Raw genomic sequence first — 70,377 nt, forward strand, 5'->3', positions numbered from 1 at the left:
CCACCGCCGGGCTGCTGCCCTGGTCCTCTGGGCAAAGTGGGCACTGGGCTGAGTGGAATGCTGCTTGCTCTTGACTGTCCCAGGTTCCAGGCGCAGCCCTCAGCTGCCAGCCCTGCCTTGGGGTCCTGGGGGCCTTAGCAGCCCCAGGGAGGCCAGACAGGCTCTCCTGGCCAATCCCTCAGATGCCGTCAAAGGACATTTCTGGGAAGGGGACTGGACAGCAGGACAACTGTCCAGATCCCTACTCCAAGCCTGGCTGTGCCTAGAGACCTCAGGGAGGCCCCGAGGGAGCCCCAAGGATAGTCCTCACCCCAGGTCCCCTCGGAGGAAGCGGGCCCCACCGGGGGGAGCCCCAGACACACCTGTCTTCCCAGCCCCCCTGGCCTGCGGCTGGCCAGGCCCGAGCCTGAGAGGGCGGAGGACGGAGACAAGCGAGCCGGCTGTCCAGTTGTCTAACACCTCCTCACAAATCCCCGCCTCTCAGGAATAATTCTTTCTGGTAATTTACTTGCAAAACATTTGGCCATTAACACCCAGCCAAGAGTGGATGGCAGGTCACAGACTATTAAAAATATCCACACCTGGGCCCTTGGCGGCCTTTTAACCACTGCCCGGGGCACGGGGTCCAGCCAGGGGCTGCTTGTGTCTGCCAGGCCTGGAGGAGGGCAGGGTGTGGCCGCCCACACCTCCCGGCCCTCCCACCACCCTCTTCCTCCACCACCAACATGGCCTCATCCTTTGGCTGGGGCTTGGGCAGGGGGATGCCCAACCCCAGGGGTCCCGGGGGCGCCAAGGCAGCTAGGTGGGCACAGGCTTCACTGGCCAGGGGGACTACAGCAGGGGAGCCCCTCCAGGAGGGCTGGGGTGTGCCCTGGCCTGTGCCGGCCAGGCCCCGGGCCTGGGGACACTCTCAACAGGGAGCTGACCCCACCACAGTTGGACAGAGGGCAGGCCCTAGCCACTGCCTGGCTCCCCAGGGCCCTGTGTCCTGACCCACCTACTGCAGCTGACCTGGGTCACCGAGAGCTCCACACGACGCAGCTGCCGCCCGCACCTCCACTCAGCCAGCCCCAGGAGCCCAAGGCCTCCACACCTCCTTCAGGGAAGGACACCGAGGCACCAGGGGCGGTCACACGCCCACCCTCAGGGGAGGGGTGGTTTCAGCTGGCCCTGACCTGCCATTCACAGTGACAGTCGGGCCCCCCAACCTCTTTCCTCAGCAGGAGGACTTCGCTGCTACTCAACCTCCAGGGACCCGAGCCCTGGGGGTTCGTCTGTGGGGCCATTGCTTGGGAGTAGCCCCGGGTCCAATGACACCAGGCCACCGGGCCAGGCGGGGCCCCACAAGTCAGCCAGTGCACCTCCGAGCCTCCTGGTCCCAGGAGGGATCTCTAGGGTGTGGAGACCCTTCCCTCCGTGGCCACCTCTGAACGTGTGTCCCCAACACCAGGCCCTGAGTCTCCGGGGACCCAGCCGGCCGGGCCCTGGGCCTGTGGGTGGCTTTAGTCTCCAGGGGGATGAGAAGGTGACAGGAACGTCAGCGACAGGGGAGGGGGGCTGCAGCACCCTGGGCAATTCCAGTCCTGAGGCCCGGGCTGAGCGGGGCCCACCCACCAGTCCCTGTGGGGGCCGTGCACTTCCTACCCCAGGCCTGGCTGGGACATTCTGGTCCTGAAGGTCAGGATGGTTGGAGGGCCCTGACCCCTGAGCCGGTGGTTCCACCTCCCAAGAAAGCAAAGCAAGGACTTCTGGTGGCCCAGGACCCCCAGCACCCCCAGGAGGGGACCTCCTTCCCAGGCACACAGCCAAGGGGTACCATCCTCCCGGCCAACAGGGGCCTCTGGGTGAGGGCCAGCTGCAGGGTCCAGCTTGGCCAGAGACCAGTCTGTGAGCTATGGCTCTGCTGCGGCCCAGCCAGGCCAGGTCGGACCCCGACAGAGCCACTCGATGCCTGAATCCACCAGAAGCTGGGGTCGTCCCGGGGCTGGGGGATCTGGGCTCCTTCTGGGGGGATTGTTGGCCTGGAGACACGGCCTCGGCCCTGTCCTCAGGAAAGCCTGTCCCTGGGGGCTGTGACGGAGGAGCTTCCCCACAGGTGAGGAGGAAAACCAGCCTCCTTAGGGGTTCCTGGGAGGGCCCGCCGCAACCAGCCTGCTCCAGTGCTCAGCCACCAGGAGCGGGCAGCTCCCACTCCAGACGGAGCTCCAGGGCACAGCTCACTCCGCCCCCCCCACCCGGGCTCCCAGGGCAGCAACCCACCCTGCCTTGGCCCTTGATCTGCCCAGACTTCTGGCCCCCAGGGGACTGCCAGGGGCCTGGCAGGTCTGGCTGGCTGGCCAGGGATGGCCTCTGCCCCAAGAGGAGGGTGGAGGCACAGGAGCCGGGACTGGGCAGGGGTAACTCCGAGGGCCACTGGGTCCTGCTCCAGGGGCAGGAACATGCTGGAGGTGGGGGCTGCTTCCACTCAAGGTCACAGCCCTCGAGCCCCCAGACCTTCCAGCTCTCACAACTAAAGCCTGGCCATGGTCCCTCCTGCCTCCCCTCCAGACTTCCTAGAACTGAACACCCTGAAGACCAGGCCCTGACCGGAGATGATGTGGGCTTCAGAGACTGAGCACCACCCTGACTCACAGGCCTCAAACCCCTGCCCACGCCACAGGCCATGGGCCTCGGTGGGACGCTTGATCACCCCCACCCTGCAGCCCAAGGCCAGCACTGATTCTCACACTCCAGGAGAGCCTTTGACAAATGGGGTGTTCTGGGCAGGTCGGCAGCCAGGCTGAGACCAGCTGCAACCAGCCCTCAAGCCCTGTGTGGGCCCTCTCTGGACCAGCCCCTTGGACACCCGCTGAGTGGCCACAAGGGAAAATCCAGGGCGGCCCCAGGGCCAGACCAGCACCCAACACCCAGCAGGTGCTCAGCGAGCCCCAGGGGGACCAAGCAATGTGGCTCTGTGACCACGGGCTACAGCTCACCCTGTTTGGCTGGGGTCCAACTCCAGCCCAGGAGACCTCTGGGTACCTGCCAGGGCAGTGCCAGGGACGGTAAGGGAGGTCAGACCCCAGGTCTCAGCCTCCAGGAGGGACCTTCCAGCCCCTCACCCTGCGCCCTCTCGTCCCACAGCCCCCACCCGCCACGCCAGAGGGGTTTATAACCAACCGCGCGGCGCACCAGAGAAAGCACCACTATCATTAAGGGATTTAACGACAGCTTTGCCCGATATTGGGGATTTGCTCTGTCTCTCATTACACGTTTTAACAAGCACGTTCTCCGACGCAGCCCTCGTCGGGGGCCGCCCTCCCCTCCGCTGGGCTAGTCTCGTTAGAAGGCGTTTTATGAAGCCTCCCATCACAGATGTGCGTTCAACCCACGACCACACCCGCGGGGCCTGGTGTCCTGTGCGGGTGGCCAGCGGTGTGCTGTGCCCCCAGTGCACAAAGGGGCTGCGGTGAGGCCTGTCCCTGACACCCTGTGGCAGGCAGGCCTGGGACCTGGGCACAGCCTGCGGGAAAGCGGGTACCCAGGGCACCCCGCCTCCTCTGGCCCCGTCCCCGGGGTGGGACAGCTCAGCAGACAAGCACCTCTGGTTATTTTAGCAGGAACTCTGTTATCCCACAAACCACTACGTGTTGTAAAAACAAACCCCAAAAGGCAGAAGCAAACCCTGTAGGTGCCAAACATGCTGCTGTGCACCCCACCCCACCTCTGGGAGGCCCAGGAGCCCCGGAGTCTCTGGGAGTCTTGGAACATGGCTGAGGCCTGGGTGTCCCTTTCACAACCAGGGTGCACCAGCCCTGTCTTGAGAGTCAACCTCAGGCACCTGGGTGCCCAGGCGGACTGGGTGTCCTCTCAGAGCTCGGGCTGAGGGGCCCACAGGAGGAGGAACTCATTCCAGAGACTGGAAGCCCAGCTTCTGAGAGGCACCTGCCACAGGTCCTCTGAGCCACCCCCGGCGTCTGAGCATGTGCCCAGCCACGGTGGACAAGACTGCAGGATGGGGAGCACAAGGTCCTGCAGGGCGGGTAGAGACAGCGCACCTGCAGCCAGGGCTGCCTGCCGAGGAGGGTTCAGACACAGGGCTGCAGTGAGGAGGGGCGGGAAAGGATGGCCAGACAGCTCCGTCCCTCCGCCCCTCGGCACCAATGACAGACCTTCCCAGAACATCCTGACCAGCCTCCCTCCGGGTCCCTGGAGCCCCTCTGTCTACATCGCGTTGGGAGGGATTCCCTGTCCCAAGAGCAGCTGGTGCTGAAGGTGCGTCTGCAGACAGCTGAGCTCTGCCTCGTGCCATGGACAGGACAAGGGTCTGGACTTGTGTGCCAAGGGGAAGACGGGCAGGGGGCAACAAGTGTCATCGCACCTCGGGTCCCCTGCACAGTCTTCCCGGGGCTGTGCGGGACCCCTGTCCCTGCTTGGGGTCACCTGAGTCTTCTCTCTCTTTCCCAGGCAAATGTGCACAGGACAGGAACCTGGCAGAGTCCAGGAGGGAGCCGCAGAAACACAGAGAGGTGTTGGCAGCCACGGCCAGCTCACCCTGCCCCCCAGAAAGGAACGAATGAGTAAGCAAATAATGAGCCCTGCCTGTCCGGCTGCCTCCCATTCGGGCTGGCTGGGCCCTGATTGCGCCCACAATACCTCGCATTCATTACACTCCTTAAAAAACGGCGTTGTGTCTGGAGAACAGGAAGTGGCCCTAAGTCCCCCGTGTAAAAGCCATCTGAAGCCATGGACCAGGTATGTTCTCAATCAGGAAGCAGGCCGTAAATAAACATTCACGTCCCGCGGCCGCGCACCGCCTGCCCCCGGGCTGCAGAGGGGCAGAGAGCGGAAATTTGTTTAGTCCTATAAAAGCACAGGCCGTATATCAATAGATGATTAAAAATGGAAACGTGGCCGGCTAATGGATGGTATTGATTTTAATAAGCGTTAAGTACATGGGGTTCAAAGATAAGAACCGCCTGGCCATCTCTCCACGCTCCGCGAGAGCGGCTCATGCAGAGAAGAAACAGTCTCTTTCCTAACTTTCCCCCGTCCTGCTGGGGCGCTTCCAAGTCAGCGTCCATGTCAGAGTAGCCAGTGGGGCAGGGACAACCTGCCCAGTTATTTTTGCAGTGAGGTCAGCTCCCTGCTCTCAGCGGGCAGCAGCAGCCTCCCTTGGATGCCCACGAGGCCTCTCGCTATCCTGGGCTTGGTTTGGCCCTTCTGGCCTCTGAGTGTGATCGGCGTCCATTAAACACAGGGCTACGTAGATGTCCTCCCTGGGCTGGCCACCCTCTGTCGTCCCATTTCATCAGAGAAGGCCACACTCTCATCCCAGCCCCTGTCCTGAATCCAGAAGTGGCCTGGACCACCGGGAGGCTCCAAGGCTTGAGGCCACTCTGCTGCGTGGCTGAGGTCTGGACTGGTACCAGGGAGCAGAGCTGAGCCCATGCCCTGGGGCATTTCACATAGCTCCCCATAAAATGGCAGCCTCGCCACCCAGAGGTGGTTACTCAGTGCCACTGGCTGGACAGAGCCCTGCCCGCTCCAGATGCCTCAGTCTCGGGACGGTCATCCAATGGCAGTTTGATGAGGGTCGTCCACTGTGCTTGCACGTGTTCACAAGCTGGACACCCTGGGAGTCAGCCCCACTGCCACTTGGAGATGCCTGCATGGCTCACCCAAGCCCACTGGCCCAGGCCCCTGACTCCATGATGAGGGTCTCTGTCAGCAACTCCCTGCCGTGGGACACAGTGCCGGGGCCTGAGAGGTAGGACAAACCCACCCAGCACGTCCTAGAAGTGCAGATGCCCCCAGGCTGCAGAGGAGGTGACCACTCCAGGACAACACACACCGTCCCCTCACCCCTCACCAGGACCAGGCACCACCAGTGGGGAGAAGCCATGCAGACCCAGCCCAAGAGCAAGCCCCCAGCGTCTGTCCCCGGCTGGGAAAGGCCGCGCCACGCCACGTTCTAGCCATGACAGACGGCCACTTGGAATTTTCTGATAAATTATTTTGTCTAGCCGGCATTCCAGGCCGACCTCCTTGGCCCCCAAACCTCTTATAAATCATCTCCCTGGGAGTGGGAAGCGGAATTCTGCCTGAGTCTCAGCCCGGAGCAGCGGGTTCCGCGTGCAGGAACCTGTCGTTCTCATGCATGATGAGGGCTAGTCCTCACCAGCCCCATGGTTGGGGCCCCTGGCCGTGACCTGCAGGGTGGGCATGGGCCTGAGCATGGCTCTCAGGAGATCCCTGAGGGGCAGGTTGGAAAACAGAAATGTGAGCCTGTCCTTGTTTCACAATGAAGTGAAGCGGCCGGTGTGAACCAGGAAGGGCTGATGGAGTGTGCCGGGGGAGCTGGCCCCAGGGGCTGCTGTCAGCCTCCAGGTGAGATGCTGGGGCAGGAGACAAGAATGTCCCTGCCTTGTGGGCCACTGTGTCCTGGCCAGCACCAAGATGCCCAAGGCAGGGAGACCCAAAGCTCAGGACAGGGAGGCTGTCTGGGGCATTCCTAGGGCTGCCCTAGCAAGTCCCCCAAAACTGGGTGCTTGGAACACCAAAACTCACCCTCTCTTAGTCCTGGAGACCAGAAGGGCTGCTTCGAGGCGTCGGCAGAGCTGCACTCGCTCTGCAGGCCACGGAGGCCCTTCCCCTCCCCTAGCTTCATGGGCTTCTGAACGGCTGGGCCTGTGGACATGCCTCCCTCTCTCTGCCTTCATGTCCTCAGATTTCTCTCCACCAGCCCTGGCTCAACGCCCTGCCCTCGGGAAGGCCACCTCCCATTGCAGCCACAAGGACCCATGCCTGTTTTCCCAACGCTTCTCACCAGTTGTAACAGGACATCCACTTGTTTCTCTCCTCACAAGACTGTGCACTCCACAGAGGCAGACCGAGGCGTTGATTCACCACCGTATCTCTGAGCCACCATCATGCTCTGCAAGTGGACCCTTCAGAAATACTCACCAAATAAACATGTAGAAGCATAAGCGGATGGGTAGATGGATGGATGGACAGGGAGATGGATAGGTGGATGAATGGAAAGATGGATGGGTGGATGGACGGATGGATGGATGGGTAGATGGATGAATGGACAGGGAGATGGATGGGTGGGTGGGTGGATGGATGGATGGATAGATGGATGGACAGGGAGATGGATGGGTGGATGGACGGATGGATGGATATGGAGATGGATGGGTGGTTGAATGGATGGATGGATGGATGCGCAGGGAGATGGATGAGTGGATGGACAGATGGATGGCAGGAAGATGGATGGATGGATGGATGGATAGATGGATGGTTGAATGGATGGATGGATGGACAGGGGATGGGTGGGTGGATGGATGGATGGACAGGGAGATGGGTGGGTGGATGGATGGATGGATGGATGATGGATAGAGTTAATGGATGGGTGGAGGATGGGTAGGTGGACAGGTGGATGGATGGGTGAATGGATGGGTGGGTAAATTGATAGTGGGTAGATTGTGGATGAATGATGAGTGGCTGTGTGGGTGAGTGGGGGATGGACAGATGAATGAAGGATGATGAATGAGTGGTGAATAGATTAATGATGAACAGATAGATAGCAAGTGGATGGATGGAAGGATGGATAGACAGACAGTAGATGACTGTCTTACTCAGTTCCATATCTTTATGTTTCCCCTGAAAGGTGCTGAGGGAATGGTGAATGGGGGGCATGCTGGAAGGAGGGTGCACAGTGGGTAAGTTGGCCGAGGCTGGCCCCTGGGTAAAGGCTGAGGGAGAGGCTGCCTCCTTCTGGACAAGAGGTGTAGAGCCTGCTACTCCTTGCGCTGTGGAAGGCATCTGCTCACAGCTGGCACATGGGAGGCCCCAGACATAAGGTGCAACAGGTGCCCTGGAGCCCAGTCTGCTCCTCCTCAGTGTCCGATGCCACTGTGCACCATGCAAGGGGACGTCTTTGTGTTTTGCTCCAGGACTTCTTCAGGAGCAGGAACACCGTTGCAGAAAGTCCCAGGAGGTAGAAAGTACAGGTCCCTGGGCCTGAGCTCACCTCCGCTGCCATGACATGAAGGTGGCCACAGACTGCAGGGCCAGGGGTGTGGCTCTACTCCAAGAGCATGTGTAGACACTGAGACCATCTTCCACGTCAAGCTCACATGCCATGAAATATTCTTTGATTTTCTTGAAACCATAAAAACTGTGCTTAGCCCACAGCCCCTTCAGAATGATGGTGACCAGACCCAGTCTGCAGGTTGTGACTTGCTGCCCCACCTAGAAAGGGTCTGTCCCCTTCCCTGATCTGCCACATGGTGATGTGTTTGTGCTGTTCCCCAAGCAACCTGCAGGGTCTCGTGCTGCCCACATCCCCTCCCACACTCCCCCTTTCCTGGTTGAAATAAAAATTGCTTGTATGGTTCACTCTGCACCGGCCACAGGGCTCCCGTGTGCCTCCCCTCAGTCAGCAGGTGGAGGGCTGCCGACCCTGGTGGATCTACCTGGGCTGTGACTGTACCCATGGCTGCCCAGAGTCAGCTGGGGCTTGGGTGCAGGACTCCAGTTAAGTGGTGTCCCCAGTGGGCAGCAGGATGTTGATCCCCTTGGCCAGAGAAGTCCCAGGGCCACAGCCCGAGGTCTGCAGCAGGGAGGTCACCCAGCCCTCTGGAGGCGGGGTGTGAACATGTGCTGAGCGACAATCCAAACAATCGCATCTGCTCGCCTGGGTTTCTCTAAGTGACTATTAATTCCACTAATAGCCCGTTGGCTCTGCAGGCCAGGGGCCGTGTTTATGTTGCTCACCTTTAGAAAGTCCTGAGCAAATATTTGTTTGACCAGAGAGTGACACCCCGTGTCTGGGACCCCGTTTACTCAACATTATTGCTGCTCTCCCCGAGTGCTCGCGGCAGCTGTGCTAGGAGAGAGCCGGAGGCCCCAACATCAGGACACCCTCTGCCGGGCCCAGCCGGGCTGGTGGCATCCGTCAGCTGGGTACCATGGACTGGGGCCCAAACAGCGGCCATGCAGACTCTGTCCTCTCCCCGTGTCCTCACAGGGCCGTCCCTCTGCGTGTCCAGGTCCTGGTCTCCTCATAAGGACTCCCCTAATGACCGCTTTAATTCAGGTCGCTCCAAGAAGACCCTGACTCCAAACGCAGCTCCCTCCTGAGGTCCTGGGCGGTTGCCGTTGGGACTTCCAGTCCACCCATGATCCAGGGGCGAAGACCCGGCCTCGGCCCTGATGTGGAGGCGGAGTGTCCAAGGTCCTGCTGCCCTTGGTCTTCCATCGAAAAGAGTGGAAAGCCCAGCAGTCCCCAGAGTCCCTCAGCCACCATGTGGGCCGGCAGAGGGAGGACAAGAGTGTTCGGAGGGTGTGGACTCTCTCGCAGGCTGGCTGCCACCTCAGACCCGTTTTTTTCCGTTTCTTGGTTGACAGTTACTGGAGTCATGGACACAACCAGTGCACGCACGCCTGGCCTTCCCCGACCAGAGGGACTTCCCAGAGCACACGGGAGCACCAGCGCTCTGCGCAGGGAGGAGAGCCAGCATCTGCCATCTGCCTGTGCCCCTGTTGACAGGGCCTGGCTCCGGGTGTTTGAAATGGCACACGGCTTGTCTTTGGGGACACGGTGGGAGACGTCAGCTGCCTCCAGGAACCTCACATGACCCAGGAAGGTTCCCGGGGAGGCAGCAGGACAGACAGTCCCCGGGGCCTATCCAGAGGAAGATGGGGAGACCCTGCTGGCTGCACCCCCACCCCCCCGGGCTTCCTCACCTGTCCTAAGTCCCCTTCTTTCTTCCGATTCAGCCACAAACGGCTGAGAACTCAGGTGAGAAAGATAGAGGCCAGCCTCTGGCTCCTGCCCGGGCCTCCATCTCCCCTATCCACCCTCTGTTTGGGGGGTGAGCAGGTTTGGGGTGGACTCTCACCCAAGGCTCCTGGCCTCTGCATAGACCCAAGAGACCACCCAGGAGGCCACAAGAGACCAGCACCAACACCGCACAGCAGGGCTCAGGAGGAACCGGGAGATGCCCCTGGACACAGGCTCTTGCCAGGTTCCCATGGCACCCCCTGCAGACCATGCTGTCCTCTGAGCACACGGTGCACCTTAAACTTCTGGGTGGGGTGGCCTGCGGGAGCCACGGGGAAGCAGCCTTCTTTGGCGCACGGCATGGTCAACGCCTCACCAGTTGCGACAATTCCCTGCCTACAGCCAGACCCCAGGGAGTGACTGCGGTGACATCACCTGTTCTGTGCCCACCCACACGCCCCGCAAGCAGGGCATAGAAGAAGACCGGGCTGCACCTTCCCCAGCTGTGTGCTGGGCGCACAGGCCTCTCCACTCAGAGACGGCTGACCAGGGACTCTGCAACCAGCTGAGGCCCTGAGAACTCCCAGAGTCCAGTTAGCCTTGGCCCTGGGCGGTCAGCCCACAGGCCAGCCTGGAATCCAGTGCTGTGGCCCAGAAGGGCCAGCCCTGGAGAATGAGAGGTGTCTCCGTGAGGCGTGGCCAAAGGCTCGACCCGTCACCTGCTCGCCACTTGTGACAATTCAGTCACCACCCTTGGTGTGTTTAAGTGAATGCGTGGTCAACTGCCCGTTCTGGCTTAGCGGTGTCTGTGCTGTGATCCCAAGGGCCCAAGATGCCCCAGTGGTCAGCAGCCCTGGGGCTGCTCCAGCCAGGGCCCTCCGTGGCTGGCCTCCCCACCTACCAGGGCTGGAAGGGAAGGGGCACTGCAGGCTTGACCCCGCCAGGGCACAACGTGCCCAGTGCTCCTGGCTGGGGCTGCCCCCCACCTGGGACCCTCCTGGCACTCTATCTGACGTGGCGAATGTCCTGGTCACCGGCATTTTCTCTCGTGTTGAAGCAGGAGAGTTCGGTGGCAGCAGCTGCCCGTGGTTCAAGTGGGTTTCGCTCAGCTCTCCTGATTGTCCCTTGGGGCCACTCTCACCAGGGGCACAGGAGCCCCACACACAGTCCCAGGACACCAGCCATTGGGATCAGGGAACAACCCTGCTGCTCACGCTCTCCAGGCTTTAGTCCCAGAACCCAGCACCTTCCTCAAGTCACACTCCCGTGGTGGCCACCCGAGCTTGGCACCCAGGATAGAGCAGAAGGTAGCCCAGGAGGGTGCTTCCCAGGGGCCGGCTCAGCCGTGCTCACAGAACACCTGGCCATGCCTCCCGATTGTCCAGCCCTCCCCCAGGGGGCTAGCCCCTGGCTGAGCTCAGCTTCAGGGGTGCTCTTTACCGAGACGGTCCCTGGAAGATGGCCGGGCAGAGCCAGGGGCCTCGCAGAGGTGCCTCTCACAATTCAGCAGATCCCCTCCCCCAGGGCGGGCGACATGTGGTTTGTGGGCGTCCCCTGGGAAGGACAGCTTCTCTCCAGCAGGTTCAAGCCCTCAGGCTGTCCCAGGATCAATGTGAAGTTCAGGGCTGTGTCCCACCCCGACTCCACCCAGCCACACACCACCAGGCTCTTCCCCTACCACAGCGCAGGCAGACAGGGGCCTCCTTCCCACTGGGTCCCAGGACCCCAGGACTGTGCCACACACAGAGAGTCCTCCTCATGTGACTCTGTTTCTCTACTCTGACATTTGTCTTTTTGTCTGTCTTTATACCAACACCACTTCCTGGGATTTTAATTAGCACTGCATGAACTCTACAGGTCAGTCTTTAAAGGATTGGTATCTTTGCATAATTGGATCTCCCAATCTATGCATATGGGATACCTCTTAATTTATTTATGCTTTCTTTAATTTCTCTGAAGTTTTATAGTTCTCTATGATTAGTTTGTATACCTTTCACTAGATTCATTATTCAGCATTTGGTATTTTGATGCTACAGTAAGTGATAGATTTAATTACTTGTTTCTTGCTGATAAACATCAGTATTTGCTAAACTCACTACTTTTAATAATAGATAATAGATTTGTAGGTTCCTTTTAGTATTTTACTTAAATAGTCTTATTGTCTGTGAATTTTGACAGTAGTATTTATTCTTTTTAGTAGTTATGACTTCTGTTACTTTTTCCTACATCATTGCATTGGCTGCGATCTCTATTAAAGGGATGAATGGAACTTGCAGAGGTAGGCATTCTTATCTTGTTCCCAGTTTCAGAGAACTGTCAATAATTCACTATTGGCCAGGCACAGTGGCACACACCTGTAATCCCAGAGGCTTGGGAGGCTGAGGCAGAAGGATCACAAGTTCAAAGCCAGCCTCAGCAACTTATGAGGCCCTAAGCAACTCAGTGAGTTGTCTCAAAATAAAGTTCCAAAAAGGCTGTGGACATGGTTCATTGGTTAAGTGCCCCTGGGTTCAATCCCCGGTACCAAATAATAATAATAATAATAATAATAATAATAATTCACTATCATGTGTGATACTTGCTGTGTGTTTTTGTATATTTACTTTGTCATATTATGGAGACTGCCTTGTATTCCTACTTTGCTAAATGTTTGTTTGATGTTTTTACCATGAATAAATGTTCTTTTCAAACATATTTGCTGAACCTGTTGATATCATCACATAATTTTATATCCATCTGTGTAGGTGATTAACTACATTGATTAATTTTTAAAATGCTAGCCTAATCTTGCGTTCCTGGAATAAATCAACCTTCTTTGATATTCTTTTTGTGAATTGATGATTTTGAATTTGTCCACATTTTATGTGGAGTGACTGCATCTCTATTTAGAAGTGGTGCACTTACATGGTGTGCATGCAATTTCTGTGAATGTCTACATCATATTTTGATATCAAGGTTATGTTGGGTTCTTAAGCCAAATCAAGGAGAGTGACCTCCTCTTTACAGTCTCTGTAGAGAATTTGTGTACTATTGGTGTGATTTCTTAAATGCTCAATAGGCTTAACCAGAAAAGTTAATCTGGACCCAAAGTTTTCTTTCTGGGAAAGATTTTCATTCAAACTGAATCTTTAAATACTTATAAAATCATTATTTTTAACCTATTTATTCTCTTTATCATTTTCTCCATTTTACTTCCTTTGGTGTTTTAAATGACTTCTTGAGACAACTGTCTATGTCGTTTATCTTTAGTCTTTTTCCTTTTCTTTTTAGTGCATTTAACAGTATAAATTTATTTCACAACAGTTGAGCTTCTTCCCACATATTTTGACATGAAGTGATTTTATTATCTAAATTAAAAATATTTTTATTTCCAAAGTGATTGCTTTCTTTGGCTTTTATATTATTTAAAAATACCTTTCTTAATTCCCAAACATGTGAGATTTCTATTGTGAATGCTATCTGTTTTTATTTCTAACCTACTTTCCCATGATCAGACCACAAACTCTTTAGGATTTCAATATTTTGAGATGTTTGGAACTTGATTAATGGCCCTGCATAAGCTTAATTTTGTGATTGTTTCATTTGTGACTTTCTTCTTTTTTTTTAAGAGAGAGAGAGAGAGAGAGAGAGAGAATTTTTTTAATATTTATTTTTCAGTTTTCGGTGGACACAACATCTTTATGTTATTTTTATGTGGTGCTGAGAATCGAACCCAGCACTCTGCCTACTTGTCCTCTTAGCTACTGAGGAACTGGGCTGAACATCCTTCACTCTCCTTTGCATAAGTCAATTTTCGGAATTCTGTCATTTCTTTACAGTAGTACTTCAAGACTTGAGAAGTGCACGTGCTTCATGGTGAACTGGACATTCCTCAGTGTGAAATGTCCCCTCCGCAGCCTGCTCTTTGCCTGGGCGTCCCCTGACCGGCTCTCTGTAGCTGCCCAAGCTTTCCGCCTCAGCCTTTCCCACCCTTTTATAGCAACCTGCTGTACCTTTATGCTCAGATTGCCAGTTGCATAAGGAATGGGCACTTGGGTTTTGTTTGTCAGCTTTGATAAACAAAATACATTCAGATTCCATTGTTATTGAGCCTGACAATCTTCGTCTTTAATTAAACCATTTGCTCTATTTACACTCACTGTAATCAGTGACTTACTTGGGCTTAAACGTATCTATTTATTTTCTGTTTGGTCTTACAGTCTATGTGTTTTCCTGCCCTCTCCTGTTTCCTTTGGATGGAGCCCATTTTTTATGACTATGCCTCATTATCTATATAAACTCGGGCACACACATATTTCTATTCATTTAGATACTGTGCTGGAGATGACATCATGCACTCCCGCATCAACAAAATGTGATGTTATTTGGTACGTTCAATCTCTTCTGAGAAAATGCAATATTTTAGGGAGTTCCTTGATCCCATTGACTCCCCCAACATCATTGGTATCATATATCTTAACTGCATATAGATTTCAAACCCACTGATAACTGTGTTAAGTAGTTTTCATATAAGTTGAACCACATGTTTACCATGTGTGCTCCTCCCTACTCCCTCCCACATTGTTTTAGTCAGCTTTTTTGCCACTGTGACTAAAAGACCTGACAAGAACAATTTTAGAGGAGGAAAAGTGTATTGGGGGCTCAGGGTTTCAGAGGTCTCAGTCCATCGACAGCTGTCTCCATTCCTCAGGCTCGAGGGACGCTGAACATCATGGTGGAAGAGAGTTGAGAAGGAAATCAGCTCAGGACATCAATCAGGAAGCAGAGAGAGAGCTCTGCTCAACACGGACAGAATACATCCCTCAAGGCATGCCCCAGGGACCCTCCTCCAGCCACCTACCACCCCGTTAACCCCTGTCAGGGGATCTGAGAGCTGATTGGGTTAAGGATCCCACAACCCAATCGTCCCCTCTCAACCCACCTGCAGGGCCCACGTGAGCTTTTGTGGGACACTCGCATCCAGACCCTGATATGATCCTTCCATGAACTTTTCTATTGAAGCTCTCCACGTTCAGTGAGTCTCTGGAAACTTCTAGACTTTATGGCCTACAAACGCCTTTTTCCATCTTCTTTCTTGAAATGTTCTTCTGTGGTCTATAAAATTCTATCTAGTGCTTTATGTAAGACTTTAAAGGAATTACTTCATTGTCTTCTGGCTTCTGTCTGTGGACATGCTTTTAAGTCTAATCGTAGCCTCTTCAAAAGTAAGTGCCCTTGCTTTCTGGTGGCTTAACCTTGTTCTCTGGCTCTTTGGCTGTCATTACTGTGATGGCCCAGGAGAGGTGACATAGGAAGACAGAGTCGTGTGGCGAGTGGGAGAACAGCAGCCCCTGTCTACTTTGTTGTTTGGCATACATTAAATGTATTAAATGCTTAATTTTGATTATCAAATTTTTCGGTTCTTGACTTTCCATTAGGCATTTTTCTCATATATTTTCCAGTTTTCTTTTGAAATTCTAATGCTTTTGTTTTATATCCTTGAACACAGCAATCACAGATATTTTAATATCTGTGTTTGATGAGTCCAATATTTGGGTATATTTTCCGCTGCTTTCTTGGTTTTCACTTACATCATCTTATCTCCTTGTATACCTAGTTTTTCCTTTTTTTATTGACAGCCAGACATCAGCTTTCTCCTTTAAAAATATATAAAAAAACAATCTAAAGCTAAGAATCGTGTTAATGCTCTCCAGAGAAGTGTTACATTTGCTTCTGGTAATCAGAAGGGAAGGCTGGCGATTCAGGACCACCACATCTGATTTAAGTTGTGGAGACGATGCTTCGCTGAGACGACACAGGTGATTATTTCAGAATCAGTGGATGCCCCTTGTACAAAGAGCCACGCTCAGTTCCCTCCTCTTGGCCTTGATCTGTGTCCTGCTCCTTTAAATCTTTACTTCCTTCTTGCATTTTTCTGAAGTTGGTTTTCTCTGTCTTTCCCGGCTGTCCTCAGGAGATGAGTCGGTCTGAATCATCCTCTTTGTCATAAGCACACATTCTCTTGTCTGTTTCTCACTTCCTGTGAAGTCCCTGGAGAGGCCCCTGGAGGATGGAGGAAGATGATCCTGCTAGGTCCAGGCCCCAGGAGCACCACTGGGAAGGGTCAGGGTGGCCAGGGGATGATGAGGCCACCCTGTGGCAGAGTGGAATTCAGCGGTGTGTTTGGGCTTGCAACGGACTCCTGTGGCAAGGAATGGTACGTGGAAGAAAGCCTCGTGTGTCTCCGATGCCCACCCCTGGGCTGCCACTGCTGGAGCGTTGCTGTCCACAGGCCCTTGGCCAACAGTAGATGTCCATTTGAATATCATGGCTGTGGGGAGGGAGGTAGGGGTTGGGGCAAAGGAGGAGAGAGAGAGAGAGGCATTAGAAAGGCGGAGGGAGGAAGCAGTCAGAGGCACAGTGGACGCTGAGGAAATGATAGGATGGTCAGGGGCTGAGTAAGGGGAGACACAGAGGGGAGAGGTGTGGGAGGAGAAAACAAGCCAGGGACAGAGGGGAGGGACCATAGGCCACATACAACCCACGGGCGTGGACAGGCTGACTCCTCACATCCAGCCTCTCTGCTCTTCTCTTTCCCAGGGTATCTAGCCTTGGTTACCAGACCCTGCATCTGGCACCCAGGACGGAGGACTGCTCACCTCGAGTCCTGGTCTCTGCCAAGGCTTGGCCAGGGTCCTGGGCTTCCTTGATGCTCCTGACCACCCTCAGCCATTTCCTGCTCAACCCTCTCCAGGGCCACCCCCACACTCTCGGGAGTATCACCTTGAACTCTCCATCCTCAATCCAGCTTCCCTGGGGCCAGGAATGACCTCCATATGGGTTTGACACGGCTGCCATCTCCACTAAAACTGCCCCCCACACACACACACTTCTCAGCTCCTTGTGACATTCTTGACCACGGAGCACATTCCGGATGCTTGGAAAGGGGTTGGCGGGGGGCCTTTGGTGGGGGCCCCGGGAGCTCTTCCTCCTGGTCCTGTCTGCAGCTCACGGCTGTAAAGAGCCCCCTCAGGCCCTCACTCCCTGCCTTCTAGTCCCCACTCACCACTGATGCAGGCCCAGCTCTTGCCCAGCCCACACCTCCCACCCCGGCAGGCTGAGGAGCCACCAGGGACCAGCCTGGCACACTTTTCCACGCTGCCTTGACTTCTCTAGAAACTTTCCAATCCCAAATGACACCCCTGGGCCTCAGCTTTCCCCCCCCCCCAGTTGGCATTCCAGCCCCCAGTTGCTCTCTCTATCTTCCTCACCTCATGCTATGGGCCTGCGACGGCACCAAGGCCTGAGCCTTCGCCCGCCTGTCCAGGGTGGTGGGTCCTATTTCCATTCCAATTCTGCCTTTGAAGGCAGCATCAAAGTCCTCACCACGGGGCTTTTATCACCCGGAAATATTTTTCAGCTTAGAAGTCACCCGAAACAGGTCTTAGAAGGCTCCATTTACCTGCAAGAGAAGAGATCTAAACCCACCCCAAGCATGGCCCAAACAAAGCACAGCATTTACGGAGATTTGGGGAGAATCCCTGGGGACCAGGGGACATGCTGGGCACTTTGGAGGAGAGGGGAGCCCTCCCAGTGCTAGATCGTGTGGGAGCTGCCTCACAGGGCTGCGGGGACTCCTCTGTCCAGGCGTCCCGGATGCTGTGGGAGCCCGGGAAGGCTCAGGCTGGTCCTCCCCAACCCCGCTGCTCTCCAGACCTGCAGGTGGCACCTCTAGGTCCTCTGCTCCCCTCCCCTCTGCACATCGTTTCCTCCAGGGGACCAGTTCTCAGCCCCCCTCCACCAGCAACCAGTCAGCCAGGTAAAGCTCCTGTCCCCAAACCCTGAGGCCCGAGGACCCAGGGCACAACAGAAACCATGATAACTTGGGGCTCTCCATGCCACCCAATCCCTCACCAGCTTCTTGAGTCCTTCGCCCTTGGGAGGATGGGAAGTGATGAACAGGGCTGCCCATGTGGGCTTGGGGCCAGTGTTTGATGCTCCCGTGGCCTCAGTTTACATTCAGCGGCCCGTCTGGGCACCAGGCCCTGTGCCGATGCCTTCATGCTGAGCTGGTCTCATGCTCCTGGCCACCTGGGAGAGGGGAGAACCTCAGCCACAGGCAGGAAGGGCAGCAGCTCTGCCCACGCTGGAAAGCCACAAGCTCAGACGTGAACCCTGCTGGGCTTGCGGAAGACTGTGCAACCCTGGGACTGAGCTGGCGGGTCAGGGCCCACGGGAACCCCCGAGGGATGTCATGTTGATCACACTGGAAGTTCAAGGGGGGTGGTCCACTCCTCTTCTGCAGTAAAATGCAGGTTCATGTTCAGGTTTGAAAAATTTGAAAAAAATCACAAGAACCCGCGAGGGAAGACGGGAACAGCAGAGGGGTCTGGATTTGAGTCACGCTCTCCAAGACTCAGGAGGACACTTCCTGCTTCTTGTAGCTTCTGGTGGCTGCAGACGGTCCTCAGCTTGTGGCTGCACAGGCCTCTCTGCCACCAGCGTCACGGAGCACTTTCTCTCCTTGTGTGGCTCTGCGTCCTCTCACTAGAAGGACACTTGTCACTGGATTTAGGAACCATCCAAATCTGCTCTGACCCATCTTAACTGGTCCCACCTGCAAATAACCAATTTCTCAATAGGGCCCCATTCTGAGGCTCTAAGTGGGTGAGCATTTGGGGGATGCTGCTCAAGCCACCAGAGGAGCCATCGGCCCTGGTGCTGCTGCCAGCCCCGCCCCTGCCCTGGGAGCAACGCTTGATGACCCTGACTCCTGACCAGAGAGGGGATGCTCTGGCTTGGCTAGCACAGGGCCATCTTCAGGAAGGAAATGGATGGTTGGAAGGAAAGAGAGGGGCTGCCGGGTTGGCAGGCCTTGAGGTCACTGGACAAGGATGCCGGCAGGGAGGGGCACCCAAATGACCCTGCTTCCTCTTGGTTCTTAGCCTGCCTGGGTGGCCAAGCAGAGTGGTCACCTTGGCTCCTGAAGTCCTCAGGCCGATGGAGCTTCTGGACTGGCCCCTCAGCACAGGTGTGGCCCACTCTGTACGCAGTGCCCTCCCCCAGGATGGAGGCAGCCTGACCTTGCAGCCCAGCTCCAATTCAGAGCTGCCGTCACCTGCCCTGCCGCACAAAGACAGCCTTGTTGCTGCCTATTAAACTGCAGCGTGCAGACGGAGCACCGGGCTGACCTGAGCAGGCAGGGGCAGGGAGCCCAATAAAACCTGTGCCTGGATGTGAGGGGCTCTTATAGCTCCAGCCATTGATACCTGCTCCAAGCCCTGAATGCCCACAAATCAGCCGCCTGCACATGGCTCGGTAGGCCCACAGCGGGAGGGCCTCCTGGGAAGCCCTGGTGGCTGCCCCTGGTGACGGGGATTTCCTGCCCTACTGCCCTGGGCTCGGAGGTGTGGGCAGGCCCAGCACTACCCAGCAGGGATGTGATCTCAGAGAGACAGCAGATGCCCTCCAGGATGGCCATCCACAAGGGGCAGGCTGGTGGGAGCCTTTCCTGGGCCCTGGAGCGGGCTGAGCCTGCAGCCCCTGGAAGACCACCCCTGCCTCCCACCCCCATTGAGGCTCTGCTCCTTGGCCCTCCCCTCCAAGCCATCACAGTCTGTGGCTGGGTGTCCCAGCCTGAACCAAGCCTTGGGCCTCTGCAGGGATGCTCTCTGGTCAGAGGTGACCCTGGCCTCAGACCAGGGATGGCGAGGAGACCTGCCTGGTGACCCTGGCCTCAGCAGGGATGGCGAGGTGACCCGCCTGGTGACCCTGCTCCTTTTCTTCACTCTGCCTAGCTGCCAGCTGCAGGCACGGGCTGCTCTTCCGTGTCCACCATCCAAGCCCCGAGGGAAGGTCTGTCCAGTCCCACTCCCTGGCCATCTTCAGCCTGCACCTGGCTGCCGTGGTGGGCAGAGGGCACAGGGGGGAGGTCCCGGGGTGAGGGTGGCAAGCTTGTCCCCCCACATGGGCTGGCAGCTCTGCTCCTCCCTCCCCCAGGTCCCTCCTCCCCTCACTGAGTGTGGGGTTCCACGCCCTCTGCCCTCAGGTCTCAAAAGCCTCTGCCTGTCCCCTGCTGCCTGAGTGGCAGCAGCCTGTGCTCCCCAGTCCCACCTCCCCCTCCCAGGTACTCGGGTTCTCGGCCACCGTCCTGTGGCCCCCGGTCCCTCCAGCCTGGGGCTGCCACCACTGGGCATGAATGTCACCAGCTGTCACCTCCTGTGCCCCAGCACAGTGGGTCCACAGGAAGGGGAAAGGGTCTCAGGGAGGAGAAGAGAGGGAGCTGGGCAGACACAGGCGGTCGCTCCCGGGAGGCCAGCTGACGGGTCAGACCCGGGGTGGGGCCCTGGGCATGGGCCTGTGGGGCCTTCCTCGGAGCCTGCTGGACCCCAGGAGGCACGCAGGGCCCCGGGCCTAGTGCTCAGGCCTCCCGAGTACGGCTCCTTGTTCTGGCTCCATAAAGTCACTCAGGTGGCAACTGGCCTTGGGATTGCTCCCCGCCCGGAGCCGGTGGCAGACATATTGAACTCATGATGCAGCTGGGCTGCTCCGCAGACGCCTTTTACGACACCAGCAGCGGGGAGCGGGCGGGCGGGGGCGGAACTGCAATGAGAAGGTCCGGCCCGCGCTGGGTTTTGCTAATATTTGAATTTTACCTAAGATTACTTTTTCTCCCCTATTTAATATATTGTTTTAAATAAAAAATCCTAATAAATCTTGAGAGAAGTATGTCATAGCAGAGCTTAAAAACCATAGTGCAATATATAACAGTTCATAAAATATTCTATCCAAATAGCCCAAGTTGTAGGGCATTTGGACCAGAAGTAGTTAACTCCAGGCTCGGCATTTTATTAGCTACTAAAATTAAGAAAGGGCAGGGCTGTTTCACAGCCAGGTAATTAAGTACCATTTTCTCTTTTTTAATTCTATAAAATTAAACTTCCTGGTTTAAAGGTCTGGAGGGGCCTTGGGCAAAGGGTCCCTGGATGAGCCCTGAGGGCAGGAGAGAAAGAGCCTCACCCTTATGCTCCGAGGTTTTAAAATGCGGGCCTTGGAAAAAACACGCAGCAGTCAGCAAAAATGTGCGGGTCATAAATCAGATCCATTTTTTCACATCATTTTAACTAATCCATTAAACCGCGGTGCCCAGGGCTCTATCAGAAACAGAAGCTGTGGCCACTGCACCCGCCCCTCCTGGGGTTGTGCAGAGGGCTGGGCGGTGACCCAAGGCATTGGAACCAGGGCCCGAGGGTGGTGTGGGGCCTTGACGGGGCTGTGGGCGGCACCAGGCCACCCGGGTCCTGCCCAGAGTGTCCCCTGGATACCTGAATTCCGGGGGGGGGGGGGGGACACGACCAAGTACTGAGGTTGTGGCCTTACCCAGGAACCCAGCCTTTCCCAACTCCAGTGAGTTTCTTCTGCGTCCTGCCTGAGGACTCAAATCCCTTCCATATGCCCAAGAGCAGCCACCTCCCCGTGGGGTGGGTCCAGGTGCCAGAGGCCTTCAGTGTGCACAAGTTAGGGACCCCCTTCCAGAAAACCTCTGACCCCGGCTCCAGCCATGGGGAGCCGGGCGGGAGACGGGCGCGATCCGCCTCCTCTCCGTAACCCTACTTGACTTGGGCTGTTCCTGGGACGCTTTGCTTGTGTATTCATACAAATGTTTAATGGATGCTGTTCACACTTCTCTAACAATGCACCCAGGTGGGTTCTCGTGGTCAGAGAACAACGTGGGGGTGGCCGAGGGACTTATTCGCTCTACCAGGACCGCAGCTGGAGGGGCACATGGGCCTGTCACCCCAAGGGTGCTGCACAGGCTGGGGTGTGGGGGTTGGGGCAGGGTGTGGCAGGCCCGAGGTGCTTCCTGATGGGCACTGAAGGAGCCCCAGCACTCACGCTGTGTGGACAGGCCTGAGATGGTCCCTGGCAGCTTTTCCTCTGGGGAGGCCTTGACACCTGGTATGGCTGGGGGCCTCCCCTGCACCTGGGAGACTCACCCCATGTGGACCCCGTTGGACAGGGTCTCTGAGGGTGTTGGAAGGCTTCCCCACCCCATGCTGGTCAGGGACCCTGACTCCAGGGCACCTGTCCTAAATGGGCAGGGCCAGCCAGCTGGCTGTGTGGGAGCATGTCACTCCCCACTTGAGGCCTGGGCCTGCAGTTACTCGAGTCCCTGACCACTGCCGCTGCCCACAGGAGCTGAAGGCTGAGCCCTTTCATGTCCCTGCAGTCTGCGTGGCCACGTTTCCCTACAAAGTGCTGCCAACTCCTGGGGGGAAATGCGAATGCCTGTCATGTGGCTGTTAGGGCTTCGCTCCAGCCAGGTTATCGGATTTCGGGCATCTGCTGGCGAGACTCTCGCCCCAAATTTCCCCAACACAGGCCACAGCTCCTCTGTCCCCACAAAACGTAGTCAGAGCCTCAGCCAGCCATAAAGAGTGGACCCGTGGGAAAAGCGTCATGCCAAGCACATGAAGAGTCCTGGCACTGACACACGCATGCACACTAGCGCCTGTGCACACACACACACTCACTGGCATGTGCACACACTGACACACACAAACAGGGACCCAGCACGTGGGCATGTGTGTGCTGACACATCAACACATGCACACGCTGACACGCACGCTAGCACACACAGCTAACGTTTGCACAACACACAGTGTGCTGACACCTCGCCACACACAGAACACAGGCACTGAGCTCTCGCTGCCCCCGAAGACACAGAGAGAAGATGGGCCTGACCAGAGACAGGGGCCAGCTCCAGGCTCGGCCTCCAGCCTCCAGAAGTGGGGGACACAGCGTCTTCTCTGTGAGCCAGAGCACTGAAAGCTGAAGCGCACACACACGTGCGTGCACACACACACACGCACACGGGAGACTCAGGAGCCAGGGCAGGCTGCTCAGGCTGCTCACCTGCTCTCGAAAGCAAAGGCTCCCCCAGGTCTGAACCTCCGTCAGCCCCAGGCTGCTGTGGGGTGGTCCAAGCTCTCCTGAGCTCTGACCCGACCCTGTCCTGGCGGGGCAGAGGGAAGCCATGTGGAGCAGCTGGTGGCTGGGTTCACCCCTGCAGGGCGTTGGGGGAGCCCCCAAGAGACAGAGCAGGATCCCCGTCTCCTGGCCAGCACTACAGTCAGGCCCTGAGGCCTGCCGCAGCCCCCGCACAGGCATCCCGACATCAGTAGGAGGGGACCCTCTCTCCTGAAGGAGAAGGTGCAGATAGGCTCAGAAGTGCCTGGAGGTAGATCTCAGGTAATGCCAGGCTGGGGCCAAGGGCATAGCTCACCTGGTGCAATGTCACCAAAGGGACACAAGCCCGGCAAGGAACCGCTGTCCTATGTGTGATTTGTTAATATGAAAAGCCCGTGGGTTTTAAAAACAAGCACTTGTATGTGCGTCTAAGAGGTGACTTCCGCCCTGCACAGGAAGGCAGTGTGCACGCCGGCCCTCGTGCAGGTCTGGGAGCACTGCCCTGTGGGCTTTCCACCCATGCGGAGCAGGGCTGGGTGAGTGGTGCTGTCATACCCCTGCTGTGTGGCTCACGTTGTCACCACAGCTTCATGGAGATACTGGGGCTTACACACACGTGTTTATTCACAACCCTGCACACAAATGTTGATGGTGTTTTCTCTCTGGGTCATGCTCAGGGATGCCCACCCCTGGGGGCCTAGGGGACCATGGACGTGAAAGTCCAGCCCTGCCAACCTCCTTGGTGGTGGGTGTCCAGCTTCAGGTCAGCGCTCTTCCTTCTTGGGGCTGGGCCATGGCCCCTGGAGGTGACCAGCCCACTGAGGAGCTCTGGGGACAGCATCCTTGAAGCTGCCCCAGGACCAACCTGCCTGTGGCTGATTCAACCCCTGACTCCAAGCCCAAGATCACCCTGGGCCGGGAGGGAGACGGGCCCCGGCTGTGAGAGCTGGTGCCTCCCACTGTTCTATTGGCAGGGCCATGGGACACGTCCACATCCGTGGGCCATTTTGAAGACCGTGAACCTGGGGCGTTGGAGGCGGGTGCCGAGCCGAGGCAGAGCGGGGTCCAGGGTGGCTCAGGAGGTGGCAGGATGGAGAGAATCCTTAGTGAGTCGCGGCGGTCAGCTCAGGCGGAGTCTGGGATGGAGGATGGTCCCAGCAGTGAGGAAGGTCGACATGAGGGGTACTGGCTTTGGAGGGCCCTGGGCTGTGAGCAGGGCCAGGAGCTACCCCGAGGGGCGGAGTGAGAGGGCACGGGATCAACCAGGCCAGGCGTCTCCCGCTGTGAACGGGGACGCTGAGGCCAGCGGGAAAGCGACTTTCCCAAAGTCACCCAAGGACCCTAGGACTGCAGTCAACTCTGACCCCCACCCAGGACGTGTGGGCACCAGCGAGCCCAGCAGAAGCACCCCCAAAATAGCCTCCAACCGTGAGCCCCGGCATGAGAGCAGGATGGGCCGGGAGGCCATGGGAGGCGCAGCGTCCTGGGGCCGGGGCCCTGTGGGAGCGCAGCTGCCAGAAGGGATATGCGAGGACAAAGTTTGGTCCCCTCCAGACCTTCTGTCCCATGTGTTCTTTTTAAGAACCAAATGCCTCTGAGGAGCCTGGCTTTAAAGATTCACTTAAAATCATCTTGATCATTGTCATCGTCACCATCGTCACCACCATCATTATCACCATCGGCATCGTCCTCATCACCATCATTGTGAATAGCTCCACGGAGGCCCCAGAACCCTGCCGGGAAAGCCGATCCACAAAGCCCAAGTCGAGACGAGGAAACGGAGGCCGGGAGAGGTCCAGCCATCTGGTGAAGGTTCTCCTGCTAAATGGCAGAGCTGCCATCAAACCCAGGACCCAGGCCCTCCCCAGGTGGCCCTCCCCAGGTGGCCCTCAGCCTTCTCAGACGGAAGGGGAACGGGGTGACGTTAGAACCACCCAGGAGTCTGGCAGCTGACCAGAAACGGAGAGGAAAGAAAACCGAGAGAGCCAGAGTCCTCAGCCCCGGGAATGAGGAGGCATCAAGACCCAGCACCATGCATGTCATGTGAAGGAAAGGGACGCCTGGGGACCTGCCAGAGAGGGAAGGAAGCAGGCAACACACAGAGGATCAGGAACAAACCTGGCCTTCAAACCCAGAGCAACTAGGGGCTGCGATACAACGGAGCACCTCTTGCAAAATCCTGAGGGAAACAATTTCCAATCTGGAATCCAGTGTTCACACTTAATTAAGAGTGTTGGAAATACAGGCAATTTCAAAGACCAAAGTGCTCCAAGAACGTATATCCCCTGTGAACCTTTTCTCGGAATGTTACTAAAGGATGTGCGCTAGTAGATCAAGGATGAAAACCAAAGGAAACAAAATGGATGGGTGGGAGGCAGAAAATAGGGAATTCAAAGCCCCAGAGAGGCAGGGGAATTCCCAGCGTGGAGGTAAAACAAGTTCCCAGATAAATCCTCACCAAAGGGTTGCAGAGGGGGATACAGCCCTGATCCATGCCTGCTTCCCAGAGGAATTCCTCACAACACCCCTTCTCTCCGCAGTGTTTCCTACCTAGGGTAGAACTGGTGAGCAACAGAGCAGTGTGGGGAGTCCAGATAGGGCTCCAGAGGGACGCAGGATGGCCCTATGATAAATGAATGAAACTCACAGAAACTTGACGCCGTTGCCCGTTGCTGGGACATTTCTTTAGGATGGCTAGTTGAAGGGTCAGTCAGGGCAGCCAGATAGAAACTTGTGTAAATGAAAACATGAAGCACTTGTTGATGCACTTAAAGGAAAGGAGGACAGAAGAAAGGAAAGGCAGCCATCTCCCAGGACGCGGCTGTGAGCACCGTCCCGGCACAAGGACACAAGCCCAGAGCTGGTGCCAGAATCCGTGGGGAGGTAACCAGACTGGCCGTGCACTGTGAGGGCTGCACCTGGACCAGCAGGTCAGTAGAGATGCCTGCCCTGATGTGCTGCGTGTCGCAGAGGAGCAGACACAGCTCTTTTTGCAGTGCTTGGGAGGAACCCAGGGCATTGTGCTAGGCAAGTGCTCTGCCACTGAGCGACACCCCAGCCCAAAACATGCAAGTTCAAAGCGTGCAGGCAGAATCTAATGCATAGCAACCGCACAATGACCGCAGTGGGGCCCTCACACACCTTCCCCAGAAGCCACAGGCTTATGCTGCATCAGGGCAATGGCTTTCCTATGTGCCCCTGCACTTACCCAGGTGTGAGGGCAGCCAGGGCCATGGTACTGTGCATCTGCAAACTGCTCAGTGTGCTGGCCAGTGCATGGGACAGCCTGCGCGGTTCCCCATGGACACTCAGCCCAGGGACAGCCTGAACAGGACGCCATGGACACTTGCCAAGAGACAGCCTGCACAGGATGCCCCATAGATACTCCACCCAGGGACAGCCTGCACAGCACCCCATGGACATTCAGCCCAGGGACAGCCTGCACAGCGCCCCATGGACACTCAGCCCAGGGACAGCCTGCACAGCGCCCCATGGACACTCAGCCCAGGGACAGCCTGCACAAGACACCCCATGGACACTCAGCCCAGGGACAGCCTGCACAGCGCCCCATGGACACTCAGCCCAGGGACAGCCTGCACAGGATGCCCCATGGACACTCAGCCCAGGGACAGCCTGCACAAGACGCCCCATGGACACTCAGCCCAGGGACAGCCTGCACAGCACCCCATGGACACTCAGCCCAGGGACAGCCTGCACAGCACCCCATGGACACTCAGCCCAGGGACAGCCTGCACAGCACCCCATGGACACTCAGCCCAGGGACAGCCTGCACAGGACACCCCATGGACACTCAGCCCAGGGACAGCCTGCACAGGACACCCCATGGACACTCAGCCCAGGGACAGCCTGCACAGGACACCCCATGGACACTCAGCCCAGGGACAGCCTGCACAGGACACCCCATGGACACTCAGCCCAGGGACAGCCTGCACAAGACACCCCATGGACACTCAGCCCAGGGACAGCCTGCACAAGACACCCCATGGACACTCAGCCCAGGGACAGCCTGCACAGCGCCCCATGGACACTCAGCCCAGGGACAGCCTGCACAGCGCCCCATGGACACTCAGCCCAGGGACAGCCTGCACAGGACACCCCATGGACACTCAGCCCAGGGACAGCCTGCACAGCACCCCATGGACACTCAGCCCAGGGACAGCCTGCACAGCGCCCCATGGACACTCAGCCCAGGGACAGCCTGCACAGCGCCCCATGGACACTCAGCCCAGGGACAGCCTGCACAGTGCCCCATGGACACTCAGCCCAGGGACAGCCTGCACAGGACACCCCATGGACACTCAGCCCAGGGACAGCCTGCACAGTGCCCCATGGACACTCAGCCCAGGGACAGCCCGTGCAGGGCCCCTCCCTCCCTGTCTGGCAGGCATGGCCAGGCCTGTAATAGAGCTGGACACATAAGAAAAAACTGAAGCCAAGAAGGACCAGGGGCCCACTGGATGCCAAAGGACGCTGTGGGGAATGGCTGCCATGGGGGGTGCTTCTCACCCTCGGCTCAGCATGGGACCCTTCCCACCCAACCCTGGGACCCCTCTCAGGCCCACCCAGGCCAATGGCTCCTCCACCTCCCAGCTTGGACATGGGTCCCCACTGTGTCCAGCCTGGGCCCCCACCCTGACACCAGGAGACCCTGGGAAGCCCTGGTCATATTCATGGGCTCACAGGGCCCAGCGAGCACAATACCACGAGGGACCTGCACCAAGGGGGAGTCGGGACCTTGTTGGGCACGGTGCAGCCTGCAGCTCTGCCCAACTCTGGCCAGCTCGTGGGAAGGCCCAAGGTCTGCAGCTGGGCTGAGCTTCGGACACTATGGCCCTCCTGGTGGCCCCATGGAGAGCTGACCACAGCCGCCGGCTGTGTCCTGGTGTTTAACACTGACTTCCTTCCCTGGCGGTGACGTTCTCCAGGGTCCCCGTCTGTGCATACATGAGTACACAAGTTCAGGTGTAAACGTGTCGTCACATTTGTGCACGTGTGACGGTGCACCCCAGGTGCTCCCTGAGTGTCAGGAGCAGGAGAGACACAACCGGAGCACAGAGATGGATGGGGCTCTCCTCGCCCTCCTCAGGCGCCATCTGCCATCTGCCGCACACTGGAGTCCCACGGGCTGGGTTGGCAGCCTGGCCCACCCCGGGTCACAGAACGTCCCTCACGGGCTCTCCACACCAACCTCAGCCTCTCTGCAGAGCACGACCCTGCAGCCCTCCGCCCAGGCAGACCCTGACCCGGGGCAAATCGGGGCTGTTGGTCCACTTGCAGTGAGAGATGGGAGAATTCTGTAAAGCTGAACTGCAAACATGGTGGCCAAGCAGGAAGCCAGAGATGGCCTTTCTCACGATGACAGTGGGTGTGACCAGGATAGTGATGTCACTTACCTGGAATCGCACATTTGTGGGTCTTTGCTCTGAGACCTGAGAAGCAGGGCAAGGCTGACGCTGTTCCTCGGAGGGTTCACTGGAAGGGACGGCTCTCGGCCTGGCCTCCCAGGGCCAAGGGGCAGGACTGGGCCTTCTTCCCTCCTGGGGCGCCCTCCGGGCAGACCCGTCCCCGCGTGCTAGCCTGTTCCCGGTGCTGAACGATGGCAAACATGACATACTGGATGCAAAGGTCGTGCCGAGGGCCCCGTCACTGCCTGGGTCGGGGTGCTGGCCATGAGTCCCCAGGCAGGGCCTGCTTCACTCAGAAAGGACCAATTCACACCAACAGGCTGTGGTCGGGCATTACCTCATGGAGGACGGAGCACCGGGGGCCAGGAGGGCGGCAAGGACTTTGCAGGTCATCTTGGTCTGTTGACACGAGGTGGTCTCCCCCCCCCCTTCCTTACCCGAACGGGAAGTGCATAGCCACTCACAAGAGCCCACCTCCCTCCTGGCCACTCGGCCCTCTCTGGAAGGCCCTGGCCCAGGTGCAGGAAGAATGGCAGATTGAAAGAGCGTGGGATTCGGTGGGCCCCTCCCGCGTGGCATATTTCCTGGTAACAAATTCAACCACCAGGGAGATGCCGGCCCAAAGCTCAGGGGCAGAACGGGGCAAAGGCCCGTCTCCCTCCCTGGCACGCCCCTTGCCACTCCACCTCCCACCCGAGGTGAACGCCACCAGATATGGAGACCCTGGCTCCTACCCCTCCCTCCCCCGCAACCCAGGAGAATGTGTGCAGGGTCCCTGGCCGCAAGAATCCTACAGCAACCATCGCTGTCTAAACCTCTGTAAAGAGCTGGTCATTTCAGGGTTGAGGCAGCCCATCACTGCCCCTGACTCTCTTGTGCCTCAAAGAGACATCTATGGGATCCTGGTGGCACCACAGTCGTGGACAAGGTGGTGGGGACAGGGTGGGTCCCCAGTCAGAGACCCTCGGCACTGGTGTGGGGTGAGACGGATGAGCTCCTCCCGAGCTCCCCGGCCGAGCAAGGCTGAGGCTGGCTGCCCGCGCTCACTCCCGCCTCACGGTCTCCCCCTCAGGAGGGCTGGGGCACCCCGGGACAGCTCTGTCTCCACCCCTGTAGTGCCCCAAGGGAGAAGCTGCCACTCGGCCCCTACCCAGAACTTCTACACTGACCTCCCACTGGCCCACCCTGACGTCAGTGTCAGGACATCCCTCGGATGCCGTCCCTACAGTCCACTCAGGGGCCCCTTCATGGCCACCACGGGCCCTGGAGCTCGGAGCCAGTGGCAGAGGGCTCTGGTGGGTCTGGAGGGCACAGACACCTGGTCCATGCATCCACCTTTTTGAAGGTGTGTCTCCTTCCACAAGAGTTGGCAGCCAGAAAGAGGGGACATCTCCTTGTCACCCATGGGGACAGTCTACAGTCAAACCCTGGCGGTTGGCGCCCACTCAACCTCAAGAGCAGGGCTGTGAACCATGAAGCTGGCAAATGCCCAGGGCAGAGACTGTCCATCCCCCAGCTGGGGCATTTCCCCTAAGGTGGGCCCCAAGCACAGCTCGAGTGTCCACCAGAGCGGAGCCACTCTTCCGACGTTGCCCAATATCTCTGAAGAGTGACAGGGCCGTCAGCAACGTGGAGTACAGGGCAAGGTCCCGGGTCACCACAGCCCAGGAGGCCTCGACCGCCAACGTTCACCTGTTCCCGCCTGGAGGCTGAAGCCCCCGACCGAGGCATGGCAGGGCCCCAGGGCTGCGAGGGGGCATCTGCCAGGTCTCTGCTTCTCCGGCTTGCTGCCGTCTCTTGGCCAGCACCCACCTTGGTCCTCACCCAGTTCCCAGGACCCAGGACCCCGGTCACCGTGGATAGGGCACCCTCAAGGCCTCTTCTTGACATCTGCAGGTCACATCCCAGGACAGAGAGTGGGGTCACGGCTCCAACCTGAAAACCTGGGGGCACACATTCAGCCCTCATGGCAGCCGCGGGAGGCCCCCAGGCCACAGAAGTCCCTGTCCACCACACAGGGCAGCCAGCTTGTGGTGTCCACCTCCAAGAAGGAAGCAAACCCAGTTCCCTCCCAAAAGGCCCATTGACAAACCCAGACCCTTAGTCCACCCCAGGGTTCCCCGGGGCTTTTTCAAGGCTGATGGTGGTAACGGATGGAGTGTGGCCCTTGTCCCCAGCACAGTGGTGGCCATGGGACCTGCCACAGCCTCCGCATGCTCCTCCCGGGCCAGCGAGCGAGGCAGCTGCTCAGAGCCCTAACAGCCGAATTCGTCTGGACTTTGAATTATCCCGACATTACTGAAACATGCCGGGAAAGCCGGGCTTGGGTTACAATCGCGGATTCTGACTTCAAGAGCAGCCATAAAACAGAGACCCGAGCATGCTTCTCGCTCTCTTCCCGACATTAGCAGCTCATCTGATACTTCTCTTTGGATCCAGTTTCCTGAAAGCGGATGACAAGCCCCTGCCCAGCCAGCCGGCCCAGGCTGAAAGAGGGTGCGCTCGCACGGCGCAGGCCAGGTCACAGCCACAGATGTGTCACCCTGTGTTTCCTTTCACGGCCACTGTGTTAGGCTTGTCCTTGTTTCTACCTGGACAAACCTCCAAGCAGGACAGATGAAGAGGGTATGCTCCCAGGCTCACCGAGGCGTGACCTCGCCCAGAGGGTCGAATCGAAATAGCCTCCACCTGCCTTCTCCTTGGTCGGAGGCGCCATGCTGCAGGGATTGTGCGTTTTAAGAGCCTCCTGGCAGCCTCTACCTGCGACCCCCCCAGCCTGGCTCCAGGGACCACAGCCTCCTCTCCAGGGCTCCTCTGGGACCAGGGGCCGGAGCTCTGAGAGGCAGCTCCCTCCTTAGCCAACACTCTGGAGGCCTGCTGAGTGCCCAGAGGGCTGGGCGGGGACAGGGGCTGCTGCTGAGCTCCTGACACATCCTGAGCGTCTGCTTCTCACCCATCCATCCTCAGAACCCCGGGAGCTGCCCGTGAACTAGCGGGGTCCAGCCTCGTGGAAGCAGACTGACTGGCCCTCCATCTCCCGGCTGAGGCGTGCACAGAAGGACCCGCGGTGTCTGCCACCCCCAGATCCTCTCCCGGCTCCTCCTGGGCCCCAGAGGCCCCAGAGGACAGGGGCTGCTGGGGAAACCCACGAGTGGGCGGGCTGGGCCCCCAGGGGCTTGGCGCAGAGGGCAAGCTACATGGCGAGCTAGGAGACCCACACTCCCCTCCAGGCCAGAGCTTTGATTCTGAGCTGGGCTCTGCCAGCACCGTGGAGCCCTAGGGCCCGCAGCACCCATCTCCCGTCAGTTAAAACAGCCGGCCAGGTCTGCTGAAGTCTCCAGGCCACAGCACGGCCCACACCTGCAGTGTGCAGCCAAGTGGGGACAGAGATGGGCCCAGAGGAAGAGGTCTGCCCGGCCTGGGGCACGGCCTGCAGGAGGGACAGCCTACCTCACCACCCCCTGGGGACTGCCCTTGCCTGGGGGCACCACCTGCTCCTTTGGGAGACCCCACACACTGCCCCTGGCCACCACACCACCCTCAAAGCCACCCTTCCACCGCCCTGTCCCCAGAGCACAAGTGTTCCTGCTGTGCCCACCCTCTCCTGGAGCATTCTCCCCAGGCACTGGGGGCACGACCGCTGGGGGCTTCCCTCCAAGGTCACAGGTCACCTCCTCAGTGTGACTGCCCAGCGTCCATGCTGGCACCTGCCACATTCTCCACCCTCCTCCTCCTCCTGGGGCGTGGCACCCACCTCCTGACCCTCTTATCTCCCTCAATTTGTCTCCTCCACTCACCAGAGGCTGCAGACCTCCACCCCAGGCCCGCCGCCCCCACCCACCCCACGCACGCCCACGCACATGCTGTGCCCCTCCTGCCCACACGCACACCGGCATGGCGAGGGCACGCCCACGTAGACCCTGCTCGCCCACCCGCTTCCCGGCTGTCCCCACCCACCCCTGCAGCCTGGCCTCGTCCCTCCAGAGCTCCCTCCAGGGCTGCACTCTTGCTTTCCTTCCCGGTCACCATCCTGAGCCCAGGTGGCCAGGAGGGCAGCCCAGTGTTGGGGGCCACGCAGGGGGATGGAGGACCTCAGTCAGCAGTCAGAGCAGGCCTCCATGCCCCACCCAGGGGACAAGATGGCAAGTTCCCCACGGGGAAGCGGCCATAGGCTCATGGACACTGCTGGTACACTGAGTGTGGCGTCCTGTGTCCCTGTCCCTGTCCTGTGTCCCTGGTCTCTCTCCCTGTCCTGGGTCAGTTTACCATCATGGGGACGTGAGGTCTGCTGGGCCTGCTGGGGACAGGGAGGACCCCCTGAGCAGGAACCTGGGGCCATGTGGCGGTGGCGCTCCCTCTCCTCACATGCATAGGATTCAAAGATGGTCCCTCCCCAAGGTCCACACGGAGGCCCAGAGCCACACGAGGCCCCTGCCTTGCACCCACACAGAAGCCCAAGCCACCGGGCCACCAACGTCCCTCCCACGCTGCACGGCAGCCAAGCTAGGTATGGGTGTTTCCTCGGGGCCCGCGCCGGGGCTGCCCCCGGACCTCAGGGCTCCCGCAGGAGCCGCGCTGCACCGGGCTGTGCAGCCCCCAGATGTTCTGTGGAAACCCATCTGTGAGCCGCATGTGTCCAGATGACAAGCAGAAGCACAGGGAAGACATGCAGCAGGCAGGGAGGCCGCGCGCACGGAGAATCCTCCCTGGGCGCCATAAAAACATCACGCCTGCTTACGAGGGATTTATAACGCAATAAAACATAAACAAACAGCTCCTCAGACCCAAGTGGCATAAAGAGCAGGCGCGGCTTCTGGAGGGCAGTGCGTGAGCCGGGCAGTTCAGCTGGAGCCTTCCTGGCCCTGACGTTCCACCCACGGGCAGGACAGAGCCCGGCCAAGCCTGACCGCAGTGCCCCTCCCCAGTGGGCACCATGCCCCAGGCCCACACCAGGGCTCCCATGGTCTGAGCCCCGCTCCCCATGGGCACAGCCTGCATCTGGGGGTAGGCAGCCTCAGTGGAGGGGCCGAGGCTGCCTGGACACAGGCCTTGCCCCAAGGGTGGACGATTCAGCAAAGAAAAATGCTGAGTGTCCAGCTGGTTCTATGGGTAGATAAGCACAACTAATGTTTCAGAATAATTATGCCCCAGGTGTTGCAGGGGACCTACTGTTGTGGGCAGACTGTCCCCCCAATAAAACATACACGGGTCCCCAGCCCCCAACACCTAGGAAGGTGGCCATGTGGGGCGAAAAGGTCTCCAAGAGAGAAGTGAAATGAGGTCACACAGGTGGCTTGAAAAGGGCATTGAGGGCGGCCCTATGGGGACAGAGACGATGTCCACGAGCCAAGGAGAGGCCTCAGGGAACTGGCTGGCCACAGTTGGGTCTCAGATTCGGCCTCCAGGACAGTGAGGGTGCTCTCCAGCATGGCGGCCCACAAAGGGAGCACACACACTGCCCCTCAAACTATCCTGCGTCCAGTCCACATCAGGCCAGCGGTCCTGGTCCAGGCCACCGCCACACCCCCTTCAAGGAAGTGGACAGTCATCCCTTTGGCACTCATTGCAGATGTCCCCAAGGGCAGCACAGCCCTGGACACAGGCCATTCCTTCCCACGACTGACAACCGCTTGGTTTGAATGGGGGCTCTGGGCAGGGCTACAGGCTGGGACTTCTCCCAGAGAGTGACAGCACAGTGCCCACAGAGGCCCCTGCCCTGGCCCTTCATGTGGTCCCTCCTCTGGCCAACTGTGGGGCTGCCCAGGCCACGGTAATGGGTGTCCAGTGTAGCCCACCAGGTCTGCAGCTGCAAGGCCTCAGGACCTCAGTGATGTTTTGGGCGTCTTCTGAGGCAGGACTCACGCCGGCCAGCAAAGTGGGAAGTAACCCAGGAGCCAGAGCAGCAGGCCTGGGAGGAGGGACCGGGGTGTCCATGGTCCTGAATATCTAACTGGGAGGACGGACACCTGCCCTGGCCACAGTGCAGCCCACAGCAGCGACATTGGCAGGAATTCTCCCTTGAACAGGGCCAGGAACAGAACAAACCGTGTCAGAGAAGGGACAGAGGGGGCTCAGGTGCCCAGCATCAAGTTCCTGACCCCAGTGGACACAGCAGTGCTCACTTGGGTCCTGCAAGGGGGCTTTGGCACCCACCTTCCATCTCTGCAACGGGGCTTAAGGTAATTACAACAGTAATTAAAACGGCAGTGGTTCTGAGAAGATGGCTCGGGTCTGTATTTAGGCTCACGATGGTTTTCATGCTGTGCTGGTTCTGTGTATGAGTGGAACGTGGCCTTCCCCAGCAGCCCTGCACAGCCAGCGTGTTAGCAGGAATGCCCAGCTGGCGCCCTGCACCCCGGCCTGGCCCTGGCCCCGCCTGGGGAGGCCCCACCACATGCACCAGGGGGTCCTGTCAATCCACATACCTGTGCCCACCTGTGCCGAGTCAGAGGGCAGGCAGTGGCAGCACAGGCCAGCAGGGAGGCCAAGCTCTGGGTGCCACAGGACAAGGGGCAGCCCAGAGTCCAGCACGCGTCCTACCAACCCTCCTGCCGTGCAGGGAGCGGTGCAGTATTCAGACCACCTTGCTGCCTCGTCCACAGATCTGGGGCCCTGGGTGGGCGATGACACCCTGCAGAGCCACATCGCTCTACGGCCAGCGAGGAGGGGGACCCGCTGTAGGACCGGGCAGCTGTGCCATGTCCTCCCTCACACGCTGCCAGGTGCCAGAAGGTGGAGGACCAGAGCCGCACGGTCTCCCGGGGGCTCACACGTCCCCAGCGCCCTCCGCGAGCACTGGAGAGGGTGGTTTTATTCCACATGCGCGCGTCTAAAAATATCCCCTTTCTGTGTGTTTTGACTCCACGCCCGAGAACATGGGCATGTTTCCGTAGAGCAGGAGACGTGAAGCCCGGAACATCTTGGAGTGATTTGGACGCCTTCCTCTCAGGACATTCTCCGCTGCTGTAACACGATGGGGTTTTCTAGAATCTAAAACACCAATTTGGCCAGCAATGTGAGCAGAGAGTTCAGTCTTCCAAACCATAAAGATCTGAGACTATAAACTGTTGTTTCTTAAATGTTTCAAAGCATAACATTGACACCGAGCCGCACTGTAAAACAATCTGGGAAACCTAACAGCCCTGAGTTTCACGAAGTGTGGCGAATCAGGGCCGACCCCGGAGTGTGCAGAGGTCATTCAGCGCCATCCGGCTCTGGGCAGGCTGGCCCCCTTGCCAGGAAGGTGACCAGGGCCATGGGGGTGAGCCACCCAGCAGCTGAGGACGGGCCACCTGCATCCTGGGTTGGCTCAGCACAAAAGCACTGTGGCCACCCCTGTCCGGCCCCTGAGCCCGACGCCCTGTGCCTGTGAGATCCCACCTTTGGACAAACAGGATAAAGCTAGAACCTCTGTGCTCTCATTGCCATCTAGAAGGAATGCTACCCCTTACCCACCCAGAATGTGAGCAGGCTGTGCCCGTCCTGCGGGGTGAGCTCGGACACCAGAGCCGGGCTCGCTCACCTGTACCATGGGCTCTTGGATTTTCATTTGGTGGATTTCACGTGCTGGGTGCATTCTCAACACAGCCTTTTCCTGGGAGGACCAGCATCGTGACCTCCCAATCCCCAAAACAGGACCAGGTCTCCTACCCACAGAGCTGCGGAGAAGGGGTGCTGCTGCGGGATGGGAAGCCACCCCTACCCGCCCAATCGCCCACCTCTGCTCGGCCACCACCCTCTGCCCCAGCCCCCGGCCCCAGCGCCTGGGATCCCGCCGAGCACTGTCAAAGCCGGGATGCCCCACTGATGTGGAAAGGAGGGCTGCCCAAGGCTGCCTCTGGCTGGAGATCAGCCAGCCCCTTCCCCTAACTCCCCAGAAGAGAAAACACCCCAAACAGAAGCCCCATCCACTTTCTGAGGACCTGACTCTCCTCACCAGGGACCCTGAGATTTGCTCCCCTGACCCCAGCAAGAGTTGAGGGAAACAGCCTCGGAGATCCTCAGAATAAATGCTCTGAAACCCCAACCTCCTGAGGTGGGAGGAGGCAGGGGCCGGCCCCTCCTCCCACTCCCAGTGAGGGCTGAGGAAGCGGTGTCAGGGACACCTTGCCCGCGACAGCTCACGCGGCTGGGGCTTCCTCGGACGTGAGGTAAACCAAGTCAGAGGCAGGGTCTGGGCGGACGCATCTCCAGGGCAGGAAGGACTCGGCAGGGAACACGCACACACAGCGGCATGAGCGCAGGGGCCACCTGGAAGTCACCCGCGTGCCCATGAGGACGAGGAGACACCAGGGAGCCGTGCCGGGCCTGTCATGAGGGGTGAACGTGGTGCCCCTACAGTGTGGACCAACCTCGAAGACCTCGAACTCAGAGGGAGGCCCGACAAGAAGGCCCACAGCACCTGGAGTCCAGGACAGGTGGATCATGGGGAGACTGGTGGTCAGGAGCTGGCGAGGAGGAAGGGCAGGGTAGGGCAGGGTAGGGGGTAAGGGGTAAGGCCGAAGAGCCCCTCCTGAGCTCCTGCTGGGTGACGCTCCGTCTGTGACTGAGGACGGCTCGGGAGCATCCACGCAGAGCAGAATCTGGGCTCCTGGGCGCAGGGCCCTTCCAGACTTGTGAGCAGAGGGATCAGCCCTGGGCCCTCACATTCCTTGGGACATGGGGCTGGGTGACCTCAGCGGAGGAGCTTGCCTGGCACCATAGGTCCTCGTGACAGAGCCGGAGGAGTGCTGCACACACCTGTGACTCTCTGGAATACGTGGAATCGCACATCTGCCTGGGGTGGGTTGGGTGGCATGGGACCACAGCCAGTAAAGCTGGTTTTGGAAAATGGAAGTGGCTACACACTTGGGTCCGCGCTGGGCCCAGGCCGCCCAGGCCTTCCACTGCCCCAGCTCCCGGATCAGGCTCCAGGACTTTCCTCTGTCCTCTCCACACACATTCACTGCTAGGGCTGCCAGGTAAAATGCACCGTACAGGGCTGTCTCTGAAGCTCACTGCACAGTGATCAAGCTGTTGGTGCAGGTGTTCTGAATACTACACGCACACGCAACTAACATCGCTCTCGTTGCCTGTTGCCCTAAACTCAAACTGAGCTGGGCATCCTGGTGCCAAACCTGGCCACCCATCAGGACGTCTGCTGTGAGCTGCACTCTCAGGCCGGGGTGGGGGGGGGGGGCTTGCCTGACACCAGGGAAGGCAGGTCCCCTGGTGGGCGGGGACTGCAGGGCAGGGCTGCACCCAGGACTGCCAGTGGCTTCAGTGGCAGGCTCTCACCACCAGGGGGCTCTAGGCACTGAGGCTTCCTGGGCACCCAGCTTAACCCCCCCAGCCAGGAACCAGGGGCAGGATGGTGGATGCCTCTCTCTGCTGACCTGCCCTGGCTCTCAGCCAGGAGCTCAGCACCAGCCCAAAATGCACAGGGTGGGGGGACCCGAAAGTCTGGATGGTCTTGGTCACTCGGCTGAGGGTCCAGTGACAGTGTGCAGGACAGAGAAGCTGGTGGGCCCTGGGACACTCCTGCTCACTGCTCTTCTAGTGTCACAGTAAGCTTTGACGTACTTAAAAATAATATTTAATTCCCCCAAAGCGGTGGTGGCATCCAGCACACCCTGCAGGCATCGGTGCTCTGCATCTACCGCCGTGGGTCCCCGTCCTTCTCCAGACACGGCACTGGGCTGGTCACACCTGACACTGGACTCCACCTGCTCCCACCAGGGACTCCATCATGAGGGCCCATCTCAGCTCTCCAAGGCCAAGCACAGCCCAGGGTGGGGTGGAGGGCCAGGGCCCCTCTGGTGTCGACGGAGTGCTGCTCTCCAAGTGTGGCCTCCAGAATCCCTGCAGGGAAGGGTCCTGGAGGAGAGGGCAGGAGGAGGTGAGGGGACAGGCCAGTGTGGTGTGCTGAGACCAGCCAGCAGCTGCCAGGCCCGGGAGGAGGAGGAGCTTCACCATCAGGAACGGCAAGGGCTGGGGAGAGGGTGGGCCCGGGCGGGGATCGGGAGGCCACGGGCCTGCTGAGGGCTATGAGTAAGGGACACAGCCTTGGGTGGCCATGGGATGGCCACCCCTTCATCAGGCCGAACAAGGCCACAGAGGAAGCAGGTTTGGGTACAGTGATGGGCTCTCTGGACAGGTGCGCTCCAGTGGCTGGGAGCCTTCGGAGCAGCCAGAAGCAGCAGCCAAAGTCCCCAAGACCTCGGGAGACGGCCTGAGAGGCAGCAGTAGTCAAGGAGGAGGCCCCTGGGCTAACCCTGGAGCCCTGCTCAGAGGTGGTCAGAGAGCTGCTCAACGAGGGGGGAGAGTGGCCAGCAGCCTGGTGCAGAGACCTGGCAGTGAGCGTGGAGAGGCAGGGCCTCCTAGTGGGACCTTGGTGCTCTGGAGCCCGGCAGTGCAGCCTCGCCCCAGGCTGGTGGCCTTGGGCGAGTTCACTCTGTCCTACCTCAGGATGGGGCTACTGTAGCAGGACCCACAGGGAAGGTAGATTGAAGGTGTCCTTACCCGGGAACGCTCCTCTGACCTGAGGTCAGGAGGCAGTGAGGTGGGCAGCCACAGGTGAGAAGCGTGACTGGAGACCCCTGCATCCTGCCAGGCAGGTCGACCATGATGGCAGGCTTGGCTGGGCACAGCTGGACTGCAGCCGGTGGCCAGGGCTGAGGGGGACAGGTGTGAGCAGAGGCCAGGCAGAGTCCCCAGGGCAGGGGCCCGGAGCCAGAGGCCATGTCCCTGGACACAATGGAGCACCCCAAGAGGGGTGGACATGGGCATCACCTCTCGGGAGAGCCAATACCAGGGGCAGGTCCTGAGCCCCCAGGCCCCCTTGGCAGCGCAAGGCCACAAGAGTGTGGCCTCCAGCTCCCGCCCACAGGAAGCCCCCGCAGCTGCTCCTGCTGAGCCAGCCATAACACGGGCTTTGCTGTGGGTTTTCTCCCTCCCAACTTTTGATATTTTGGGGCCCACTTTTATATTTTAATGCATGTTTTTATGGAAATATTTATAGCGCACATGTAGCACATAAAACACCGTTGTAAAGCCGTTTTGCCCCGATGCTGCTGAAATAAATGATGTTGTTAGTTTATGATTTCATAGGTCCTATCCTGCCGTAATGAGAAGGGCCTGGGCCGCTGCGCACCAGGAGCTCTTGCGTCTGTCTACGGGGCCCTCACAGCCCTTCCGAAAGGCTCCCACCCTGGCCTCCCCGCCTGCAGGAGGGGCCTGTCCACGGCCAGGGAGCCACAGGATGGGCCTCGGGGCAGGGTGGCCTCTCCTGGGCCTCCCAGAGACTGCCACAGAAATCCCCAGGGAGAAAGCGTGGGCCCGTTTGCCCACCTGTGTGCTGGCCGCTCCTTACTCCGAGGCTATTCTCCCCGGCCTGGCCTCCGGGAAACCAGAGAATGTGAGGGCCCAGGGCTGATCCCTCTGCTCACAAGTCTGGAAGGGCCCCGCGCCCAGAAGCCCACATTCTGCTCCGCGTGGATGCTCCCGAGCCGTCCTCAGTCACAAACAAAGACTCAGAACAATCACTTCGGCCTCACCTGTCAGATGGCTTAAAAGGGGCAGAGCTCGGGCCGGTCACCAAAGTGGCCAAGTTTAAAAATTCATACAGCGACATTGGAAAGCCCCCCTCTGGCCGGCGCCCTCCTGCTGCGTCTCCTCCCGGGCAGGCAAGGCCATAAATAATTGAGCGGCCACTCCGTGACACGGCCGAGGTGGGTGAGCACAGGGGCTTGTCACTAAAAGCCACAATGGGTCTGCAAAACGGCAGGGTAATGAAGCAGAGGCGACGGCACAGGTGAATGGCCCCGGGTGACACTGGGGACGGTGGAGATCGTCCTGCAGCCAGGGCCTGACCAGCCTCAGGGGACACCCCTCCCAGCTCTGCCCTCCTGGGAGGCCCTGGCCACCCCTCTGCAGGCTGGACACAGAGGACTGAATCACACAGGGCCACACACTGCTCCAGGGGACCTCGTTATCCTCACAGCATGAAGGGCCAGCCCAGCGCCCCAGAGATACCACTGCCTTCTCACACCTTTCTAGAAAGTTCCCTGCAGAAGGTCTGACTAAACCTACGTCAGTTCCTGAAATGGCCTCTCGCTGGTGTGCCGCTCATTTCCACAACCCACAGAGCCGGCAAGGGCTGTACCCTCGGGTGCCGTTCCCCGATGAGCAGAGGGGAAGGGGGCCTGGGACTCCGAGACCCCACGGGGAGCCAGGCCCTCGGGGCTCACCTCCAGCTGCTCTCCTTCCCCTCTTCCTACCTTCCTGCCCTGGGGTCTCACAAACAAGGTCTTGAAAGACAAACATACTTACTTCGTTTGCATCAAACGTCTTTTTATGTAAATGAGATCACAGAATGCTGGGAACAGGGGCACCCAATAAGGGACACAGCACTTCAAAAAAGAACAAAACTTGCTGAAATGCATGACCACGTTTTGAAAATTGTCTCCCTAAATCTCATAAAACTTCACAATTTTCCCTCCTGGATTCGGAGGTCCAAGATCCCAGCCATTAAAAGTGGTAGAACTGCGAGTTAATCTAGGAGTCTGGGGCCCAAGCAGCAGGTGCTCTCCCACCCAACGGGTCAGTGCCGGGGGCAGCTCCCGTCAGCACCCAGTCAGGGCTCAGGGACAGGAGCACAGTCCCTCTCACCCCCACCCCCGCCTCCCTGCCCTTAAAGAGGGCTCAGGAGCATTCGCGGTATCCTGCTGACCTGTACCCCAAAACATGTGCTGATGTCCTCAGTCCCAGTACCAGCAAAGGGAACCTCATTTGGAAATGGGGTCTTTGCAGATGTGACCCAATTAACATGGCCTTGATACCATGACTGGCATCCTTATAAAAGCAGAGATGGACACACAAGGAGGCCACCCCGGGAGAGGCAGGACCCTCCCCGGGAAGGCTTCGTGGGGACTGTGCCCTTATAACACCTTGACTTCGGACTTCCAGCCCCCCATTGTGAGCCACCCAGTGTGTGACATCTGGTTCCGGCAGCACCAGCAGGCACACACCCCAGTACCCAGTAGGTACTAAATAAATGGGGAGTGTCCAGGTATTCATGAAATGAGGGACCGTAGAACAGGAAGAGGCATGATGGAAGTTCAGGCTTTTAAAAATCTGCAAACAGAAGCCTGGCTCTGGGCACACGCCTGTAATCCCAGGGGCTTGGGAGGCTGAGACAGGAGGATGGCAAGTTCAAAGCCAGCCTCAGCAATGGAGAGGCGCTAAGCAACTCAGTAAGGCCCTGTCTCTAAATAAAGTACAAAATAGGGCTGGGGATGTGGCTCGGTGGCCGAGTGCCCCCTGAGTTCAATCCCCGGTACCCCACCACCACCACCAAAAAAAAAAAAAAAAAAAAACTAAAAATGGGAAAGGGCTGGAGGCGTAGGTCAGTGGTAGGGAGTCTCTGAGTTCATTCGCAGCACAAAACCAATCAATCAATCAATTCTTCCTATAGGGGCTGAGGATAAACCATGGGCTTCATCCAGTGTTCCTAAAGATGGGGAGAGATGAAAGAGAAAGAACACACAACCAATAAGTAAGCACAAGCCAGAGCCAGAGACTGCCCCTGCCGTGGCCAGCCCCGCGCCCCGTCCCTCTCGCCCGCCACAGATCCGCTCGGGTGCCCGCTGGCCCCTCGGAGCCCATGTTAAACAGCCTTCGCCTGCTCCCCCGCCCCAGCCACACACCGTCATTTATTTATTATTTGGGGGTAAATAAGTGTTTCCTTTTGTTCCCAACAAATGCATCTCCCACATTTTTGCATGTTTTAAATATTCACGCATGTAAAGGAACTGAAACACGCGACCTTGATTTATTATTTAGGCCACTTTTTCCCTGGTAAAACAGAACCCCCATCTGAAGGGGAACTTTACATTTTATTTCCATTAAAGCCTCTCGTTAAAGTTTAAAACCTGCTTTGTCCCTGCACTTGAGGACTGATATTTCCGTCTGTCAGGGAACACGATGGTGCTTGTCGACATGACGAGGGAAAAGACCAAACAGGAAGGGAAATGGCAGCCTGTCAGTTGCTGTGACGGCCGCGAGGCTGAGGGCAGCCAGTGGGGACCCCGTCCAGGGTGGCTCCGCCTGGGGCTGGGGCCTCAGAGCCTGGCTTCCGGGGCAGCTGGAGCAGAGCCCCGGGGTTTTGAGAGCAGTGGGGGAGCGGTCAGGGCAGCCAGCCCTGCCCACCGCCCGCAGGCCTGAGCGGCCCCATAGCAACCCAAGGCCAGACGCCCGAGCACAAGTACAGACAGATGAGCACACGCATAGAGCCCGGGACGTGCAGATGACAGCAGGCCCAGGGGCACTCGGGTGACTGTCCTTCAGGGCACCACATGTGTGTGCAGAGCTGAGTCCTCACGCCCATACACACATGGAGGCTGGCGCAGCTGGACCTGCCCTCCCTGAGCCGGGCCCCGAAGCTGCCCAGGCAGGTATCTCTCAAGGCTGGAGAGCCTGGGACCCTGGTCCTGGAGTGTGTGTGTGCACATCTGTGCCTCGCTCATGGTGTCTGCATGGGTGTGTGTGCACTGCGTAGCATGGAATGCATAGGGTGTGCATGTGCATCTGTGTGCAGCAGTTCATGCAAACGTGTGCATGTATAAGTGTGGGGGGTGCGCATGTGATTCTGTGTGCACTGGTGTGCTGCACAGGCATAGGTGTGTGCATGTGTGTGCACGTGTGAGGGTGTATGTGTGTTCATGTGGACACAGGTACAGACTGACCCCAGGTTGGCAGAGTGGACAGAAAGGTCTCTGAGCTGCAGAGAGGTTCCTACAGCTTCAGCCCAACCCAGGCTGGCCCCTGGGTTCCCGCTCAGGACGCAGTTGGGGCCCCTTGGTGTGTGCATGGAGGTGAGGAGGTGACCACCTCCCAGCAGGACAACAAGTTCGTGCACTGGGCATCCAGGAAGGCCCCTCCCCTGAACCCCCCTTAGTCCCTATCTGATTTGAAGATCCCAGGCAGACCCAGGAGGAACACGTGCACAGGGAAGGAAGGTTGGTGCAGGAGCTCAGCTCAGTCAGAAGCAGGGGTGAGTTTACGGCCTGCACTTTGGGATCTGCACAGACAGGCTCCCTGTGCCCACCCAGCAGGGCTTGGGGGTGGCCATTCCCTCCTGGGGCTGGACGAGGCCAGGACCAGGGCCTGGGCCTGCGTCTCCGAACTTCTCGGGAGGCCTTTCTGGAGAACAGCTTTCTGCCTCCCTCTAGAGCTCTCTGGAGGCTCCTGCAAGCCAGGCTGCTGTGGGCAGGTGCAGGGCCGGTGGGCACCTCTCCAGGTGATGCTGAGAACCAGCGGCCAGTCTATGTCCCTTGGAGCCAAGCCTGCCGACCCTCACCACCCCTGCTAGCTGCATCCTCCTCCTCCAGAGAGGACGTCTGCATGTGAAGGAGCAGAGTCCCCGCTGTGTAGCCACCAAGAGGCCTCAGGGAAATACCTGGGGGACGCTGTCAGGCAGGTCTCACAGGAGCACCAGGACAGGAGGCTCAGCTGGCCCAGATGCCCGCAGAGCAGACCATGAGTGATGGGACCCCATGGGGGGCACTGCATGGGGGGACAAAAATGCATGGTGGGGATCCCTGCAACCCTGTGCCTCCTCCTGGTGGGTTTGGCAGGGAGACCCTGCTCAGCCCGTGGAGAGGGCTGTGGGCAGAAGTGGGTTGAGGCCTCAGGGGACCACCAGAGCCAGATGGGCCTAGCTCACCATGGCCATCTTCTTCTGCCCCCGGCCTGGTATGAGCAGCAGCAAGTGGCACCTGTGCCCTCTGGTCTCCAGGATGCTCCATCCAGCAGGAGTCCCAGCAGGTGGCCGGCAGGCGGGCAGCATGCTTTCCCACTGCCCCTCTGGAGTGTTCCACCCAGCTGCTGGCAGCTTCTTGACACCCGGCCCTCCGGCCCCCATGCTCACCCTCCAGGCCAGGTGACTGAGACTCAGGAACACAGGATCCTTTGCTGGCCCCTTTGCAATAGTCCTGCATTAAATCACCCCTGGGCCTCCACTGTCCACCTGGGACTCTAAGTGCCCTGAGGGTGAAGTCTGACTTGGGGTTTTCTGAGTGAGATGGGGCCCCAGGAGTCTGCAAAGCTGTTTCCTGAGAACTGATTCTGGAGCCAGGAGCTGACACCAGGGCCCAGGGGTCAGCGCCAGCCCAACTGTTGTCCAGTCACACAGCCTTAGGCAAATCCCAGCCTCTCTATGCCCTCATCCCAGGAAATCAGGGTGACACTCCTTGGAGCTAGCCCTGCCTTTCTGTCACACTCTCCACTGGGCACCTGGCAGAGAGTGGCTAAGACTAAGACCCCCCACTGTCCTGGGCCTCAAACTTGAGGCAGGGCTTAGGACACCTCACAGGAACTGCGGAGATGCCTGGTGCCAAGTTCCTCCTGTCCTTGGTTCCATCTCCTAAGGAGCCCTGGCCACCTTCCCTCCCTGGCCCAAGGGCAGAGCTGGCTACTCACATTAGTGGACAAGGGCAGGGCAGACCAGGCTGAAAAGAAGGCTAAGAGCTGCCAACCTGTGACTCTATGTCCATGAGCAGGAAGCTGCACCTCAGCCAGGTGGAGTGACCAAGGATGCATTTGGGCTTCGTTTGACTAGTAATGTCTGCCTGGGACAGGGGAGGCAGGGGTGCTGGCATGAGACCCCCACACACTGTCTTTCCTGCTCTGTGACCATGTTACACAGCCCTGGGCAGGACAAAACTATGGGGGAAGCCACTTTGCTCTATTGTGCCCCCAGGTTGTGGGCACACTCGGGTGCTGACCCAGGGGGACAGTGCCTGGGACTGCTCAGGAAATGGGCCAGGGGCAAATCAGTGGTACCCTCCCTCCCAGCTGGGCTCAGCCAAGCAGATCCAACAGGAGAAGTAGAGTGTGGCAGGGAGTGAGGGCCGTGACACCCCAGGTCTGCCTGAGGGGACAGGACGAGGCTGCACAGGCAGCCGCAGCCCTGCAGACCCCTCCCCATGCAGGAGGCTGAGCATCAGCAGAGCAGGTCCACATGCAAGGTCGGGGTCCCAGGATACTGTTGTGCAGGCACTGTCTCCCCATCCCCTGCAGCCAGATGGTCACCCCAGCACCCCTGATTCAGCTCCCTGAGAGCATGAAGCATGACCTCAAACCCGTTTCTCTAGAATGATCTTTTAAAACAGAGTCTTAGATGCTGACAAGGGTCCAGGAGGGGAGACTCGGAGGCATCAGGCCCTTCATAAGCCTGTCGGTGACACAGGCCTTAACCAGCCCCAAGGGCCCGCCCTCCCTGCTGAGGAGCTCAGGAAGGGGGACCTAATCAAGACTCAAACACTGGAGAAGAGTGACATGCAAGACTCCAGAGCTGGCGGGCCACAGCTGCAGTGCCAGGGCCCGGCCCTGAGGCCTCCCAGCCTCTGAGTGGGACTGTAGGAAGCACCCAAAGCAGGCTGCGGCCCCACCCCCATCCTGAAGCCAGTGCAGGTGGGGACGGTGGCCACACCAAGACATCAAAGAAGAGCTCCCGACACCTGGTGTCAGCCCCCACTGGGAAGAGCGGCCCGGGTGCTGCCTCCTCGGCTGGAGACCTGCTCCCCCCGGTGCACACACCCACAGGCTTACACACTTACACGTGTCCACACGCACCCCCCACATACACCCTCATGCCCTGAAACATATCTTGCATGCTCAGCTACATGTTCTCACACGAGCTCCCACATTCCTGGTCCCTGCCCCACCACCCCAGGGCTCTAAGACCCTCAGCAGCCCCCACGCTCAGAACGGGCACCACCGGCCCAGCATCGATCGCAAGGATGCCTGTAAATGCCAGCAGCCTGACCAGGCCTGCGTGGTCCCTGGGCAGCCACGCCTGATAGTGGTGAGAATCGCCTCTGGGGTGAGATTTATTGAACAGTGCGCTGGCGGATGGGATGACGGTGGCTGGTCCTCCCACGCTGAATTATCTCTGGCAGAAATAAAAAATCAGCTGAGCGCCAGGTTTAGATAGGCCACAATCTGTTAGCAGAAAATTGGACTGTCACCAGCGTGCCATGTTCATTTTGGCTGATTAAGGAGATATTAATCTACTGTCACTGGTACAGCTCTGTCAGCAGGGCTAACAGGCGGCAGGCCCAGGCTGCTGCCTAGGGACGGTGGCGCAGGGGTGGCTGTGTGGCACAGGGACTCAGCAGATCTGCGCTGAGGCCACCAGCACAACTATAATGGGCTGTGTCCACTCTGGCCCTGCCGGGTCCCGCTCGGGCAGTGCTGGCTCACCTTCCCTGGCCTTAAGGACATGGAATACATTCTGTGGACGCTGAGCTCTGGCGTCCTGATTCCTCCTGTGCATCTGAGGGGCGGTGCCGCTCCACCCCCATGTGGGGCGTCCGCCCAGCACCTGCTCCCACCTGCACAGCGAGAGGCTCAGAGACTCTGAGCCTGCTCCAGGCTCAGGTCTACGCTGGCCACAGGGAGTAAGACCAGGCAATCCCGGGGCTCAGATCTGTGTGAGGACCCTGACCCACAGCATCGCCACCGTCAGGCCTCTGGACCCAAGTCACTGGCCCCACATGGGTATGGGCCTGGGTGCCCAGGAAATGCTGCTGCTGCCTAGAGCCCTGGTCACCAGGTGGGCACTGGAGTCCCCAGGTCTAGAATGCTCTGAAGGACATGGCAATAGGGCACCTATTCAATACTTTACCAATCCAACTGGCCGGGTCCTCTCAGGCCAGGGTCTCCCAGGGCCCAGGAAGGTCACTGCTATCAAGTCATTTTCTGAGGGTTCTGCCAGGGCTATGAAGGGCGACCGGGTGTGGAGGCCAGACACCCGCAGCAATGGCCTGAGAGCTGTGGCCCACAAGGCCCTACCCAGCACCGGGCTCCCTCCTCTGCTCCCAGAAAGCCACACAGGGCCAGGTCCACTCTGTTCTCCTAGAACACTCGAGCCTCCCTCCTGCCTCCAAGCAGCCAGAGCCCAGCTTGGGTCAGGCAGTGGAGACCACTCAGGGGGCCTGGTGTCCAGCCCCAGTGGTGGGGCAGCTTCTGAAACACCCAGGACAGCAGGACTCAGGGTGAAGGCTTTCCCTGCATGATCAGCCCCTGGAGCCCAGAGGCATTATGGACATCGTGACTGCCATCTTGTGCCACCAGCTCAGGTCCCCATACAATACTATGTGACAGATGTCACTAAGCCACAGCATTCCTGGTCCTTCTCCAGGCCTGAGCGAGTCCCTGGGGGTCACAGGCCCCAGAGCCAGCCCACATGTCCCCAGAGGTGGACAGTTCCCTCAACCCTGTCCCTGAGTGGTCAGCATGGGGCTCTTTGGTGGCCATTGCCCATCGCGGCTCACACAGAATTCCCTGGTTGAACAAATGGGATGCCCCAGATACAACCAGCTTCAGGATCCACAGGATCCAGGGGGCCCTCTTCCAGAATGGGCCTGGGGTCTCCATCAGGTCATTTCCCAGCTCCGCTGGCCCCGCAGTCATGAGCAGGCCACCCATGGTGAGGAGGCTCCAGCAGCCCACTACACATTCCCCACATCTCAGGTCCATGACTGCAGCTGAAGCCACCAAGATCATGGCCACCTGGACCAACAGCAGCCACCTGGCACCTCTCGGAGGAAAGTCAGTGGGGAGGGAAAGCCTATGTGGCCACTCTGCCACCTCTGCCATCTGGGGACAAGGACATGGGCCACCTGCTGACCCTGGGGTGGGTACAGCCTGAGGACAGGGCAGAGTAGAGAGGCCACAGCTGCCTCCCTCCACATCCTGGAGCTGCCTGCCATACAAGGGGACTCCCCTCCCACCACTGTGCACCCCAGTCTCCTGGAGGCCGGAAGCCTGAGGCCGAGATGCAGACAGAGCTGGCTCCTCCTGAAGCCGCCCTCCTCTTCCCACTGTGCCCCCCACAGTGGGTCCTCTGTGCATCTGTGTCCATCTCCTCATAAGAACACCATCAGACTGGACGGGGGCCCAGTGACCTCGTTTAACTTACTACCTCTCTAAAGTTCCTGACTCCAAATACACTCGCATTCTGAGCAGAGTCCTGGGCAGGGACGCAACAAATGCCCAGCTCAGCCCCATCCCCTCCTCTTCCTCAAACCCCGCCCTCCAGAGAGGAGGCCATGGCTGGGTGGGAGTGTGCCCGAGCAACCCTTCCCCCACCCCACCTGGAGCCCCCTCCCCAGGGGTGGGACGGCCTGTCTGCCACCAGGCCCCTGCCAGCTGCCTGCAGACCCACTGACAGGAGTTGGGGATAGTTTGAGTCTAAGTCCTTGGTCACCTGGCCATCAACATCCAGACGGAGCACCACAGCTTGCGGGCAGCATGAAATATTCAAGAGCATTCTATTATTGAATTAACTATTTATTGATTTATAATTTAAAAGATGCATGCCCAGCTGTTAACAAAGATTCCAAACTGACTCTCACAGCCCCAGGGGACTTCTTTCTGCAGCCTTCCTGGGTACACCGTAGGGAGGCCCTTGGGGGGACGGGGGCATGGCACACCTGCCCCTCCTGCCCACCCTTGCCCTGGCCAGCCACATGCCACCAATGCTACCTGCAGGACTGGCCAGAGCTGCTAGTCCTGCCCCACGGGTGCTGCACCCCATTCGCCTGCCCCCTGGCTCCCACTGGCCCTGAGGACATCTCTATGGCTTTCCTGCAGCTCGGGCAGGTGAGGGGCTGAGGTCTGAGCCACTCTGGCCAAAGCAGCTGATGCTCTTGAATGCCGGCTTCACCACAGGCCAGGCCCACAGGTGCGCCCATCTCCCATTCAGGGCTCACCTACCCCTGAGCAAGCAGGTTTTAAAGAAAAAAAAAATTATTAGTTAGAGCAATTTTGGGGGTTCGCAGCAAAACTTAGCAGGAGTCCAAAGAGTTCTCATATCTCTCCTGAGGGAGATGCGCAGCCTCCCTCACCATGGTATCTCCACCAGAGTAGAGCCCTGGGACATTGCTACAGTTGCAGTGTGGCATTCTGATAGCTGTGGTCACACTGTTGCAGTGAGTTATGTGAGCTAGCTACATTGTAGCATTGTCACAGCTGACGGACTTGTACTGAGGCATCTCTCCGTCCACAGGACTCAGTTGGTGTGGGGTGTTCTGTGTGTTTGAACAAATTCATGATGACCTGTGTCCACCATGATGGAACTGCAGGAAGTGTCACAGACCTAAAATCCTCCGTGCTCCACCTGCTCCTCCCCACCCCGGTCCTGGCAACCACTTGGACTTGCCTTTCCAGCGTGGCCTAGGCCTGGATCCGGCCTTTTTTCCAGGAAGGTATTTTTATTGTGCCCATTTTATGGACTTGCTCAGAAAAAGTAGTTCAGCTTCCTCCCCTGCGGCCCCATGGAAATGGGATGAACGTCCACTCCTGACCACTCTGCTGTCCAATGGCCTTGGAGGACTTCTGGCTGGACCAGCACATCAACAGGCCCCAGGGCCCAGGGACTAGGATTGGCTGGACGTGGCTCTTTCCTGGGCCTCGGGCACAGGGATGCAGCTCTGAGATGAGGTCTGACCCCTGGTAACCTAGGCCACACACCAAAGCCCGTGTGGCAATCACAGATCCGCTGCAGAGGAGCTGGCCAAGATTCCCCAGGCCCCAGGCGGGCCCTGAACCAGCGAAACACAGTCAGGACTGCTCGACAGGGAACGGGGCACGCTATAAATAATCACTATTTTAAGACACGCATGTTGAGTCTCTAATGGCATTACTAGGGCACGGGATTAAGCCCGGGAAGATAATTACCAGAATATCAGGCTCCGAAGTGTAATCACATCCACTAAATGACACGCTAGGAAAATCCCCAGGATTATGTGTAAGGCTGTCCCCAGGAGCGCTCCTCTGCTCTGCAGAGATAAACACCCTTGTGCCTGGGCTGCCCCTCCCCGCAGCCAGGTGAGAGCGGCAGAGGAGAGTTTGCAGACAGAGCACCTCCCAAGGAGCTCATGTCCCCGCCAAGATTCGGGGGCCACGTTTGTGGAGGCAGAAATGTCCTCGCACTAGAGCAGGCGGGGGTCCTCTGGGAAGGCACCCAGCCCCAGGCAGGTGGCACTGCCCAGCCCAGGCCCATCCAGGTGACCTCCTTGAGGGTCTGTGAGGGTCAGCGGCCCAGGGCAGTCTGCACACAGGTCCTGACAAGTCCAAGTGGAAGCCCGTCGGGAGGTGGCAGGAAGGTGTGGAGGGAGGTTGAACAGAGGTGTGGGCAGGGAGGTTGAACAGAGGTGTGGGCTGGAGGAGGGCTGATTAGCAGATGCGAGAGCCCCCAGACGCTGCAGGGGAGGGACACCTGGGGAGCGGGGCCTCCCAACGGGAGGACAGAGAGCTCTGCAGCATGGAGGCCCTGGGGGTCAGCCTCCTGGGGACAGCGGCTGGGTGGAGAGGGGAATGAAGTTCAGTGTCCTGCCACCATCTTTCCATGGCCCTGCACCTGCCCGCCATGTTGTGGGTAGCAGTGGTGGTGACCAGCTGCGTAGGCTGCAGCCCTGGCTCGCTCTGAGCTTCAGGTGGGCACTCTTGACAGGGAGCAGGGCTGCCATGGAACCAGCCATTGCAGCTCTCACGCACACTGAGTCCCCACAGTCCCAACCCTGCCCAGCCCAGGGCAGAGGCTGGCTTTGGCTCAGACTCGTCCTGGGAGAACTCCCCTGGCCCTGCCTGCTGTGGTGCTCACACGAAGCCTGCTCAGGACCCTCCTCTTTGGTCTCCAAGGTTCTGTCAGGGTCGAAGGCTTGGAAGCAAGCTGGCCCAGCAGGGAGAAGCAGCTGCCCTCTGGGCCCTCAGCCAGCAGCTAGGAGCTGCAGTGTCCTGTTAGGCCGAGAAGCACAGCTCACTGCCAGGAAGCCAGTGGATGCTCAAGGGTCTCCTGCCTGATGGCGGAGCTGCCCTCCTGGATCAGGTCACCACCAGCCAGGGTTACACAGGGGTCCCACGGCTTTGCACTGGGGCCTCCGCTTGAAAGCTCGTCCAGACTCCTCACCACACCAGGACCCCCGAGGGCACCACCCACTCTGGAGCTCAGATGCAGGGGTAGTTGCTCCACAGGAGAGCCCATTATCCTGCGTGTGTCCCTTCTGCTCCTGACCAGGAGCTGATGGACGCTGTGAGCCCCTGGGCCAGCCCCCTGGGTGTGGGGCAGAAGAGGCTATCTCCCTGCCGGCGGAGCACTTGGTGCCCCCTGGCAGACCCCATAGGCATGCACCCCCCCACATGCTCCTTCCTCCACGGATGAACATCCCAGGCACCTGCAGGGCACCAGCCCTCACCGTGCAGAGCTGTCTCTTTCTGGGTAGAGATCCTGAGTTAGGAGATTTAAAAGGAACAGGAGGTGGTGAGCTGGGACAGCCTAACCTGCACTGGACCCAGCACAGAGGGGCCTAGAGGAATCCTAGCAGAAAGAAGGACCCAGCCACGCCATCTCAGAGCAGAGTAGCCACCGCAGCGAGGAGCTGGTCTGCAGAGACCTCCGGAGCCCAGCAGACTCAGCCGTGCCCTGTGCCCTCGGGGTTGGCGGGAGTCAGGGTCCAGATGGAAGGCAAATTCAGGTGGAAGGGGCTCCCGGAAGGAGAAGAGCTGGCCCTGTGGGACCCCATGCACCAGCCCACTCAGCCTGCACCTCAGCCCCAGTCTCGGGCAGAGACCAGGGGCCTGCCCTGTCAGCTGCTCCTGCCAGGTCCAGACGGTTGGCAGCTCTGAAGCCATGGGGCTGGGGACTCCCGCCTCCAGTTTACCTGTGCTCCCTCAGCTCCAGGAACAGGGCCTGGACCATCAGCAGCCCTGGCTTCTGGCGTCCAGCTCTGTCCAGCCCTCCAGGGAGCAGCCCGTGGTGCCCTCTCAGAGGGCTCAGCACCAGTCAGACAGTGTGGCCTGTGAGTCCCTGGGCTGCCCACATTGTCCCTGGGCTGCCCCCACCCCTCCAGCTGAGGCCCCGCTCTGTAGGAACCCTAGTGAGCTTCCAAACTGGCACCTCCACCCTGCCCCCTGCCCCCTGCTTCCTGCGTCCCCAACCTGCATGGTCTTCCCACTCCCTCCTGAAATGCAGCATGGCTCTCGCTTCCCCAAGGGGACATGGGCTCCTACTAGCCCCAGGAGGGATCCAGGAGCGACCTTCAAAGCTGGTGTTCTGGGGAGGCTCAGGGAACTGTGCTCCTTGCCAAAAAAAAAAAAAAGCAGACCCCCAGAAGCCTTTGCCGTTCAGTGACATCGCAGTTAACAGAATTGTCACTTGAGCTGGGTTGTGATTAAGTTCCTTTTGAAATAAGCGCCTTGGGGACCTAGTGGTGGCCGCACTTGGCTGTATTTGCGGTGGAGGCTGCGGAGTGGGGTGGGCTGACTTGTGTTGCCCCGAGAACTTACAGGGAGGCGTGACAAGCTCCAGTCACAGTCAGAGAACCCGAGACCTGCGGTGGTGGCCCTGAAATAATCTCATTTCTTTTAGCCCCAGGGATAGAAACGCTGAAAACAAAACCTGAATTTGATTGTGTGGACTGTGGAAACACAGGAAATTGAACTTCTGGGTTTGTCTGTGAGCGTCCAGGCACCACCAGGAGGAGCAGGGCCCTGGACCGCGAAGCTGGACGCGTGAAGGGCCTCGGGGGCCAGTGGAAGTCCTGACCGCACGCGTCCCTCTGAGGCTGCCCTGCAGAGGGAGGCTCCAGCCCCTGGGAAGAACCTGCCTCCTCTGGGCGGCCACTGTCCCGGTTCCTGTCCTCCTCTTAGTCCCACTGCCTCTCCTCTTGCCTCTGGACCCACAACCGGTCAGCGTGCTCGGGGACAGGAGTCTGACCAGGAGCTGGCTCAAGCACTGGCACCAGCCAGAACTCTGCTACAAAGACCCTGGGGAAGTCTGGGAGGAGTCCCTGCTGGGGCTCACGCAGCCAGAAGGAGCGTGGCCAGTTTGGTGGGTTGGTCAACAGGCCTGGACTTGGGTGGCTGGCAGCCAACACTCTGGACCCCAGAACTTCCCTGATCCATGGGGAGGCGCTGAGCAGAGCCCTGGGGAGGCTCTTGGCTAGTGCACATTCCTGGCCGCAGACCGGGTCAGCCATTTACAGCTGCTCTAACAAACCACCAGGAGCAGAGTGGCCTCGAGCCCCAGGCCTGCACACGGTTCTGGGGCAGCAGTCTGAAGACAGTGTCCCTGGGCCTATAACTGGGTGCTGGAGGGCTCTGCTCCCTCTGGGGGCCCAGGGCAGAATCCACCCCTGGATTCATCCAGTTCTGAGGGCTGCCTGTCTTGGCTTCAAGGCCATCGCCTTCAGATCCCAGCCCCATCTCCACAGGGCTGTCTCCTCTGGTAGGTCCAGCCGAATACTCCAGGTGGCATCCGCTTGCCCACAACGATTTGCCACATGAGGTGACACTTCTGGCTTCTGGGGTTGGGACCCAGTTGTCTCAGAGGACAGGCAGGAAGGTGAGAGCGGGTATCTGCTGTCACCACTGTCCCCCGTGTAGGTCCCTGACTCCAGTGGGAACAAGATTCTGAAGTAGCAGCAGCCAGGCAGGGCTTCACTGCGAATGACCTGTGAGAACAGGGACCCTGGGCCATGGGACAGAGTTCTAATCAGAAGCCTGAGCTGTAGTGACCTCAGTCCTGGCCGAGGATCCGAGTCTGCAGGAACATAGTGGACCCCAGGTGAACCTGGGCAGACCAGCAGAGCAGGACACTGCCCCAGCTGGTGCCAGAAGCTTTGGCCCAGCTTCCCCTGAAGCCACTCAGCTCAGAGCCTCGCAGCGGGCTGGGGGTGGGGACCAGGCTCCAGCACTCAGGGCCTCCTGTGCACCCACCAGGCCCTGAGCGGGTCTTGCCTGAGGACCAGGAGACCAGAGTCGGCGGCAGCAGCCCACCAGGAGGGGGAAGGCGGGTGGAGTCAGGAGACGCACTGGCTGAGTGCGTGCCAGGGGCCATGTGGGCTGAGTGTCGCTTCCAGTCCTGGCAAGCCTGCCTGGACAGACACAGCGGGGACCAGGGGGACATCCTTGTTGGTCCCTGGGTCTCAGTCCCCAAGTCTCAGTCCTCTCTACTGTCCACACAATTTGCTGTGCTTCCATGAGCTCTGACCTGCTGTCCCTTGTGACAGGGGACCACGGCCACCACGGCTATCCTTCCTGAGAGCACCTAGGGGATGAAGAGCAACCCCCTTCCTTGGTCAGGCGCTGGGCCGAGCCTTGTTTCTCAAGAAGGAGTGAGGGTCCCCGGGGAGGTGGCTCTGCACCCACCCTAGGTCTCCACTCTGCAGTCATATCGAGGTTTCTTCCAGTTCCAAGTGCACCTTCCTGACCACCTAACAAACCACCATTGCCCAGCAGGGTTTGCTCTGGCCCGAGAGCTGCCCACATTGTGGCAGGTCCAGCCCCATGTGCCTTCTCAGAGTCATCAGCAGCTGCTGGGCAGCAGCCCTGCTCAGAAGGGTGCCCCCAGGTGTCTGGCATCTGAGGGGTGCTGTCCCTGAACTCTCTACCCCAGGCTCTCCAGGTCCCCTGAGTGCCAACACTCCCGAGGCCAGCGCCTGCACTAAAGCACAGCTCCTGAAGTCCCTGGTGTGCCTTGTGCCCCCAGCTGGCCCTGACGAGCAGCCCAGGCCAGCTGTGTGGCAGGCTCACCCACCAAGAGTGTCCCACAGCCTCTACTGCGTCCAGCATCATGCCTGGGGGGCTGGTGCCCTGGCAAGATGGCGGGGGGGACAGCCCCCAGAGGACAGGGAAGGCAGGTGCCTCTGCCCATCCCCACTTGCCACAGTGAGGGTCCAGGTGAGTTAGGGATGGAGGTTCTGTTGGAGGTCAGGCCAACACTGTTGTCCACAACTCAGCCATTCAGCCAGTGTCCAGGGAGCCCTGTGTGGGGAGGTCCACACCCAGACTCAGCCCCTCCCACCGGGGGAGGGGAGGTATCAGGCCTGGGGCTGGCTCAGCCCACCACCTCCCCCAGAGGCCCACTGACCACCAGAGCCTGCGCATCCAGGCTGTGCAGGGTGAGCCCCAGGCAGGGACACTGGGCGGCGGGGGGTGGTGAGGGGAGCTGTGCCGCTGTGCTGGGCCACAACTTCCTGGGAGGCCATGGTCAAGGCTCGGCCCTCCCTCGCTGCCTCAGTTTCCCTACTCCACTCTGAAGAGTGGTCAGGACCATCCCAGCCCTTCCAGAACAAAGGCCCATGTCCCAAGTGTGTCCTCGTGCCCTTGGATAAGGGCCAGAAGTCAAGACAGCCGGGAAGTAGGTCCCCAGAGATGGATGCTCTGAAGGAGGGGCCTTTGCAGGCCTCTCGTGGCAGACCCAGCTGCAGACTCAGTGCCACCTCACAAGCCCCCATTCCCAGAGTTCTGTGCTCCCCTGCGCCCCGGCCATGTCCCTTCCCCGTCCCCTCCCCCAGCAGTGCCTCTCCCCACTTTCTTGGTCTCTAGCTCTCGGCCTAATTATCTCTAACCTTCTGTTCGAGGCCTGCTGTCCTTGCCTGATAAAAACCAGTAACTTTGAAAGCAAACTGGGTCTTAATTTTCCTTGACAGCCCGCTTGAAGCATGCGGGCCGAGCTGGGGTTTAATTAAATGCACATTCGTATTCCAAACAAATTAAGTACAATTAAGGACTCTGAGTTATGGGTATCTATCACTCCGTGATGTTTTTGTAAAAATTACCCCATCGAGATCAAAGTCGGAGGATCCTTGCCTTAATTGCTTCATTAGGGCGCCGTGCACCAGGCTTCACCAGCACCGGCCCTGGTGTCTCTTTGGGAGTTACTCAAACGGCGGCTCTTGGAGTAATTGCTTCCATATTTCTCTCCTGGAGACGCCCCGGGCTCCACGGATCAAATGCAATGGCTTCAGGGACCAAGCTCTTGTCCGTGGCCGAGGCGATTTCATGGCGCCTGCACTGAGGCCCTGTTGGGCTGCTGGTGGGTGGCCTGCCCTCGCCCTGCCCACGCCTGGCCTCTCAGCAGGGGCCGCTGGTGGCCCAGGGAGGGAGGACCAGGCCAGCACACAAGTCCACCAGACAGGTGACACCTTCTCCTCCCCTCTCCATGGGTTGGCAGCCCCTGGGACCATCGGCACAGCCCTGCCCAGCCTCCCTGCCCCCTGCCCTAAGCAGGGGAATGGGGTAGGACCCGGTGAATCCCCAGGCCTGTGGGAGCCAAGCCACTTGCCCCAGGCAGGAGTTGGGAACAGAGCAGCCGCGGCCTGCTGACTCTGGTCCTGGACCCTCGTGTGGTTGGCAGCTCCCCACCCGACCAGCCTCTGTGGAGGACCTAAGCCCATATCCTCCCTCCCCAGCAGTTGTCCCCACCGCCCAGCCCTGGAGCAGTGAGGACATGCAGGTCCTGCCTCCTGGGACAGAGCTTCCAGGTGCCCCCAGAAGCTGCCACCTGGAGAGGCTCATGCTGGGCCCCGCTCTCCTGAGCCCTGAGTGGACTCTAGGAGGCTGGACCATGGTGCTGGACCGAGCCAGAGCTGCCAGAGCAGGCCGGACGCTGGCAGCTCATGAGATGCGGGTCATCCAGCCCGTCCCGAGCAGAGCTGGGCACCCCTGCGCCAAGAGTGCATGGCTCCTGCTCTGAAATTCAAGTGTGGCTGGGCGTCTGGCCACACAGGGGAGCCCCGGCTGCCGGAGGAAGTCACGGAGGAGGGACTCGGCCTCCCAGGTGCCCCCAGCCCCGTGTGGGACAAGGGCCCTCCCGCCTCACAACTAACCACGCGGAGCAGAGCCTGGAGCACCAGGCCCCTGAACCCCACCCTCCAAGCCAGTCAGGCCCTGCATCTGTCCACCTCAGGGCCACCCCCACCAAGCCTGCACCCCAGTGGTCCCCACTTTGCTCCCTCATTCCAGCAGGTGCCCTTCATGAGGAAGTGGGGTGAAAGGGAGCTGAGCTGGGTCTCCTCAGAACCGAGGCCCACCCAGCAGCAGGCCGGCTGGGAGCAAGTCCTCTGGCTGCCGGAGCATGTGCACCAGGGCAGGAGCAGGAGCCTCCTCCTAGGGGTGTGGCCCATAGGGCTGGACAGCGAGGCTCAGGATGGGCAGCCTGGGACCCGCAGGCTCACTACCGCCAGCCAGAGGCTGCCGGCACAACTGCCTCCCGCTGACAAGCTCATTGAGCATGCATAGCTCTATTAGCATAGCGCAGAGGGTTCATTGAATATGCATAGCTCTATTAGTATAGTGCAGGCCGCCCCCGAGGGGTGATCCACTCCATAAACCTTTAAGTAGAAATCAAAACAGGCACCGAGGGAGGGAAGGTGAGAAGAAGCCAGGGCCAGGCAGGCGGGCACAGGCTCCAGGATAACCCGGGAGCTCCTGTGGGCCCCTCTCAGGCAGCTGCCCTCAGCACCATGATGTCCCTGAGGGTGTGGAGGCCCAAGGAGGGGTTCTGGAGGAGACCCTCCGTCTCCCAGGGCCAAGACCTCAAGACCCTGACACCTCATTACCAGGAAGGTCAGCAGGGCCTCTGACCGCTGACCACTTCTCTGTACTCTCCTTGGCCACACCATGGTGACAGCTGACACAGGTCACAGTTCCTTACAGCAGGGGCTGCTAGGTCCCCACCCCAATTCCCTGCAGGCCCACAGCCCCCTTCTGGTCCCTCCGTTGGTTCTCACCCCTGACCTGTATATGTGGGCTACCTGGAGCCCAGGCCAGGCCCTTTCTGTCCCCACTTGGAGCCTCACTCAGTGCCCCTCATTTGACCGTCCCACACACTGGGTCTCCTGTGACTCCTGGGCAGCAGGAGCCCTCTCCACGGGGTCCCATAGAGTAGTGGGGGTGGGGGGAGGGGAGGAGGCTTCCCCCATGTGTCCACTGGAACAGTTGGGGGGCTTCTCACTGAGCCCCTCACTGGAAGGGTCAGTGGGCGCTTCTCAGATAGGACCTCTTAGAGCATCTATGGCCCCCAAAGAGGGCCAGAGAGTCACTCCCTCTCCATCGGCCACCCCTCAAAGTAGGTCTCTGATGTTTCCACCTGTCCCCCACACCTGGGGCTGGGGGCCACCCAACTCTCCCGGTGGCCAAGCAGGTACCTGGTGCCTGCATGGAGTATGGGCTGGAGGGTGGCAGAGTACAGGGTGGCAGCTATGTGCCTGGGGCTCTGGACAGGAATGGGTCTCGTCCAGCATGGAGGGAGACAAGTCCCCTGCATTCCTAAGCAGGAGAGTCCCTGCTGGGCTGCAGAGGAGGGGCCTCTGGCTGGCCTGAGCTGTCAGGCCTGCGAGGTTATTGATTGACAAGCACCGCGAGTCTCACACGGGAATGGGTCTTTGGGGAAGATGCTGCTGGGGTGGGGTGGCACTGAGCCTTCAGCTGCGGTGGCAGGTCCTGGGGCTCCAGGAAGAATCGTTCTCATTGTGGACAGGACGATGGAGAGAGGACAGGCCAGGTCAGCGGGTGGCTGCACAGAAAATGAGTCCCTGGGGCGGCAATAATCGTGTCAGGGAAAAGTCAAGGTCTCAGGAAGCCCTCGTCTGCCATGGCTTCTGACCACAGCAAGTATATTTATGAAAACAACGGTCTTCCCAGCACGCTGGGCTGGGTGCAGGGGAGCTTAACCCCCGAGCAGCCAGAGGCTTGGACAGCCCGACGGCAGAGGGGCTCTGGGCCCCTTCACAGGGCACAGACAAACATGGCCTTTCAAAAGACCCCTTGCCCCTCCCAGGAAAGCCCACCCTAACCTCAAAGCAGGGCCCTCCCGGCTCATGGGCACAGCAGTCCCCCAGCCCTACCTCACCTCCCAGCAAGGGCAGGAGCTGTGGGCTGACTCTGGCAGCAGGGAACAGGGGGGGCAGTGAAAAGCAGCCCCTCCCCACGCCCTGGAAGACACCCCGCTCCACCAGCCACATTCGCCTCGTCATCGAGACGCACAGAGCTCTGTGAGGTTCACAAACTTCACGCACCTGCTCTGCTGAGCAGGCCCCCATCATCCAGGGCCGAATCCACAGGCCAGGAGTGGGGGTGGCGAGTCGTTACCATGGTTATTTATCAGTTTGTCCGCTTACCTCCCGCTCTGTTCCACTGAGATTTAAAAGCGTGATCACCGAACATGCATGAGATCAATAGTAGATTTGCAGAGCTCGGCCGGCCTGGTCATGGCCCTGACCCTGAGCCTCCTTCCAGGCCAGATACAGAGCTGCCACCCTCAGTGGGGCCCGCAGAGCTCTGTCCAGGAGGAGCCCTTCCCATGTGTCTCAGGCCCTGGTGGAGTCCTCCTGGGCAGGGCTTAGTCCACCCAGTACTTCTTGGCCAGGACAGAGAAGGTTTGACCGTTCCTCACCTGTCATGAGATGGAGTTTATTTTTAGGCTTCCCATTGAAAACCCGGGTCCCCCCCCCCCGATGTGGTGGATTGGATGGAGACCCCAAATGCACATCACCCCTGACCTCAGAACATGGCATTACTGGGGAGCAGGCCTTGTGGGTGTGACTACTGACAGGCCTCCTTCCTCCTCTTCTCATTTCTTTTGCTTTGCCCCCCAGCCCACCGGGTGGGTCCTGCTGTTGCCCAGGCTGGTGTCCTCCCAGGCTCAAGCAGTCCCTGGCGCCGGCCTCCAGAACAGCTGGGCGCAGGCACCCACAGTAGCACTCGGCTTTTAGCTAAGGCTCTCGGTATGAAATTGGACTGGGTTTCGGGAGGGCCTAATCTAATGGCTGGTGTCCTGGTGGGAGAGAAGATACAGACACAGGTGAGACAGCCACGTGACAGGGAACGCAGCCACAGGCCAAGGGATGCCTGGAGGAGGCCGGAGGGCTCCCGCCCCAGTGGGCTTGAGGTCTGGGTTCCAGAACCCCGTTCTCTCTGAATGACCACATGGTGGGATTTGGCCCTGTCCCACCCCGTGGACTCCACTGGCAACGGGTCTTCCTGAAGCCCTCCAACGGCCAGCCACACAGAAATCAGCAGACATGGACACTGACCGTGTCCAAGAGTGGCCAGCACAAAACAATCCAGGTCCACCTTCCTCCTGCTCCCGGCCAGGACCTGGCTCTCAGCACACAGGTGCAGCTGCCCACTGGACACAGCTCCCTGTCACCCCCCAGGAGGACCCTGCATGAAGACCGCCAATCAGTCATTCAAATGGTGTCAGGTGACGGTGATGGGGGCATGTGGCCCGCTGACTTCTGCCCAGGAGACACAGGAATGGACAACAGGGAACAGATGGCACTGGCTCCCCCCTGGGTGGGGCAAATGAGGGCGGAGCTGACCTCGGCTCTTCCAGGCCCCATGTGGGTTCAGCTGGTCCAGTGTGCAGGCAAGACAGATGAGGCAGGAGTGACCAGAGGGGTCAGGGCGGCAGAAAGAGGGGCCCAACGGCCAAGGTCCCCACTGCCCAGGGAGTGGACCTCAGACTCCTGTTTTCCCTTCTGCCAAAGATAATATTGAAGCCATGGCCAAGCCCTGCCCCCTAAGCAGGTAACGCCTTCCCTGTGTCCTATCCTTCCCCCAGGGACATTGATTGCTAAGCCAGGAGTCCAAGCTTGACCGCCATTTGTTTTCCGTAATGGTACCTTCTCAACCTTGAAACTAGTTTCTGTTTTGAAAATTATCTGACATCTGAAAATAAGCTGATTCCGGACGAATGCTGGCCGGCGTGCCCACAACCAAGGGGCTGCCAGCCAGGAAATGAATCTGGGTCTGGTCTGCTGACACAGCTGGTGGAGACATGTCAACATGGGACTGACGCTCCTACTGGGCCACCATCACCACCACCCCGCCTGCCCTGCTCACACCAAAGGCCAGGGAGCCCAATCTGGGTCTGCTGACCTCTGGAGGGCCTGGGCACAGCCTGGAAACCAAGCTGCTGGGCTTCCTGGAGGTGAACACGAATTCCCTTGGGTCCGTGATTCACCGTGGGCACCCGTGGGCATTGAGCACACAGGCACACACACAAGGGGGCACACCCAGGTTCACCCATGTGCATTTGTACCTTATGGTCACACAAAAGCAGGGTACAGGTCTGTGCAGAAGATCTGTGTGCACCCCCACGCACACATGAAGGATCAGAACTACCCTCTAAAGAGGGCCCAGTGTGCACCGTCTCCACCCTCGGCCAGAAGGTACATGGAAGCACCCGCAGAGAGATCAGCTTGGGCCTTGCCCAGACCAGCCCAGTGCTGACCCCTTAGGGATCCAGGCATGGAAGGCACAGCCTGAGCTCCAGGGAGGCTCCACATCAGCAGCCCCAGCAGTCCCAAATTTGGTCCCTGCCTCTGCCCCAGGCTCTGCATCTACCTCTGGCTAAGAAGACCAGAGGGCTCTGTCTGACCCTGACAAAGAGGGGCTCTCGGGGGTTCTGCAGAAGGTCAAGTGCCCAAGGTCCTGGCAACAACTAGAAAGCAGGTACCCCACCCAGACTCCAGTGCCAACCTAGGGGCCCTTTGTCATTCCCTGGCAGGACCCCAGCCCCGTGCACAGCACACAGGCTCCACAGGACTTGGAGAGCTTAGAAAGGCACTAGGTTCAGTCATTCCCCGAGGCTGCCCCCGGGTGTGGGCAGCCAGGCCAGGGCCATGGAAACATGGGGAACAGGCTTGGGGTTCAACTGGGTGCAGCCCAAGCGCCCAGGGCAGGGCAGGCGGCCCACATCTCACCGTGTCCGCCTGGACAAGCACAGGCCCACTTGCTATTTTGAGGCGATGGGCACCAGGCTGAGCCACTCAATGTCACCAGGAGCTAGGCAGGGGGAGGAGGGCAGAACCTTCAGAACTAATGTCAATTTTCTGCATCAAATATTTTGATAATTAAACAAAGCTGATCAAGAGAGGCGAGCAGCACGGCTCCGGAGCTCAGGAAGCAGAGCCCATTAAATAGAGGGGCCAGAAAGTGCCCGAGGCGGCAGCCCCAGATTAATGACTCGGCGGTAATAGATTTTCCCAAGCTCAGCCGCACGGGGCAGCGCGGGGGCAGGGAGGGGCTCCGAGCCTCACCGGGGAGGCTGTCCAAGAAGCCGGGAGAGTAAATCAAGGTGCCCACAGCGAGTGCGGGGCCGGCCGCGGGCTGCGACCCACCCACCCATGTCTGACCCCTGGTGTCCCCTCCTCCATGGTGACAGGCGTTGAGATCCAGGGCCCTGCCACCCTGAAGACCAGCAGACGGTGCACTGTCAGTACAAGTGGCCTCCAAGGACAAGCCACAGCTCCGCTCTATGCTTCAGTAGGTACACAGGGAGTGGGGTGCCCAGGACCCCTGCCCCTGCCAGCTGCCTCTGAGCTGGCCAGAAGAGGGCCTGGCTGGACGGCACTGGGAGGGAGTCACAACCCAGACCCCGCCCACCTGATGCCCTCCCGCCACACAGCTGTGAAGTCTGCAAGCCAGATGAAGGAGACACAGGGCAGCCTGTAGCGGCCTGAGAGGGTCCCCGGCAGCCCAGGGCGAAAGCGCCAATGTTTCCAGGGCTGGGGGCCCGTTGGGGGTAATGAAACCCAGGACTCCCTGCTGGCCCTGCTCCCACCCAGCAGCTGAGCCAGGAAGAGCGGGAGCTCCCATGTGGCCTGGCGCTGTGGGGCGGAGCCCGTGGCCCTGCAAGGAGGCCTTCAGTGAGAAGGGAGTAAGGGAGCAGCCCCCCAGGGGCACTCCAAGGGGCAGCTCAGCCATCCTCAAGAGCTGGCCATCACAGACACTCAGGTTCCCTCTGCCCTCAAGGTCCTGAACAGCAAGGACTGAAGACACATCGTCTCTTGAGCTTTCTTAGAGCAATGCTTGTTGGGGACTGTTGGACCGGGCCAGGCCAGGATGACAGCACCAGGCTTCCTGGGTAGCTTGTGCTCCTGGAGGGGCACAGGGTGACCCCTGTCTGCACCACAGTTCTGAGCCTCCTAAGGGAAGACAAGGGAAGCCAGGCACCACTCTGAGGGGACAACTAATTCCCAGCCCAGGGACCATGGCGCAGGTGCTGTCCACAGGCCTATGTGGCCCTGGCAGTGAGAAGAGGTGTGGTCCCCAGGCCTGGTGTCCAGTGCCACACCATGTGGTTCCCGGAAGGAAGAACTCGCTGTAGGGGGGGGGGGAGTGTAGCTCGGTTGGTAGAGTGCTTGCCTTGCACACACAGGCCCTGGGTTCCATCCCCAGCACCCCCGGGTGGAGCCTCCTGGCCTCCTGCTTGTTGGGCCTGGCTGAGGTCCCTGCTGGAGTAGTGCAGGCCTCCTGGGGCCTTCCCAGCCAGGGATGGCCAGGGAGTCCTTTCCCCTGCCGGGTTACGGTCTGGGATTCCCTCTCCAGGGCTCCCTGCTGGCCTCCTCTCTCCCTGTGGCTTCTCAGAGTGGCCTGCTATGAAGCCAGTCCATGGGGACAGCGGGAGCTCTCAGTGGCTCTACATCTGTTTGCCCACCTCACTTTCTAGATGGGAAAGGGAGGTCAATCTAGTATCCACTGGCAGGGGCCATGCAGGCTCAGCCCTGGGTCTTCCTGGCCCCAGATCCCTGATCCTGGCCCGGCCTGGGAGCCCCTGCAGGCAGTGGGTCCAACCCTGCACCTAACCCCCTCCCACAGGGACTCCGGACAAGCAGCTATGAGGTCCCCTGGGTGTGATCCCCCTGGCCCTGTGGCCGCGCCCAGGGTTCTCACAGCTGAAATCTCTCCATCTCTCACGTCCTCCAGGAGCGGAACCCTCCCTAACCGCAGGCCGCCCTCTGGATGCCATTCCTCCTCGTCCTGAGGTTCCTTATTCTAATTAAAATCATCTTTCCTGAATAGGATCCAGCTTGTGAGCTGGGCACGTCGGCTGAGCATGTTGGCCGGAGCCAGGGCAGGTAGAGGGTGGTGGGGAGGCCTGCAGACGCCTGTGGGCAAGGCGTCTGGCCTCCCAGCCAGCGTCTGCTGCGTCTGTGGAGGGGCGCCTGTTTGCAGCAGACACACAGCGTGACAGCGTGTGTGTGCCGGGACATGTGTGCACCCATCTGTGGGGCCTAAGTGTGATGCCTACACAAGTGTGTGCTCACAGGCCCATTGCACCTGCCTAGAGGACTGGCCACAGGAGCCCAGGCAGGTGGAGAGGCCCCTGGGCCCAACACAACGGTCACATCCCACATCACTGTGCATCCAACAAGTGCTAATCCACCCAGGCTATGTTCCCAGGCCCCAGGCCCCGGGCCCCACCCTCCTTGGGTTCTCGTTTGAGCATCTCATCAGCAGGGAGCAGAGCAGGTGACCCCCACAGGGCCCAGCGACCTGCCCCTAATGGGTCCCTGCCTCAGCCATGAGCCCCCACAGGGCCAAAGCCACACTCAGCCTATATCTCTGTAGAGACAGTGCCCTCTGCCCGGGCACCCTCCCAGCTGAGCTCACCAGCCATCCCAGGCCTGCCCTGGAGGCCACGGCTGTGCTGTGGCACCTAAGTCCCCAGGCCATGCCCACGCACAATTGCTGCTGTCTGGGGGCTGCACTGTGGCACCCTCGTCCTGTGCCTCTGCCTCGCGGCCCCTGGGAGTGCTCTCCTCTCCCCAGGAGTCGCAGCAGGGCCTCTGGGAGGGACTGCCTGGGGCCTCCACCCTGAGGTCCCAGTAGGGCCCCTGACCACTTGTCCCACTTGCCTGCTGCCTGCGAACCACCCATTGCTCCACCTCCTCTGGCCCCACCCTGTGGTCACTCAGCCCTGCACATACCTGGCCAACCTTCAGCCCCAGCAGGCCTTCCAGCTGGGTCTGGGCCTGAGACCCCAGCACCTGCCGCGACCCACCAACCTTCCATCACCCTCTGAGCCAACATTTCCCATGCAAGGAGCCTAGAAAAATGACAGGGTGAGGGCCATGGCGAGAAAGCAGGGGCTGCCAGTGCCCAGGGAAGAGCTCAGTCATCTCAGCCTGAGTCACCAGGGGGTGCAGGGGGCAGAGAAGCAGAGAGGGGTCCCAGGGTGACCACCCTCAGGCCTGACTGAGCACCCAGGAGTCTGCAAGGGCCCAAAGATCCTGGGCTCATCCCCAGAGTGGGCAGTTCCGTCAGCGCTTCGCTCCAAGGAAGTAAACGTGCAGCCCCACTTCAGTGTTTCTGGATTGTATGCATCAAAGAGCCCAGAAACTTCCATGACAGGGCCGTGAGCTACGGACCAGTGATGGCAGTCACACGACACTGCCAGTAGAGCATGCGTACCTGGCCAATGTCAAGGGAACAGCACAGCTGTCTGTCCATGGTGGACCTCGGGTGGACTTGGACTCTGCCTGCCTTGGCCTGCTCTGGCTCTGGCTTGAGGCCAAGGGACCCTTGCTTGTCCACTCCTCAGTTAAAGGTGATAGTAACAGGACATCAGGGACCAGTACTCATGGTCACCAAGGACCTGGAAAGCCCTGGAGCTCCTAGCTGTAGTTGGGGACCCTCTCTGCCAACTCCCAGGGAGCCCACAGAGCAGGCAGGCAGCCAGGATTCCAATGGCAAGAATAACGGGACCAGAGGACCGAGGGAGGGAGGGTGACTCAGGCCTCAGCCGCCAGGAACCCCCGGACCCAGCTGTCCCCTGAGCCACACCCCCTTCATCCCCATCCCAATCCGGGAGATGGCGCACCCCAGTTGCCCCAGGCCTGAACGCCCTGGCCCAGCCAGGCCCCCCCTCACCGACCTCCTGAGACCCTGCATTGGCCACTCTGGGCCCCAGGAGGGCTGAGGCACAGCCACAGCCTGGGGACACTCCCCCACCCACCTGTGAGGGTCCCTGCTTAGACCACAGCCCCAGTTCAAGGTCAGGAGCGGCTATGCAAGTCCTGCCCCTGAGACAGCCATGCAGCGCCCACGTGGTGTCAGGTCCCACGTGCTAGGCCCAGCAGGGCCCATAAATCCCTCGGGCACCCAGCCCCAGCTCGGTCACTGTAACTACATGGTGCCTGGGGCAGTGTCATATTTCTATTGGCTGTGACAGCGGAGATAAATCTACCTTGACCAATCCACTATGGGCAGCAGGGCATAGCGAGGAAGGCAGTGGCCAATCAAGGTGGACGCTACCAAACCCCTCGTGGCCAGGAGGCAGTGGGGAGGCTGTCACCTTGTGATTATCCTCAACAATAGGCTCCGGGGCTGCCAGGGCAGGGGAGTGAGGCCACTTGCTCCTGTTCCCTGGGGGCCCAGGGTCCTAGCACAGAAATCTCTGCCCTCCCCCAGCTCAGCAGGCTGCTCCTGGGGTGGCGAGGGCTGCCCTGTCCCCACGCCTAGTCTCCAGCTCAGCTCTCTCACTGTGGCTTTGGCCCTGGGCCAGTCCCGGAGGCACCTGGGCCACCGTTTCCTTTTTCCACAGCTGCAGAGAGCTGCAGGCCTCACGGGCGACGCAGTCCTAAGAGCATCCTCACCCTCAGGGCAAGAAAGCCCTCTGCAGAGCACTGATCCAGCGGATGTCCCCCACCCCGGCCCTCCCCACTCTCATGACAACCCCTGCTACCAGAGCCCCCCGCACCCCTGACCCACCCCGCCCAAGGCCCAGCCAGCCCCTCCCGCACCCCCTCCTGAGAGCCTGCATTGGCTGCTCTGGGCCTTCCAACCCAGCATCCTGGGTGCCCCTGCCCAGCCCAGAAGGTGGGTGACAGCCAGGCTAGGGCATGAGGAACTGTCCCCTGTCCCCTCTGCAGGGATGTCAGATGACCAGCCATTGAACCTTCTGCATCCCTGAGGCCCCGGTTCAGGGCTCTGCACCCCACAAGGACAGGGTGACAGTAGTGCCCACTGGGAATGGGTGCAGCTGGAGGCATGCACTCCCCTGACCCCAGCCCTGGACGGTCCTCCCAGGGAGCCCTCCAGCTGGGGACCCCTCCAGGGGTGCACAGGCCACTAGCAGAGGCTCCTGGAAGGATGGATGAGGGGCCACTAAGTGGCAAGGCACTGGCTCAGCTAGGTGCATCGAGGTCCCCCACATGGAGGAGGACCTCTGGTCAGCTTGCAAGGTCACTTCCGAGAGATGGGAATCCTTTCCCAGAAACGCTGCAAGAATCGGGCTGTGACATCAGAGCCCTGCATCGAAGAGCCCACGGTAGCAACCCAAATGACTAAGGACAGCACAGACGGGGCCCAGCCGGGGGCCTCCCATCTTCTCCCTCCAAGCACGGAGAGAGCCAGCCGGCTGACTCGGGCCAGCAGGGAGAGGGCCAGTGCCCAGGAGTCCCCTGCCATGAGGTGCCTGGAGCCCCAGGAAGGGCCCCAGACGCTGGACTGAGTTCTGACCGACATGTGCCCCTCAGCACAAGCCGGAGACACGCCATCTCCAGAGACAAGGGCCTGCCTCAGCCAGGCCCCTGGGGACAGCCCCCCAACCAGAGCACCCCACAGGGTATCATGGTGCTCAAGAGCTGAGGATAAGGGACAGCCAGGTCCCTCTGCCCATGGCTTGGGGTCCCCCTGGAGACCAGCACCCAAACCTGGCCGGTCGCTGTAGCCTCTCTCCACGTCCTTCCTCCTAAAAGGACATGGCAAATTCACACCCACAGTGGCTGGCCAAGGAGTGAACCAGGTCCCCTGCCTAGTGCCCTGAAAGTGACGCCCTGGGCCCCTCCCAGACCCCCACTGGGAGAAGGAGCCAAGTCCCTTTCCATCTGTGTCCGGTCTGGGGCCACTCTCGACTCCCCCGTCCGTGATAGATAATGGTTTAATAAGCGATCTGTTTTTTATTTAAAGGGTCGGCAGTAAAACCCAGATCACATTTCTCACTTGGTGGGTTAAAACACCGCTTACGCTCATTTCTGCAATGTAAAGCGACACTCTATCAAATCAAACATTTCCAGATGGACCCAGCTTGGCAGAGGCGCGGCAGGGAGCACGCAGCCTCGGGAAAATAGGTCAGGAACACCACCTACTGGCCGGAGGCCGGGAGGTACCCACCATCTAGGCCTTGGGCCCAAGCTCCCTCTGCTCCCTGCCTTCCGTCGCTGCCACCAAAGCAGATTCCTGCAGCTCTGGGGGCTTTGGGACCCCCCCCCATCAGCATTGGCTGGAGCTGGCAGGGGCACAGGTGTTCTGGCAAAGCCCTCTCCAGCCAGCTGTGCCTCCCACTGGCCAGCATGCCCATGGGAGCTGGAGAGGGCCAGGAAAGCAGGCCTCCAGCGAGAGGGGCCAGTGGCACCGGGGTGTGGGCCAGAACCCAGCCTGGTGCAGGGTGCACCCTGTGGAGAGCCGGCGGGAGGGAGGGGTGACGGCTCCGGCACAGCTCTGGGCCTTGTTCTGAGTCCCTTCCTTACCCTGATCCTCCCGGCCCAGGACCCCCACCCTACACCCAGGAAGCAGGCACCATGGGCAGAGCCATCTGGACCACAAGCTACCCTGACCCCACTGGGCCTGGAGGACAGACCATCCCTAGTCCCCAAGAATACTGGGGAAGCCATGGGTGGCTCTGCTCAGACGGAAAGAGGAGGCCGACAGTGAGGGGCCAGTGGACACCCCAGCCACCAGAATCCAGCCCAACCCTGGCCCAGCTGTCCAGGTGAGAGTGGGGAGAGCCACTGCACACCCGAGGACCCCCTTCGGGGACCTGGGACCCTTGCCTCTCCAGGGCAGGGAGCCTGGAACGCTGGCTGGCAGAGGCCCTCACGCACATTCCCTGGATTCCCCCACGGTATGCAGTTTTCACTCTGAATTAAAACTGAAGCCAACTCTAAATTTAATAATGGAGTTATAAACTCTTGAAAGTGTATGGATGGCTGACTGACCCCAGAGAGGAGCAAGGGTCTATAAATAGAGGTCCTTGTGAGCAAATTTCGGGATTTGGTCCAAAGCTTGTTGAATTACCTTTTGTGGGAACTGCCATGTGCCTGTGTCAGTCACAGTGACTGGGGTGACGTGGGATGCCAGCATGACCCCCGGAGCCCCCGCCCTGCTGTTCCTCCCAGAGGAGGTCCCCACCCCAGAACACACAGATGCCCAAGGAGGCCCAGCACCCACGCCAATTTCCGCACCGTGATGACAGGCAGAGGGTGGGGGCAGGGGAAACCAAGGACAGATGAGAGCCATCTGGTCAGGGACCCGCTGTTCTGCCTCCAGGGCTCAAGAAGGACCACCCCCATTGGTCCCAGGACCAACCCCAGGTAAGGTCAGTGGGGATGATGGGCCAGAGTATCTGCACTGGCCACCCCTGGAACTCCCAAGAGCAGCTGTTCCCAGCTGTCTGCAAGTGTGTCTGACAGGAGTCCTCCTGGAAGCAGGTAGTCCCCCACCCCTGGATCCCCTCCCCATCCAGCTCCTGTGGTGTCTGCAGCACAGGACGCCTGCTGGCTGACCAGGCCTCTCCTGGTCCCCAACCCCAGCTGGCAGAGCAAAACCACCAAGTCACAGGAGCAGGGAGCCAAGGCCCAGGGCTCCCCACACAGCAGACTCACACATCACAGGGAATGCCGTGCACTGACCATGGCTGTCCACCCTCACCCCTTCCCTTCCCTGAACTTTGCCCTCCCCTTCTCGATGCTCCTGTTCTAAGAAGCTCCCTACTTAAACACAGCCCACCCCCTCCTCCTGCTCCCAGCCCCCAAGGTGGGGTCTGTGTTTTCTATCTGTCGTTCCTCCACGGAACTCACCACTGTCCCCTTGACCCACCCTGGTCCCTGGCACAGGGTGAGGGCGGGGTCCTCTTTGATATGAAAGCATTTGACATATTTTTTGTTTTCTTGTTTTTTTGAAAAAAAAACTTTTTATGGTATACATCGACACAATATCTTTGTTTATTTATTTTTATATGGTGCTGAGGAGCGAACCCAGGGTCTCTCACGTGCGGGGCGAGCGCTCTACCACTGAGCCCCAACCCCAGCCCCTTGACATGTTTTTAAAATAATAAAACTGGGATGAAAGGTGGTTTTGCCTCCGTCCAGAATAAAGGTTTCCATTTAATGAGCTCCGCTGTGCCAGCCCAACTCTTACTGGGCACAGAGTCCATGGCTAAGGGAGGACGCGTGGCAGCCATCCTGGGGTCACCCCACTGCCTGGCTGTGGAGCACCGCCCAGCACACCAGGCTTTCTGGGTCCTCACTTCTTGTGGCTTTCTGGGTCCTCACTTCTTGTGGCCTGAGCAAACCCACTGGGTTGGACCCCCACTATTTTCATGTTTTTGCAGTGCCTCTCTCTGCCTCTGGTTACCCCCGACCAAAATTCTTGAGCTGCCTCTAACATGACTTTCCAGGATCAGGTCCTTATCTGGTACAAGAGGGTGATGAGAGCCCCTGCTTGATCCGTTATTGTGGAGGTAAATGGAGAGAAGCAGGAATGGATTCACAACAGCCTGCCCACCATGAGCACTGCAATTACCATCACCACCACCATCATCACCATCACCACCACCACCACCACCATCACCATTACCACCACCACCATCATCACCATTACCATCACCATCATCACCAT

General features: G+C 59.4%; 1 long non-coding RNA gene across 5 annotated transcripts; it reads right to left on the reverse strand.

The window, feature by feature from the left end:
• Positions 1-13,490: 13,490 nt before the first annotated feature.
• LOC308656023 lies at positions 13,491-34,925 on the reverse strand. 5 transcript variants are annotated; one of them, XR_014023582.1, is made up of 4 exons: positions 34,566-34,925; positions 17,660-18,362; positions 17,017-17,207; positions 13,491-16,076 (listed from the first exon to the last, which is right to left on the reverse strand). It is a non-coding gene; the product is annotated as an uncharacterized lncRNA (long non-coding RNA). The 5 variants fall into 5 exon arrangements; XR_014023583.1 differs by having other exon boundaries at positions 13,491-14,468; positions 14,688-16,076; positions 17,017-18,362; XR_014023585.1 differs by adding an exon at positions 28,129-28,324 and having other exon boundaries at positions 17,017-18,362.
• Positions 34,926-70,377: the final 35,452 nt, after the last annotated feature.

This window comes from Spermophilus citellus (genome assembly GCF_964194105.1).
Source record: "Spermophilus citellus genome assembly, chromosome: 9".
Classification (NCBI taxonomy): Eukaryota; Metazoa; Chordata; class Mammalia; order Rodentia; family Sciuridae; genus Spermophilus; species Spermophilus citellus.